The sequence below is a fragment of the Etheostoma cragini genome, chromosome 7 (genome assembly GCF_013103735.1).
Source record: "Etheostoma cragini isolate CJK2018 chromosome 7, CSU_Ecrag_1.0, whole genome shotgun sequence".
Taxonomy (NCBI): domain Eukaryota; kingdom Metazoa; phylum Chordata; class Actinopteri; order Perciformes; family Percidae; genus Etheostoma; species Etheostoma cragini.
In genome coordinates, this window is record NC_048413.1 from 16334031 (window position 1) to 16405288 (window position 71258).

The 71258-nt window shown below is 39.5% G+C and overlaps 6 protein-coding genes across 10 annotated transcripts in view; 4 read left to right on the forward strand and 2 right to left on the reverse strand.

Annotated features, from left to right (window-relative positions):
- atxn7l2b (ataxin 7-like 2b) overlaps nt 1-3408 on the forward strand; it is a 5579-nt gene extending 2171 nt beyond the window's left edge. The window contains exons 5-11 of one of the 2 annotated variants that reach the window (XM_034878001.1): nt 129-211; nt 418-611; nt 1095-1272; nt 1506-1627; nt 1917-2561; nt 2760-2807; nt 2910-3408. In XM_034878001.1, the coding sequence (XP_034733892.1) occupies nt 129-211; nt 418-611; nt 1095-1272; nt 1506-1627; nt 1917-2561; nt 2760-2766 (1229 nt within the window). In that variant the 3' untranslated portion in view covers nt 2767-2807; nt 2910-3408. The remainder of the gene's footprint in view (nt 1-128; nt 212-417; nt 612-1094; nt 1273-1505; nt 1628-1916; nt 2562-2759; nt 2808-2909) is intronic. The other variant, XM_034878002.1, reaches the window with a different exon arrangement.
- A 1194-nt stretch (nt 3409-4602) lies between these two features.
- amigo1 (adhesion molecule with Ig-like domain 1) lies at nt 4603-12356 on the reverse strand. 2 transcript variants are annotated; one of them, XM_034878003.1, is made up of 2 exons: nt 11746-12356; nt 4603-10519 (listed from the first exon to the last, which is right to left on the reverse strand). In XM_034878003.1, exon 2 carries the CDS (start codon nt 10414-10416, stop codon nt 8884-8886), a length of 1533 nt encoding a protein of 510 aa, XP_034733894.1. In that variant the 5' UTR covers nt 10417-10519; nt 11746-12356; the 3' UTR covers nt 4603-8883. The 2 variants fall into 2 exon arrangements, with proteins under 2 accessions (XP_034733894.1, XP_034733895.1); XM_034878004.1 differs by lacking the exon at nt 11746-12356 and adding an exon at nt 11404-11487.
- Nucleotides 12357-28050: 15694 nt separating this feature from the next.
- On the forward strand, nt 28051-32592 carry gpr61 (G protein-coupled receptor 61). The gene is made up of 2 exons (XM_034877624.1): nt 28051-28903; nt 30712-32592. The coding sequence occupies exon 2, from the start codon at nt 30964-30966 to the stop codon at nt 32380-32382; it is 1419 nt and encodes a 472-aa protein (XP_034733515.1). The 5' UTR covers nt 28051-28903; nt 30712-30963; the 3' UTR covers nt 32383-32592.
- Nucleotides 32593-37570: 4978 nt separating this feature from the next.
- On the forward strand, nt 37571-53700 carry gnai3 (guanine nucleotide binding protein (G protein), alpha inhibiting activity polypeptide 3). Of its 2 annotated transcripts, none has more exons than XM_034877369.1 (9): nt 37571-38189; nt 45973-46015; nt 46512-46653; nt 46768-46925; nt 49485-49613; nt 50676-50805; nt 51186-51339; nt 51954-52161; nt 52796-53700. In XM_034877369.1, exons 1-8 carry the CDS (start codon nt 38072-38074, stop codon nt 52142-52144), a joined length of 1065 nt encoding a protein of 354 aa, XP_034733260.1. In that variant the 5' UTR covers nt 37571-38071; the 3' UTR covers nt 52145-52161; nt 52796-53700. The 2 variants fall into 2 exon arrangements, with proteins under 2 accessions (XP_034733260.1, XP_034733261.1); XM_034877370.1 differs by having other exon boundaries at nt 51954-52157.
- Nucleotides 53701-55292: 1592 nt separating this feature from the next.
- On the reverse strand, nt 55293-62129 carry gnat2 (guanine nucleotide binding protein (G protein), alpha transducing activity polypeptide 2). The gene is made up of 9 exons (XM_034876710.1): nt 61796-62129; nt 58950-58992; nt 58333-58474; nt 58032-58189; nt 57768-57896; nt 57526-57655; nt 57285-57438; nt 56577-56788; nt 55293-56114 (listed from the first exon to the last, which is right to left on the reverse strand). The coding sequence occupies exons 1-8, from the start codon at nt 61899-61901 to the stop codon at nt 56598-56600; spliced, it is 1053 nt and encodes a 350-aa protein (XP_034732601.1). The 5' UTR covers nt 61902-62129; the 3' UTR covers nt 55293-56114; nt 56577-56597.
- A 7553-nt stretch (nt 62130-69682) lies between these two features.
- ampd2b (adenosine monophosphate deaminase 2b) overlaps nt 69683-71258 on the forward strand; it is a 19942-nt gene continuing 18366 nt past the window's right edge. The window contains exon 1 of one of the 2 annotated variants that reach the window (XM_034876704.1): nt 69683-69976. In XM_034876704.1, coding sequence (XP_034732595.1) covers nt 69877-69976 — 100 coding nt within the window. In that variant the 5' untranslated portion in view covers nt 69683-69876. The remainder of the gene's footprint in view (nt 69977-71258) is intronic. The other variant, XM_034876703.1, reaches the window with a different exon arrangement.

Genomic DNA, 71258 nt, shown 5'->3' on the forward strand with positions numbered 1-71258 from the left:
TGCCTATTATTTTCTTCTGGAAAAGTGACCATATAGTGGTCTGTAATCTCCCCACCGGCATGGATCATGTTGACTGTACGTATCCTGCTGATGCTCACTGACTTCTGTGTTTCTTTACTTTCCTATAGAGAAAGAATGTGACCTGAACAAACAGTGCAGAGTTGTGGAGCCAGAGGGAAAGAAGCTGTGCAGCCAGGAGCGTATATGCAATGTAAACTCTGTGCCTCATGGCCTTTTGTCCAATATTGTTACCCGTTTATTGTTGTTCATTATTAACAGAGATTTGTGTCTTTTGTCGTAGAGGGTGCATTATTTACTCAATACAAAAACGTAGAAGATTGTTTTTATTTAATTATCCTTTGTTTGGGATGGGATGTAATGCCTCTTTTTTGCTCTTGTGCTGTTCTCTCTACACAGACTGATTCCATCCACCAGCAGCAGAAAGCATCGAGAAGGACTAAGACCTTTGATCAGTCGGCAGAGGAGCAGAAAACATTCTGCACAGGTCAAGATAGAGAGCAGCTTCTTGTCAAATCAAAAGACAAAGAGAAACACCCGGAAGCCTTTAAAGAGAAAATAACTCAAAGCAGCAAATACTGTCACATTCCCAGGTATGAAATATGATTTGTTTTCCAAATTAAAAAAGTTAATTTGATTCAACAAAATACCTCTTGAGTAATTATTCCAAATTGTTGCCAGAGATGAAGTTGTAACTTTCTAAATCATGGGTTGAGATTAACAATGGCACAATGACATGAAAGCTAAACAACATAATTACATACTTAGTGTCGTGTAGTGATGCAAAGTAATGGCATGTTGTAGAAAAGCAGATCTCCAAATGTACATCTGGTTACATGTAGAGCCCAGCTAACCTGGAAACATTGCTACCAATCTTTACTTAAACCTGTTCTTGTTGAGCATAATGAGTTGACACAATAGGTAAAAGTGGCAAAAAGCATAGAAAACAAACAATGATTGTGTTGATCAGTCAAAACATCAATTCATTTGAAAAATGCATGTTCTGAATGGTAATGTTGGAGATGGTAGTATTTTGACGTTAATGTTTTTCTCTTTGTATTCTCTTAACTCCTTAGCAGGTCTGGGGAACCATCAGAAACCGTTCCAGAAGTGGAAGGTGACAGCACTGTAGAAGTGCAGGCACAGCCTCAATATCCCTTCAACCAGAGTCTGCTGTCAGGCGAGGAGAGTGACTATGAGCAGGAGGAAGCCACAGACCTGCCTGCCACCCCGTGGCACCCGAAACCACTCAGGGTGAGGGCAGAAGTAGTTTTATATGAGTGTTTAAGTGGAAGAAATGGCATTTTAAGTAGTCGTGATGTATAGATTTTGAGATTGAAGAGCACCGGGCTAATTAAGTTTCCTTTTCTCAATTAAATTAAAAAAACAACAGGTAGGGCTCAGTGGATTTGACAAGGAATTATTTTACACCTCATAAAAGGACACATTAGTGTGTCTGTATTTATCCAACTGTTTCTGTTCTGTAGCTATGCACTTTTGGATGCCGCACATTGGGCTGCAGCATCTTCACCTTCGATCGCCGTTTACAACACCTGAGGTTTGCCCTCAGTGCCATGCTGGAGCACCATGTCAGCACACATTTGTGGAAGTGAGTATTACTACTGTAAACTATAGAAATATCTGTTATTAGAGCAGGTTTCAAAGGCTCCGGCTGACGCCCATAAATGCCTGCACACAGCAAAACAATAAGATAAGGAAAAATACAGGCAGTGGGCAGAGTCTTTGTAATACAGACACTGCCACTTCAAGTGGGTCACAAGTGATGATTGAGAGGGGTCAGCCAATGGATAATCCGTTTCATAACGAAATTATGCTACAGTTGATCCAAATGAACCATTTTTTAAATATCTTGGATGTTCTACTTCTTTTACTTACAGGAAAATGCCGCAAGTATCATCAGGTCTCAGGTCACGTCATGTAACACCTCTAACTGTAGGATCACCGGTCAGGACTGGGGTCAGACCCTCCAATTCTACTGGCTCCCTCAGCCTTGAGTCTACCTCACAACTGGAAACCAAAACCGCTCAGCACAACTCTCCCAGTAACAAACTGCCTTCTTCCATTACATCTGCGAGACTTGGGCCTGGCCAACGGCGCAACCCTGTTGGGCGAGCAAGCAAGGCTCGACTGAGGGAGGAGGAGCTTATGCAAGATGCAAGCGCAGCACAGAAAGCTGCCAAGCTGTCACACAGCAGTGAGGACGAATCCTCCAAATACATCAGGGATCCTCCCCTCAATGAGAAGGGCCAGCCACATGTCCCTTCCTCTCAAGGACAAGTAAATGGTACCTGCTCATACAGCAAAAAGCCGTGTCCTCCTCTCCACCGCCCCACCCGCAGCAGAGGGAGGCCCCCAGGCATTAAGCAGAAGGTGGCAGGCTACGAACAAAAAGGTCTTGCCCAAAAGCGCAAAGGCAGCAATGAGTCACCGCCCCTTGGCTCCTCACTATCCAGAACCTCCAAGTGTCAACACTCAGGGACGCCCATGCTTTGGGCTTGGAGAAAAGATCAGACTCCTGAAGAGTGAGTAGACTAATTAGCAGTGACATGTAATAGTGTAGTTTGCCGACCATCAATGTTTTTTTGATGATGTAGATAAATCCCTTTAAGCCTAAAATGACGATGAAAGGCACTGAACATGTTATTGATCGGAATTGTATGTTTTAACAACATTGAATGCATTAGTAGGTGACAGTTGTTGTTTACCTCTTATCTTCACAGCCAATAAAGAAGACAGCCTTAAAAAGACCACCTGGAACCACTTAGCAAGTAATGTCACTCCTCACCCCCCTTTTTTGACAAATGTTATCTAAATAATGCAACGCCAACATGCTAAGCTACTTCTGACAACTTTTCTCTTCTCCACATAAGGAGGAAGCCTGACAATGATCCAGTCACGCATTTAATCACACGCTGAGATATTCTTCCAGTTCTCCCTGCTCAGCTCGCGTGCCAGATGTGGGGTTGTTTTCCAGCTGTGGATCTGTTGCTTTTTTCACAAGTAGGGTATCTTCCCTTGGCGACAGCCCGGTTGGATGGTACGTTCAACAACTGCTCAGCAGTTTAACTTATTTGCTGCTGGCAAAGGTTGGCGCGTTATTGAACCACTTCCGTGTGTGTGTGTGTGTGTGTGTGTGTCTATACACACATGTATTGGTTTATGTCTTCACATTTTTATGCACAGACATCAAGAAAAAATATTTGTCTGCATGTTACCGTTTGTGTATTTTTGCAAAAAGTCTATTTTTCTAAGTGACTAAGTGTCTCAGTTTAACTGTATAAGAATGTACAAATACCTCAATCTACTCATCATGCTGCTAAAGTGAAAAGTAATTTCATTAAAAACATTTAAAAAAAATATTGTATCCTTTTTTGTTGTGTTTAGTTTACTTGTTAAACTCATTTACTCTTAACTGAAAATTGGCCGATGGATTTAAAAGTTTTTCTCACTGCTTCGATTGCTGCTTCTACCACTGGTGCTGTCCTGTACTTTGGAAAATTATTTACAAGTATTCAAGCAGAAAGCATTGTTTTGTCCCTGTTAAACTAGGTAGACTAGGCTTAAAATTTAATTAAAAAAATTTAAATTCTTATAAAAATAAAATAACTGCTTAATTTAGTGTATGCAAGCATTACAGTTCCGTGTGTGTATATATTTATATGTATATAATATATATGTGTGTGTATACACGTATAAAGAAGGAGGGTGGGGGTAAGTCATCCAATCGGACACCGGAATTAGGTGTATTTGTACTACAATGTGGTACAATATGCCTAATTTTTAATTATGTGTGTAGCAGTGATACTGTGTGCATTTTTTAAATAGTTTTATAGTGAAAAAATTTCGGTTATTCAAAGTTGTTTTAAAAATAAGTGTTCTGCTTAGGTTTGAAGTTTATATTCCTACAACAAAAGTTGTTTAATATGGACAATTTTTAAAAAATTAACAAATTTTCTATTTGTACAGTTGTATAAAACAATTAAAATAAACAGGAAAAATAATCTGTTTATAGTTGTATTGATTAGCAATAGTTTAGATGTGGCCTGTAAATGTCAGTTTTTACATACAGGCTACAGGTCACTACCTAATTCTACCACTAGATGGCGGTACGCCCTCAATGTTCTCAGAAAAAGCAGCATGATGAACCTTTAGCTTTTTCACCAGGTTATATAAGCACAGATTGTAAATATTGTGGTCATGCAGGTAATACAAATCTTAAACCTGTTCATGATAAACAGTTATAATTCACGGGGAGTTTATACGTGGCACATGATCTGTGCAGATGGGACTTGCCGTGCAGGTCTATGATGAAATCTAGCTTAAATATAATCAGTTACTAATCAAGGAAATACATGGCATTCTAGTATCCCCAAATGGTAACTCTATATCTATTGTGTATGTAACAGTCGTAGAAATGTTGGCCCAATGTCACCGCTTTGACCTTCAAATACTCCATGAGTTATCAGCCACAAAGATTTTGAAGCTAATGAAAACAGGATTATGTCACATGTGATTTCTGGAAATAGTAAGAGACAACAGTAAAAATGGAGTCTGAACAATTTGTAAATCTTCATCTTTTTATTAAGTCAAATAATCAGCAACTCTTTATCTTTAATGCCTACTAGGTTACACCAACCTGCAGTCAGAGAAGCTATTAAGTAAACCATGCAAAGCCATTCCACTCTAGCTGCAAGACCTGATTCTGATTTTATGGCAGTTAAACCAACCAGCTCATCTTTGGACCTGTGGTCAATGAACTCGGTGCTTTTAATGTTGTTAAAATCTCCATTCTTGTCCTGTGGACAATTGTAGTTGCACACTGTTAAAGCATCAAGCTTTTAGCCTGACCACCTCGGGGATGTTTCCATAATTGCTACTACATAGATGAATGGAGATGGATGTATTTCAGGCAGAAACCACTCCCCTGATCTGTGAGAACTGATCATTAAGAGAACAGCAAATGGAAACTGGCCTGAGAACTGCACAGCTCTCAAACCAAAGTCTTATTAACGCTGCAAATGTGAAAAGATTTGTATATTGTATTACAATAGAACTTAAAACTGACATAGTCCTGAGAAGATTTATTTACCCTCTGACTTCAAATCCATTCAAAACCCAGAGTGTATCAGGAACCCATTGGTTTGGGTGGAGAGATCTTCTAATTTTCCTACAATCATGGCTTCTTTTTTTATATTCTGCGAAATTTCTCGTAGACAAAAATGTTTGCTCTAATTGTTGTAAAATATCCGTTTGAGAACTCACCTTTGACTCCATACATCATCCGAAATAGCCACCAATCTGATGAAGCACTGTGCTTTCTCATTGAATTCCTTATGGCTTTATGATGACTGAAAATAACTGGTGGCTACATACTCACTGCCCATTAGGACGTATCAAATGTTTGAAAATGGGCACTCCTCCTGTGCAGTTTTTCATACATTTGTCAAAAAAAATTAAACCCCACCCCACTTAAAAAATAAACATTTATGGTTGAAACAACTAACAGTAGCACAGTGGCAGACAAAATGCAAAATGATCAACAACATCAGAATATACAAGAATACAGTTAGTACACTGGTAGAACATAGCAGTACACATTTTATCAATACTGAACACAGAAAGTGAGTCTTAATACATATGTATGTACTGTATATATATATATATATATATATATATATATATATATATATATATATATATATATATATATATATAGGAATGCAGATTTGTTTGAAGCCACTCTTCTCCACTATTTTAGGACTTTTGCAATTAACTTAAAACTTAGAAGAGAAGACCACGGCAGATTTATCTTGATTTACACTAGGGTAATGGGGGGCAAACACATGCTATTCCTTGATGGTTTGGCAGTTCAATGTGTGCTATAAAACATCTGTAACATATATGTGTATGCTTTTAGAGTTTAGCCATTTTAGATTTTGTGATGTGACATTAGCTTCTCACGCTGCCTTGAGTGGCCAGGGTTAGAAATCTGAGAGGTTTTAGACCGATCCCATGATGAGAAAGCAGGGAACAGAATGCATAATTCAATTCTCAAGGGCAACATTTTGGAGCTGGATCCCTAAAAATGGCACAGATTATTCACTGTTTGCAGCCAGTCAGCAGTAGTGCTTAATGTGGCTTTATTTGAATGCGTCTCGTGGTATTTTTGCCAGATTTTCCACCTGGTATACCTCATACGTGAGAGAGGAGAATGATTCACAAACAAGTGTGACTTCCTTTTTCACCCACACACAGAAGATGTTGCATTGCACACTGCATCTGTGAATTTAACATCAATTTTGCGTAGAAACCTATTGCGCTCAGAAATGTATATCTTCACATTTGAGCGCTATACTGATATTTAATTGCAAGATGTATGTGATTCTACATACCTGTGTGTTCTAATATGTACTGTGGCGTTGTAGTGAAAAAACTAAAAAGCATTCAGGAATAAATTTGAAAATATTTTTTCCAATCATGGTGGGAGAGCCAATGTTCAATGACAGCTCCAGGCATTAAATATACATACACTCATAAACAAATATGAGACTGCTTATTCATTGCTTGGTTGAATCATTGCTTTTAAGTCAGGGCAGCCTCGTAATGACAGAGGTAAAGCAAATACATCTGGCCTGAATTGAAGCTGTCATTGTACAGGGAGCCAAAGAGAATGGCTTTGCGTTGCTGTGACTCATGATAACAAACCTATCCCCTTCTGCTCAGAGAGACAAAAACATGTAGAACAGAGAGAAAATGCATCCCATCAAAAGATGCAATTAGCATTTAAGCAGGGATAGCCTTTTTGCATTATGACACAAACACTGCACAGTTTAATGAAATGACTCTTTCTTGTTAATGCCTTTTTTAAACCTTATTAAAATAATATGCACAGCATATGAGGTGTCTTGCACGGAAAATTCACAATATATTAAATTGTAATTGTAATCTATAGTATAATTGCATCTTCAGAACATCACAATGTGTTACATTAGGTTACCTGTCAGTAGCTACAAACTATAAAACCAGCTCTCTACTGTCAAATAATGTACAGCCTCATCAGCATTACTCATTATGGTCTTATGGAAGAACCCTTTAGGTTTTATTAGGTGCAACACCAATGTTTACCTGCTAATACACCGTACAGCTTTTACTACCACATGGCAAACCAGTCTAACACTTCTTAAATTATTGTCCATCTGAGCAAATACTTAAATCTACAACATAATTTGTGACATACAAATACACCAAGGTTTATGTTTTCTTTAAGCATTTGAGCAGTTTTCTTTTAACTTAAACGTATTAATTTAAGTTAAAAAATGTATGTTAAATTTATATTGTTCATTTCACTGTTTCCATTGCAATACATTCTGCTGCTACTGATATTTGCATTAGTCACAATCGTCTTATAATATTTTTTTATTTTATATTGCACATACTTTATATTGCACGTATTTATACAGTTTCTCTTTTCACTTGTCATCTGTTTCTTTTTCTTTTTTCGGAGCCTTGCAACGTAATCTTGCTGAACTGTATATTGTGGAGTTGAATGACAACAAAGTCTGTCTAAGTCCAAGTCATGTACGGATTTTGTGTAAGGTGCATATTTTACATACAGGAAAGAAAAAGAAAAAACTTGAGCTGGCAGCTTTGAGCTTGGTATTTAACTTCCTGCTAGTGTGACTGAGAGAAAGAAATGCTATAACTTTGCCAATAGGATGAGTCAAACTCTGCAGTACCTCAGTCTACTAGTCCTTGTAAGGACCATGGCACCTGTCTATATAAAATTGAGACAATATGTTGATATCCAGTCAAGACAAAATACTTCCCTGCATCTAATATGTTTATCTGCTGGAGGAGTAACATGTTTTTAATTGTGTAAGGCTTCTTTTGTGTTATACTGTAGATGTGCAAGAACTAGGAGGCAACTATTTTGATAAAATTCATATATAAGCAATGTTCTGCCTTGAGCAGGTTAACTATTTTATAGCATACCTCTTTGTAAATTAATCCCTATAGCTTTCTCCTGTATCGCTACACATATGTCTCTGAATATAAAAAAAGATTGGTCTGATGAACTATATGAGTGTTAGCAAGTATCAGCCATGAAGTAGGATTGAAATGACCTGTGGTGGCCTCTTAATACAATGATTGTGCTACTGCTTTCTCAATGACTAAACATCTGATGAATGCACATTTTCTTTATCCTACTTAAAGACTTAAAGATCAGTACAGATCAGGCTGAGACCTCATGTCAATTTGGATTTATGACATGCTGTTTATCTATAGTGTCTCAAGGTTAACAACAGATTAATTCATAGGCTTGTGATGGTGACCATCTCTGTCACTGTGTTGATTGAGGCTGGGTAAATGTATCTATGCCCTAATGTTTTAGGTAAGATGCAATCTATTCTAGTCCTTGTAATAAATATAATTTTAAGTCAAATATAATTTAAACCTGTGCATTGTATCATATGTTATTTCCCACACTATAGCAGTTTAATGGATCACTTCCTGAGTGCTGATATCAACAATATATCATCTACGTTTTGCTCTTATAAGACTTCAGTAGTTTCCACTGTTCATGTCCACTGCCGTTCCTTCACAGTATGAATATTAAGTGCTACAGATTAAAATGCTGGAAAAGTCCTGCTTATTGTCAACAAGACAGTTTGTTTTTGTAATCCCTTTGAGATCATTATTTCCACTTGCCAGCAACTACAGATGAACATCCCTCTTCTGTTCCCTCCCAAAAGGTCACAATCACAGTTTGCATCAACTAAAACAATGGCTCACGTACCATTTACATCCTGTTGTGTGGCATCCATCCTATTTGCCGGTCTCATCTTAGACCACCATTGGAGTGTCTGAAAAGACGGAGCTGATGGACTCTGCTACTGACTTCTTTCTCTTTCCCTTCATAAGAGAACCATCCTCTGCATCCAGATCATCCTCATCCCCATTGGGGTTCAGCTTGCCATTCTGGCCCTGCGATTCCTTGGAGTCTATAAACGCCACGTGCCTGTTCAGCTCGGCCTTGAGCGCTGGGTCCTCCTGGGTTGGTGTCACGCTGAGCATGGACGAATGGATGCTGTCCTCACCCCGAGCTTTACTTTTATTGGGGCAGCAGAAGCAGCGACATGGTGTCAGGTAAAGATACATGAGCACCAGCACCACACTGGCCAGACAGCCCACCAAGGTGGTGTAAGCTGTGTTCAGGGTCTCACCGCCACCGTTCATGGTGAAGTTGTGAACCTTCAGCACCACATAGATCGTCTCATTGAAGCCCTCGCTCATTGCAAAGCAAGTGTAGGTACCAGAGTCATCCTTTCTGATTGGACTAATCTGCAAACTCCCATCTGGCAAGACTTTAGCTGTCTGGTTGCTTCCAGGTGTCACCACCACATTCCCAGGCATCATCCAGGTCTTTACCATGTTCCTGTGTTTGGTGTCACAGCTAAGGATCAGCCTCTGCTCCAGAAAAGCCTCTTCATCTGCCTCCTTAAAAGTGCTGCAGTTCATGTGGTCATCGCTGAGATCAAAAACACCTACTTCGTTTTTTTGTGGGCCAGGCAGAATACATGTGTAGTCGCCTTTGAAATCCACAGCAGAGTTGAGCTTTCGAATGTACCAATGGGCGAGGAGAGTGTAGAGATCACAGTGACACAGCAGAGGGTTATTGTGGAAATAGAGGCCATTTTTAATCCAGGCGGGCAGCACCTGGAGCTCATCAATGGGTAATATCTTGATCTTGTTGGAGGACACATCCAGTAGACTAAGCTTCTCCAGGCGGGACTTTTCCTTGACCAGCTCCACTGGGAAACGGGAGATTTGGTTCTGGCTAAGGTAGAGCTTCTGAAGGTTGATCATGCCAATAAAAGCTGAGCGGTCAATCTGGGAAATGTGGTTATTGTACAGCAAGAGGACCTCCAGGTTGACCAACGGCTCAAAGATGAACTCGTCCAGCAGTCGCAAGTTGTTGGAGGACAGGTCTAAGTAGCGCAGGTGCTTTACATATAGGAACGCCTCTGAAGACAGGAATTGGAGACCATTATGGCTTAGGAGGAGGTTATGGAGCTTCAGGAGCTTGACTGGGGTCCACTCAGATCGGAGCCGCACTATCTCATTGTAGCTGAGATCCAGCACAGCAGTGTAGAGCGGTAGACCTGATGGGATGGTGGTCAGATTCATCTTGGAGCAGCTCACTATGTTTGAGGCGCAGATGCAGGTCTTATGGCAGTTTAAGGTAGATGCTGCTGCCCCTGGAAGCCAGAGAAGAGCCATGCAGAGGCTGAGGGAAAGGACCCATCTCGGACGCTTACTCCAATGAGGTAATGTTTCTAACAGGCTGTCACCTGCTCTGGTGGAAGAATGCAACATGCTAGCAGTTGATCTAAATCTTAGAGAGGTTTACTATGATCCCATTCTCAGAAAACAGCATGGAAGAGTAGCTGGAGGATTCCAAGGCATTGCTGATGGAAGGCTACAAAAAGCAGAAACAAAGGTGATAAACAGATATTATTAGACAGAAGTACCGATTGTACTTTGTATAGATACTGTAGATAGATAGATAGATAGATAGATAGACATACTTATGCACATTTATGCCGCGGAGGGAAAGTATTAATATACCAACAGTATGACAATGGAAATCTGTGACACAAATGTAAACAGAGGACATATGAACTTGCCGTCCCTCCCACATTGAACAAGTCTTTTTATATAGGCCTGCAGGTACAAACACTGCATAACTAATACTGCTGTTTAAGTTGCTAATAACGGTTTGTTTTCATCTGTGATGACTGTAAACACAGGTATAAAGCATGCCTTAGATGTCCAATTATAATCCCTTGAGACAAATATGAACGCAAACATTTATCAATAGGTAACATTGTTCTAACCATACCTGCATGGCCTAAACAAAAAATGACAAACAACTGTTATTTATTAAAGTAGCCTATTAAAGGTAATTTTATTCAATGAGAAGAATAGGTGTTGGGTGTTAAAACTCTGGAAATGCATCATATCTTACGAGCGTGTTCATTGTTTTGCAAGTAAAAGCTTAATATGCAAATAAAGGAGCGTGCAGCCAGACTTGAATGAATGCACAGCATGGGCTGACTGCAATATCTCCCTCTGAAATGTCAATACAGCCAAAAGGAAAAACATTACTGTGAGTAAAGGTTACTGTACAGTTAATGTCCTTAGTTTCTTCCCACCTCTCAGCCCATGTGGATATGCAAGTATAACCCCTTTCTAGTCTCCTCACGCATTTATTGTATAGGCTACAGCACAAACTTCCCCCTGCTGCGTTACACAATGCGCGTCTTCCCTCAAAACAAATACACACGCACACCCGGTACTCACGCTAACCCATGTGCATTCACAGTCCTAGAAGAAATGCATTGATTTTCTTCCTTTTGCCATTTCCCTCTCTATCCCTCGCTCTCATTAGCTGAGACACAGAAGAAGAAAAAAAGAAGAACAACCGTTGTAGTGTAAAACATAAAGAAGCAACAAATGAAAAAAAGATATCAAAATGGGAAATTATGCAACTATTTGGGTTATGTCATATTCTGAAATGTCCTTATCCATTTGTGGAAGAGCTGTGCAAACGTTGCATTGCACCATTTTGCTCGAAAACAAACGAGCATCACATGGAAACGTGAGCCGAGAGATGGAGAAAGGGAAACCGAGAGAGACACCTACCTTCAACCTGGATACAGCGATGTTGGATTTCATTTAAAACTGCTCCTCGTCTGTTTATAATGTTGCTCCAGACAAATAGTGCCCGTCTGAATGAGTGTCTGCTGTTGAGGACAACAACGGATGCAGGGAGGAGGGGAGAGCACTGCATATGTCCTCGCCAAAATAATCGTGGTCCACGCGGCATCACCCGGTGCAAAATTACGCAAAAAAAAAAAAGGTTACGTAAAGAGCAGACAACTGACGACCTTTTAATGTAACTACTGACAAGCACAGTTCAACAATTCCGTATGAAGTATCCGCATTTGCTTTTAACTGAACATATTACTCTGTACACACACGAACGCACATCCGTCCTCTGCAGATAATTGGCGCATTTCGCGCAGGTCCGGCTCCTGTCGGGTCTCATCAACAGCCATGGAGATAATTAAGAATGAGCAAGTCTGTAGCTGACAAGCTTCCCTGTGGCTCCTCGTAGGCCTGCTGCTGTCTCCGTGCCGTGCTGCTGTTGCAGTGGTTGACGTGATTTCGGCAGAGGTAATAAGCTCAAACCCAGAAGGCGCTGCTTACCGAATGCGGCCGCAAGATGCGCGAGGAGACGCGCGGCTGAAAAACCACGGGAGAGCTGAAATGGAAAAGTCTAACTGGCCATGAAAACGCTCTCCATTGTCCACTCTAATGGCCATATGAAGGATAACAAGTTATCTGTACGGTAGTTTTGCAACATCACCATCCTTTTTAATCTACTATGATCTATGATCAACTCTGCCAAGGAGCAGAGGTTATGTCATTGATTGATAACAATAGTCAAGTCAAGATTGAGAACAATTCTGCTGTGCTTTTCATGGTTATACTCCCAGGAGAAAAATAAACATAAACACAGTCTTTTTGGTGAACATTTGACCTTTTTGTAATGCCCTGTTAACCTTCTCCTTTTGGTCTGATGTAAAGACAACACATTGCAATCCCAATGCTAACCAAAAGTGATTTAGTTTAAACGAATATATAATGTAGCCTATAGCTTATTTGTTGGCATAAAAATTTGAGACAAACACCTGGGTGGCTGGACATTATTGTATGCTTATTGTATGCACCTGAAAGGTGAATATATTAGCAATCACTACATGTTCTGGCTACTGCCACTATTTGTATGTGTCAAAATATACATGAAGGTACCTATTCATAAACTGCACTTTGCATCTTTGATTGATTAATAATCCTGGGGCTTAGAATGAGAAATGCATGTGGCATTTGTTGTCGGTTCATCTGTAATTGATAAATTAGTGATCCAGCTGTAGTTAAGTCATTCTGTATTTTGACAGAAGGTGTAACTGAAACCTACACAGAAAGTAGCCAACATCTATATCAAGTCTTTAATGTTCTTTAAACTGAGGGGACACTCCTTAAATGATAGTATTTTTGTGGGTATGTAATAATAATAATGTATACTTTATTAATCCTACAAGGAGAAATTACAAAATCAGACTCTGTTGTTATTACACACAGGCTTGACTTACACACACATGCTCAGTACCTATGCATGCACTAAATGGAGAGATGTTGTGAGGGTTCTAAGAGCACCTTGGCAGTGTCAGGAGGTGAACTGGCACATTTCCAGCTACCAGTCCATATGGGCACTTGAACCAGCAAAACCCTCCAGCTCCCAATCCAGCTTCCTACTAATTGAGCTACTACTACCCTCAGCCCAGGTGACCCAGTGGTTTTACCATTTACCTCAGTACATCATTTTATGGATGAGTGCATCAGTTAGGCAGGCGGCAGCATGTCCAGCTTTCCAACAATGATTTCCTCACAATGCTCCATTCCTGCTTAATGTGCAGATTCTGTTTATGTATTTGATTAGGTCTTTTTATGAGCACTGACGGGGAAAACCTTGTCGTTTTTTACTCAAGTGAATCCTCCCACATGCTGCCTTTTGAGATTTTTTCGGGTTTTCCTCAATTCACAGATCTGCTGCAGCGAGCCTGGCTTTGGCAAAGCTGAGACAGCCTGCACATTGCCAATAAGCTGCTACACCAATGTAGCCTCCTACTCAAAATGCCTTCAGGAATCATTTAATAAATTAATATTATAGCAACAGGGGACGCAGGATAATTTAAATGACATATGAATTATTACTTCATTAAAAGATGATATATGAACAGGTGTGTCCCTCTTCTTGAGAGATTCAATATATATTGATAACAAACCATCACTCTGGCTCACTCTAGATATGTTTTTAGAAACCCTGTTGAAGCTACAGTTGCCTTGACAAGATGCGCTTTGGCTGGTGATACAAACAGATTTGAAGCAGACTAAACTGCAGGCAGACCCCCCTTATGATTTGCTTTAAGGAAATTCTGTCTCAAATCAATTCTCCAGGCACAAGATAAATCATTTGAAACATATCTCACTTGCTTTCCCTCGGAAAACAAATAGTGTTTAAACAGTAAACTTTATTGGTCGTTCTGAGACTTGAGTTGAGAAAAAAGTGGGACAAAAATGGACTGATGATGTTATTTATGTGTTCCATAAATGAATATAGACTTGCTGGAGATATCTCTTTCTTAACAGGCCTCCATTAAAATTCCAGGATATACAGGCATAAGCCATTGTGACAGTGAAACCTCAGTATAACCAGCACCGTGGCACTATGACTCTTGTGAGATTGAGCTGAAAGTGATTAATGTTCTGTTTCGACTCCACTTCCTGCTGTGATAGGGATAGTGTTGCCTGGCAACTGACTGCGGCCTTTCATTGACTGTTTTGGCTCTGTGGCAAAACTGAGGTGGCCTTGCCTTCTCTTGTTTATCTCTGTGTATCTGCTCAGAGGGAGTTTGTAGCACAGATGAAGAATGGCAAACACGTGCTACCAAATTAAAAGTGTCCAGTCTGTAATTCATCAGCATACATTGAAATATAAAAATTGTACCTCAGAATCTCAGCTTTCTCTGAAAAGCTCTCAGCCAAGGCAGACATCTGTCATTATTAAGTTGTGGAAGCATTGTTAAGTGACTCTTGCTCTTGCTCCCAGCACTTTAGCAGCCAGGAAGCCATTGCCTCACCTGAGATGACCTGATCAGATTTCACAAATGATAACATATGGAGTTACAAGAGACTCTGCATTCTGAGAGCTTGTAACCTCATTCTACGCCTGAGAAGATTATCAGCATGATCTCCCAATCACACTGATGTAAATGATGTTTACATATAACAGGCTCTGTCTGTGCTCACTTCTCTGCTGACATGGAAAACACACTCTTATCTTGGAGCCATCTGGTTCACCCGACATAGCCAACACAACTGGATGCAACCACAGGCTGGATGTGCACATTAGACCTGCAGCTCCACCCACAACATGTCACAAATAAAATGAAATTTGTTTTTGCCCAGTTATGATTACTCCTATTATCTCATTGCATTTGTGAATATATTTTTAAATCTGCAAGAACAAGAACATTTGCATAAGTATAGATGGTGAACTTGTTAGCAAACAGTTGCATCCAGCAGATGCAAAGCAACATTATCTGGCCCCCTGGTGAATGTAAGTCCAATATTTACTCTTCTGTGATTTTGTCTCTCCCAACTCCTGAAGGAAATAAGCTTCTGTGGCTGAAAACGAGGCTATGAGTGCGGTGAGAGTGAACCAACAGTAAAGAACTACTAGTATGAAGCTCAGTTATTAGTTGATACCAACTGGAAGCAAACAAACTGCGCGCCTTAGACGTTTCTCACTTGTTGCTGTAGGCGTGTAAGTAGCAGGTAGCCTGCTTGTTTGCAAACAAAAACAATCCCACAAAATCTTCCAACAATGTATGTGACTTTGTGCCAAGCAGCACTTTGTTTTTGTGTGTGCATGCAATCTGGTATGCAAGGGACATAAGCTACAAAAGAAGGAACTTAGAAACTGCAATGATGAATGAACAAGGATCTTCTCCTCCACACAAATTTCTCAACAGCAAATACAAATAATCTTCACCGTAAAGTTGAAGGGAGCTGCAGATTGGGTTTATAATTCTCCATAGGTTCATCATTTTGAGTTACCATTTTCACAAGCTCACAGTGTTTGCGCATTGCCATTTGATAAATTTTTATCATGAAAAATATAGATGTTAGCCAAATAATTTAAGTAGTTTGAAGCAAGTAATTGTAAAGTAAATCACCAGATGGTTTGTAAGCACACATGAAAACTGCTTCCAGATGAATTAAAGGTAATTGGCTCAACTGCTATTCTTTTACATCTGGTTTAATCTTGCAGGTAAACACTAGCACAGCTTGCACCAAAGTCAATTATAATAACGTGTGTGACTCAGGCAACTTTAACTGAGTGAGGTGTTAGGCTCATGAGGGGCCAGTATCAATTCTCTCTGGCTCGGAAGAAGATCAGATACGAGCGGATGAGGCTTGAGAGTAAAGAGCAAAAAGAAAAAAAAGTGTAATCATAATCTTTGTTTAGAGTACATTGGGACTGCGCTTGGTTTCCATGGCAACACTTTCAGTTTTGTGTTTGATCAGAAGTGCAGGGATGAAACAAGGTCACTCAACAATCATATCCCAGAGAAAAAGCCTGTATGGACCGCACATGCTTTGACAAAAGCCAAGCTGTTTGTAATCTTGGCACATCTTATTCCTTCAGTGCTTAGCAACAGTCTGTACTTTTGTGGCATAGACCACTACTCTAATGTTGGAGAAGGGGCTGCATGTGTCAGCCTACACTGTGAGTACTAACAATGGATGTAATCAATAGGCAGGGCACATCATTGTTTTCACTCACTAATTAATGCAGTCACTAATGCAGTATCAAGCTTTGCTGTTATAACTGCTCGTAATTACCTCTGTCACGTGAAACTGTCAGGCCAAGGACCTGTTATGGATCTATTTAAAGCTTGGATAATTCAAATCTGCAATCAAGTTCACTGTAGAGACAGAATTTCCCAGTCTGTATCTCTAAATACCTGTTAATCCCTTCCTCATGGCAAAGATAAAGGAGTTGATGCATGTTAGCTGTTCCCAAAGGAAAGATTTGATTCTCTATTAATTAACTATGTGGGAAAACAGTGATGATCATCTATCTTTGCAATAAAAGCCTTGCCCCTGCACTCGGCCAATAAGATGAGGTCCCCTGGAGAAGGCAGGAAAAGATTCAGTAGTCAGTGAGTCGCTGCTTTGGAAATGTTTGGCTCCCTGCATCAGAAACAAGAATTCAAAAATTGGCTTGTTGGTGGGGATAAGGACGTATGTGCTGCTGGTTTTCACCTGTTGTACATCCTGTATTCAGCAATCAGCCACACGTTTCTTCTGTGTTTGCTCCTAAATTTTTACTCAGCGGCTCTTATTACTAGCCTCTCATCTTCTCTTCCACTTTGGGAGCGTGTCAGAGAAGTACAGCAGGCAAGGCAGCAGTAGTCAACACAGAGCCCTTTACTTGGCAAAGAGGAATTCCCATCCCTTGCAAATGACTGAGACTGTGTACGACCTGGAGTCCCTCTTGTTATCTTTGCTGAAAGCCTATTAAGCCAGAGTGGACGGGTTAAAACCGTGACCTTCGGGCCTTGTTTGCTGAGCACTTGGCTTTCATTTCCCCCCTCACTTTTCACTTCTCCGTGCCAGTCTTCTTTGCAGCTCTCCAGTCAAACGGCAATGATTTTGCTCCAGGGGAGGCAGAAAATCGCATCTGTGTTTTGGAGTGGAGTGCTGTAATGAGGCTGAGAGGAAAGCATGCAAGGAAGTACAGAGTGCAGTCCTGGACATCTTTTTTACACCGGGACATAACGATGCCATGTTGAGATTATATTTTTCTTTAAAGACAAAAACAGAGTAATTATCACTAGTAACACACCACAGTAATCCAGTTTGAATTGTGAATACACTGTTGCAACAGCAGACTGGAATAATGATGCTTTTTCCCAATGTGTGTGAGCAAATTGTACGTAATGGCAGATCATTTTCTCCAAAACCGCAGTGAGCTAAATATGGAAATGTTACATTATGATGGGGTGAGTGCTATTTGATATAGGAAGGGAGGGTAATTGAGCGGCTGAGTGGCTTTACCTCTGGAGTCATAACCCAGAAGAGATTAAGGAGCCTGAAAACATAAATCAGCTGCACCTTCACATTAAATGCTGATGAAAAGTCCTCTGAACCAAATAAGAGAAGTGGCTGGATCACAACAGGACGGAGGGAGACGTTTGCGAGGCTTGGTGCACGAGAGGAGACACAGGGCTGATAGGAGAGCTCCATGTTGGAAGAGAAGGGTGGCAGAGCAAGAAAGAGTTAGACAGAATTTCCTTTGGCTTTTCTAAAACAAGTGTCCTGTTGCATCGTTAGATCAGGGGTGTTTACTGTGTGCCTTTCTTTATTTAGCTTTGGGATGTGAATAATGTAGCACACACTGAGGAGGTTCCTTGTAGGTAGAAGGGAAATACACAGCCGGTTACTCAGAAGTGTCTGTGTTTGCTAATGTAATTCGGTGTACTCCTCTTTGATTAATAGGCACGCCAATGCTTTCTGCTGCTTCTAAATTTAGATATCATTCTCAAAGCGCTCAGGCACACCTCCTTGATTCCCATCATTAGCTGGTTGACTACTATCAAATACTGGGATGAGGTCATCCCCCTGTTAGCATCACTTCCTCTCATTCCCCCTGAACTCTGGCCTTCACAGTGCCAGCCAAAACAAAACAACTGCCCTGATTGCATAAGACGCACCCACTCCTGCATGAATGTACTGCCGTGACTCCAGTAAGAGGATTTTATAAACAGGTTTTAAACTTTAAACTCTAATCAACATTCATTCATAGTTCTATCCTGCCAGAGAGTGGTTTATTCAATCCCCCAATGTACTAGTAGGAAGTCAGCCCAAAAAGCCAATTCAGCAGCAGTTCCAGACAGACAGACATACCCTGTTAAGCTGGAACTGGCCTTTGCAGTTGTTATATAATAGCTGCGGATGCTGATGGCACTGTATGATGAGAAAGTGAATGAGTCAGTTACTTTGGGGTTGAAGAATGCATCTATTATTCAGATGCGGGTTTGCTCTCCCATGTGCCCCATCTTCCAGCCATGACTGGACACTCACTCAGCAGGTACAGATATATAGCCTGGGAACGAGCATCAGGGTTGAAAGAGCTCACTGTGGTAGTGTGGCACAGTTCAGTTGGAAAAAGCAGAAATATTTTTTACAGATAGGAAAAAATCTCACAAAACTCAGTTTAAAAATGTACCAGAAAATAAACAGTTACAGGCCTTTTCAGAGCAGAAGTTTTTTACTTGTTATCGTAGTATGAAAAGTTAATTAACAATGGCTCCATTGTATTCTATTCAAATATCCCAGTTAGCATGACAGCGTGACAGTAAGATGGCAGGCACAATCACAGGACCCTGAAAATTGAATCAGCTAAACAGAATTCAACCATTCTTATGTTATTATTTACACCTGCTGCTTTTACGATGTCATAATGTATTGCAGGAAAGACACCTTAGTTAATCTCTTCTTCTTTTAAAAAGTATTAAGATCCACTTTTTAAAAGAGACCTACAGTATAAGAAAGGCGAGCAAACACACACACCTACAGTACCATTTTCTTCTTTACACTTTACAAATCCACAACAGTGTTTGGCTTTCATTCTGAGAAGGTTGAAAAGGATTTTTTTGTGTGATGTATACTGTAACATTTGATTGAGCTGTACATACAATTTCTGCATCCAGTGAGAGGGTGGGTTGTGTACAATTTTCGTGTTGTGGTCTAGTCACTCTGAGGGACTATGAAAACAAGCATAATCCATGAGAAAATATGTTTCCCTCAAAACCTTATTAAGAATGCAGTTTAGTTGAAGGAGAACGACATCCACTTTTTGCTTAACTTTTTGCTCTGTTTTGGTCTTCAACAACTCCTCTTGGGAATATTTGGATCTTTAGCTGCTAAATGTTTGGTGCTGCGCTGGTAGTGAACGGTAGGTTTTTACAGCTTTCTTGTCAAAAACAGCTGCCTGTGGGATGTGAAAACCGAAGCAACGAGTTTAAACAATTCTACAAGTCTCAGTAGGGGTGAGGGGAACTGCGAAGTGGGTTGAGAAACATCTGGAGGTTGTGAGCAACATCTTTCACATTAAACCTGATGAGTTGATCCATATCAATATAAAAATATTGATAAGAGCAACTTTAACTCATCTTTTAAGTGCAGACCTTTACTTGTAACATAATATTTGTACATCATGCTTATTTGACTTCTCCAAAATAATCCTTTTACCTGTTCCTTTTTCCTCTCTTTGTCCTTTTCCCGGTGAATAAATTAAGGTTTATTTTTGCCTTCAGAGTCATCATGTGACTCATTTGGAAAGCAACAGCAACCCTGGTACCCTCAGATTTGCTGTATGACATCTGTGTCATGATAATGGTTATCCAGGGTCCAGGGGGGTCGTACACACTGCAAACAAAACCACAATCAAGATAAAAAGCCCACCACTCTGGGGATCACGAGAGCGAGAGAGAGACAAGGAGAGAGAGCTTTACTGTAAATTAAACAGATTTATTTTGTGCCTGTGTCAGTCTGTAATAATCTTCAGCTCTGGTAACAGCGTTGTGGCAAGCTTTAAGGGATTTAGAAGGCTCTACTTCTCTTTCTGTTGCCTCTATTAATCTCAGCTCTCTGCTCTTTGTACTGTAGTGTGTGGCAGCTTCTGGGAAACAAGGGTTTAATGCTGGGTCATTATTACAATTCCATCCTGTTTCTGCTGTCATTACCACAGAGTTGTGTGCCTAGTGACAAGTACAAACAAAACTCACAAACCTCTTCCTCTTACACAAACACACAGGGATAACACTGTGATTCTCAGATGACACGGTGCCCCTGACCACTTAACTGGGATTGTCCTCTTTGTGACCTTGTAAATGGATTTCCACTTCTGTTGATATTTTACATTTGATTAGGCTGAAAAAGAAAAACGTCACGTTTGCTTATGTTGTCCAAAATAGAAAACCTTTGTACTTTTCTACAATCTGACGAACACACATATCTACACATGCACAATATTTATTTTCCATTCCGTCAATACTGTATTACAGTATTATTATTTTGTAATTTCTGCTCAAGCTTGAAACACATTTGAAAGGCTTTGGGTTAAGCCCCTTTTTTCTCATTTAAAAAGCATTGAGTATAATACACGTAATGTCCCTGCAAGGTATATAAGGGAAAGAAATCAATCAAAATTTTATTTAGATGATAATAAATTATTAGTTAGAACAATATTTTAGTATTAATGATTGATCGCACATAACATATTGTGGAATGTGAATGTGGATTAAAGCTCAGTCACTATTAACTACTTAACAGAGAAGAGATAATATCTTGGATCATGTGCAATAAAGGTCAAATAAAGGTCAATAAGGCCGGACCTTTTACTTGTTCAGGGTGTATTTGAACTGCAGCCAATTGTAGCATGTAGATTACATATGGAAACCATAGAGATAAATCCTCAATAGGTCCTCAATGTGTTTCTTGTCTATTATTGATTGTTTCTCCAAAGTTTTGCAGGTTTTTTTTTTATTTGGGAAAATACACTCATTTACTAGATGAGAAGATTGATACAACTCTCAGTGATATCAACGTTTTCATCTGACTCTTGGCAAATCAGAAAATAAGTGCAGGGTATATCCCAAAATGTTGCAATTGCTTTTTTCCACGGGTTTGTATTTTGCATTTTTGCAGGACAAAAGTTGTACTGTAAAAGTGTGCATGTGTTGCTGTGGCAGAAGTTAGAATGTGTTTAAAGTAGTTGAACCACTGTGTCTTAGTGCCTGACTAGCTTTCCTAAGCGTTCAGAACTCTGACAGCTGGCTTGCATTATTAACTTTGCAGCATCTGTCTGATTTCACAACATCCCGCCTCCAGGACTCGTCTCTCTCTGGCTGGCTATAATGAGGACGGAAGATACAGCAAGATGGCAGTGGAAAGAAAAAGATGAGGACTGAGAGGAAAAAAGCTACTGTTGGTGTCTGACTGCACTCCTCACCTGATGCTGATGGGTTTCAGTTCTGTAGTCTCATAGGAGCTGGTTTCAAGAGAAAAGACCAGCAGCAGTACGACTGATAGAACTACGTTTTAATGTAACGTGACTGAGTGAAAAGCTCACAAACTGTACAAAAGACATGGCAAGTTGTTGAGTTAGTGTTTGACCTTTTAACTCACATTTTGATGTTCTCATTAATATTTATGCCATGACTATTTCTGTAACCTAATGTTCAGTTGGACAGTTAGAATGAGTAATGCTTTTTCATCAGCTGTCAAACCAGAGAGAATAGGTCGTGCAGTTTGAGCCAATGAGAAATTAACACACAAAAACTTTTTATTTCACTTAGCAGTCTAGGGCGTTTACGCTGTTATAAACTGCCTTGAAGGAAAGATTACCATGTATTTTTGTAATTCAATTTTAACGTGTCATGAAGCCATAATGATCACAGCTTTTTTTTCTTTAAAACGAGTGAAAAATGTGAAAGTAGCCGTGTTTCCATTCATATGCTGTATTTTTAATGCAAATTTTAAATGATCACATTAGAAAAGCTGCTTGAAAACAGTGCTAGCAGTGCTAGCTCTAAAAGAACAACTCAAACTTGCCCAATTGAACCAAATTCCTTACGACTTCTCTCCATTTTTCTGTTGTACATGGGTTAGATGTGGCCAGCAACAAATCCCACTATGGCCGCGCCAAGACCCGCCCTTCAATAGCAGTTATTGGCCAGGCTTCCAGGCTTACGCAAGGTAACGTAACCCCATTTATTCATGTCCTATCCCTTGACCAATCACTTATCCTAACCTTAACCACTCAAGGTCAAATGCCTGACACCAACCGATCGCCAATGGGTCTCGGCGTGGCCATCGTGGGATCTGTGATTTTGCATGCAGCCAAAGTAACTTGTCATGTTTTCCAGCTGCATCTCTAATTATTATTTTAATTACTGGCAGATATAGCTTATAGCGCCAACTTCTGCCGAAACTACGTTGTGTCCTATTTGTTCCAAACGAGTTGATGGAAACGTGCCTAATTTGCATCCCTTTTTATGCAACATTTAAAACGTTTGCTTAAAATTTGCTTGACAATTGAATAGAAACAAGGCTATAGAGAGAGAAAGAGTGTAATTTTGGTTGTTGCCATAGCAGTCACACAGAAGGAAAGTAATTACAATGGAAACACAAGATTTTTCTCTAAATAGCAGCGTTGGTATGGATTGAAATGTCAATTGGTCGGTCTGCCCACCACTTTGGTCCAGACATAAATATCTTAACAACTATCGGATAGATTGTCATGAAATTGTGTACAGACATGGGTCCCTTTTCATCTCTCAAAAATTCACAGTTTTCACTTTAATTATTGAATGGTCTTCTACCTTCTCTTTGTAAAGCACGTAATCACTGATTTTCATGAGTGCCACATGGCCTGTATATATATTAAATTTTTTCCCATCAGCCTCAGCTGTACTTAGTTTTTTTGGGGTACTAATCAACCAATGTTAACATGCTAAGAGGCTAAAGTAAGATGGCAAAGATTGACAAATATTATGCTTGCCAAACATTTGAGCATCACAGAGCTGATAGCATGGTAGGCTCTAAGCCTTGTTTCACTGCAGCTAATGTTATAATAATGGTCTCATCCACCCGCCACTCCTGCATCACCTGTAGACTCTGACCTTAATAAACCCCCCAATCTCTGGAGGCTGAGCCTTGATGTTTGCCTGCGGGGAAAGACGAGGTCAGAGTCCACTAACAAACACCAACTCTGTACATATTCTGTATTCACATAATACATTGTTTAATGAGTTAGGAGATTGAAATGGATTTATTGAACCACGACAATAAAACTATTGTTGAAATAATGTTGGATTTATATGATGCTGTTATGTTGCAACATAATGATAAAATAACCATATAAAAAAAAGAGACTTAAGGTTTCATTATTTTATAAAGAATGAGCTCATTTGTTATGTAACTACACATTTTCTCTGTGGAGAAAATGGAGAGAATAATCCTCTTATGAAAAATAAAAAGTTACAGATTACAATGACTCCCATGATATCAAAATGGAAAAATCAATAACTGAAAGGTGCATGGCTAAGGGAAGATACATCAGGGCTCAACTGTGCAGACGCACACTGACAGTAAATGGACTTTCATCAAAAGGCTGAGTGTCCATATTTATGGTGGATATTGATGTTACATCTAAAACTACTGAGTTCAAACGTCCTGTTGTGTGAGTGAAGGAAGAGGATCCAGAATATAAATGCAAATATTCTGCCTTATCAGCACAGAAGATACTTTTGATGTATGATGGGTAACCTACAGAGCAGAGGGGAGGAGATGTGAAAGCCTCAGTCTTGGTTCTTCTTGCTGATACAGCCATTAATCAACTGACTGCACTGATTGGTTTCTATGAGAATTACACTGCAGCTTTGGGTTTGGTGTTAGTATGTTAAATCCTATGTAACTGTTGTTCTCACAAGAGGTTGTTACAGAAATAAACATCCACATTTAGAAGTTTTGTTGTTGCATGAAAGATAAACAGTAAAACAATAAATGGATGTTAATGTGCTGCTCAAGACTGAGAGGGAAGAGTGTGATGCAACATAATTATGAGAGTGGTATCAAGCTTCTCATCTAACTATTTTTATAATTTCTAAACACGCTGATAAAGACTTGCTTTTGAATAAAAATTAATTTTTTATACATTTGTTGTATATTTGTATTGGTTTCTGGCCATGTTTTCATCAAAACATTTTAACTTGCATGAGGTATTTTTGTTTAAAACAACCTCAAATGCTCTAATGGAACCTCGATGTTCATGTTTCATAATTTTGTTTTACTTTGTACTAACGTATTTTTTTATGTACTTTTAAAAATAAATTCATGGTGGGTTTAAAAGGGTATTTATTTGATGGCTCAGCCATCAAGAAGAATCCTTGTTATTTTGATCACCCCATGTACTGTCCTTACAGGGCATGGCCAAAATAACAGATACACTTTATGTTATGTTATCTCACACTGTATTTCTGGTCCACCAGGTCCATTTAAATTGTTCGGAGCTGTGTGTGCTTTTCACAGATGAAGGTTGTGTCTTGCCGCAGTGTAAAGCACAGCAAAGCCCCTGTAAGGCCTTTTGTGACTTAACCAAGGACATCTCACCTCACTGCACCACCAATCAGATGCTACAAATGCAACCAAAAAGTATTCATGGACGCTGTCACCTCTGGAAGTATCAAAATGTCAACAACATCAAAAAGTTATTCAATATGTAGATAGTTCCACTGGCAAGACAAATTGTTATGCTAATCAGAATCTAAAAAATGAATCAGTCCTGTTACATGAAACTAGTCACAGTTGGTAAGTGAATAAAAAAACAGTAACTCAAAGAGGAGTCATGATGTTCTCACAATAAAAAGTGCGACACTTAAAAGAGTCATTGAGCATCTGTGGGCTTGAGGTGGTACGTTGTTTTACGTATTTTCACAGTCAGTAATAGAGTCACTAGCATCACCACAAATCTGAAACATATGGAAAAATAAAAAATGAAAATGACACTTTGGAATCAGCAGCAATAACTCAAATGCCTGCAATATACTCTTTTACTAATACTATTATAATACTATTTTCGGTACGGTGTTATTACGTGTCTCCAGACAGACAGCAGCCCGGAGCGTTGGCACTCATCAGTGACTCAGTATGTGCAGAGGATGACAGTGCCAACCTGGAACCAACAAACATTGCTAATTGTGTCTTTTTGGATTCCAGTGTATTAGTCTGGGAAATTAAAAGGCACAAACCAGTTACTGTCACTGGTCAGTGTATTCTCTCCCAGCAAGTGATCCCAAATTGTACTAATGATGTTTATGTTAAAGTCAACTTTAAAAAACAACAACAAAAAAGTAGATTTCAATCAGGCAGTTTATACATCAAACTCAAATCGTTGCTGTAAAATACCTATTTCTTTAAAAACAATGTGTTTTGTGGGGTTTAATGTGTCTGATTTGTCACGGGTTGTTTTCTTAGTGCTGCAGAATAAATGTTTAAAACTAGCCAGGATAAAATATGTCAAGCTCTACATGCCCTAATAACTTTAACATGAGTTAATGGAGCATGTGGATCAACATTTGCTGAAACTCTTTCTTTCCATTTCAGTAGATTTAAACACACTCTAAGAAATCTATTTTGGATGACTGCTCTGCATTACAACCTTATAAAGAAATAAATGTCCTAAAAGGTCCTGCTCTGTGGGAATTTACCAGTGTTTTTTTAAATTGTTGATGTTCCCAATGAGAAAGATCGTTTCTGGGATTTCAGGTGTTAAATGTGAGAGCTCCCCCTACTGATGAGATCTGAGATCACAATGGAAACAATATTAGATCAGCAGCTGTCATTTAGCATGAATCATCCCACCTGTATTCCGGTAAATAGGGGAAAAGGGAAGCTTAAAATAATCACCGACCCAACATGGTTGCTAAACACATTGAACACTCCTAATGGCTGGTAAAGCATGCAGTGTGTATGAGAGTGTGTGTATTTATGCTCTAAAGGTTGTTGCCCTTTTCTTATCTGGATTGGAGGGGTGGTGGTGGGATGGGGGGGGGGGATAAAGGTGGGGGTTGGAGGTGGTGCAGGTTGGGGGGTGAGGTGGGCTGAAGTCATGGTTGCCATGGAAACCATTGTATTTCCCTCCCCTGTGATTGGTGCTGCTGGCATGAGCGAATAGCTGCTATTTCTGTCATTATTCAACACCTCAGACACAAGCTCAGTCACAGGACACACACACACATGCACACACACAGTACATATAACTTGAAAAGTGGAGCATTAACAACATGAACCAATATACTCCATTTCCTTCTTCCAAACGCCTTAGTAGTAGCATCACATCTGGGATGATTATACATAGAAACACTAAAGGCATTATGTGTCATCAGTTGCCTTTAGTTTATTGCTAAAATACATTTCATGGGAAACGTACTATCTGATTCTGTCTTCTTCCTACAGATCATATGAGCAACCGCACCAAGAGTAGCAGCAGCAACAGCACACAATGTGAAAATCTAACTGTCCAGGTTACAAAATCAACTCAAAAGCAATAGCAACAGATTCATGTCGAGTAACCGTTGTCAAACAGTAACACCCTATTTTGATCAATAACTGAAAATGTGTTCGATTTACCAATTGATTTTTCAGTAACAAGAAGCATTGACTCATAAACTAATCAGGGTTTGTGGAGCTGCACTTCCACTGACAACTGAATCTCTCAGGAAATACACTGCATGAAAACAAGATGTCACATACTGATGTGTGGGAAAGTCCATTCATGCAAATCCTGAGGGAGGAATAAGCCATTTCGGAGCATCAAATGAGACAAGGAAACCTAAAACTTAAGCCCATACACTTTTGTTTGGATAAATAAGGGAATCACAGTAAAATACAGTAACATGAAAAAATGAGTCCAGTTAACGGATACAAGCCACCTCAATACATCAAAAGGTTACTTCCTGTGTCCAATGCACATTGTTATTTAATCATCTCATTTGGCATGATTATTAAAAGTGTGATTCACAGAAAGAATAACAAAGGACATAAACCAGAGGGAGCAAACAACCTTTACAATGGTTTATTCCCAAAACAACATTTTCAAGCTAAGGAGATATCCCCAAACATGACACAATGTAAGAGAACAACACAGGATTTTGTACTAATTATCTTATGATATTCATAAAGTGCAACTGAAAAAGCTCCCAAACTGCCTCATGTCTCCAATCATATCTCTGGGGCTGAGATCGATCCCAACATTACATAACCTGAGGTGTTTTTGACTGATATTACTTAAAATTTAAATTTTTTAGATGCCAACTAGGTTGTGCATTGTAAGAAGAGTAGTCATAATGAGCTGTACAGCTCCAGCCTACACATATTTAGTCTGTTTATCTTGTTTTACAAGATTTTTTGTTGTTGTTGTTTGCTGGAAGTAGTTCTCAAGCTTGATTCTTTCAGTTTCATTGAAGATGTTAATGCTTTATTCAAGTTATTTAAGACCAAGGTAACATTCAGTCTTGCTTTGTCCAACTAACAGTCCAAAAATCAAAGATGTTCCAAACACAACCATATGCTAATTTTTGCTACAACTGTACTGTTCTTATATTTTTTATATACCTACTCAATATATACATACATATATATATGGATTATATGGATCATACTTTACTTCTCACACTCCAGTGGTAAACAAAGTCCTTCATCAGGGCAGGGAATAGTTCAGTGTAATATGTATGTTGTGTGGGCCGGGCTTTTGTAAATGTTAATCTCAGCTCATTAACATTAACCACTGGGATTCTTTTTCTCTCTGCGAATCAACAATGCAGTCTTGTGAGAGGGCTTTTGACGGATTGTGCATGAACAGAGATCTTGGGGAGCTGAGCACAAGGAGAAAGAAAATCAGAGAAATGCTGATCCACAGGATAAAGGTGATTTTCTCTCCACGTTGTTGGCAACATCTACGCCTGTCAGTGGGACCTGATGTAAGATTCGTGGGAAGGGTCAAAAAGCAGAGGCATCCCTTCATGAGGAGCCCAGAGGTAGTGAGACACTAAGACCCAGTGGAGAGCAGGAAGGCTGGGTGCTGCTTGCTCACCCGCCGCCTGCCTGTCTGCTCCGCACGGTTCTGCAGTTGCCCTGGGCGCATGCCGGAGACAGTGCATGTGTGCATGGAAATGTGGTGTATCCAATCTTTGTGCATCATAGGCTTGAAGACAGGCACCCTCTCCTCATTTTGTTCTTTACGCCATCTCTCCCTTCTGCTCCTTCTCTCCCACCTGAATCGAAGACCTGGCTAGAAGACAGCTGAGAGGAGGGAGGTGTGTGTTTCTGGTGGGATGGGGATGGTTAGCTTGGTTGGGTGTGAGTTGATGACAAGATGAAAGGGGCCAGGTGAGGAGGAGACACAAGAGTGCCCCTCTCTCTCCTCTCTCTCTCTCGCTCTCTCTCTCTCTCTCTCTCTCTCTCTCTCTCTCTCTCTATCTCTCTCTGTGATGTGGTGTGTCAGTGTGTTTGCTGTGAGTGGGGGAGAGAAAGCAAAACAGGTTGGCTCTCCTTCTGTAGACTGTGAACCTGCAGAGGAGGAAGCAGCCCTCTCCAGACTGAGGTATGTTACCGACTTATTGTCACACAAATCTCCACACATACCTGTCCTGTTAGCTGACACAGGTGTATGCTAATTTAAACTCCTGGTTGTCACTTGCATGTTGCTGCGGAGGAGTGAAAGAAAACAACAGGCTAGTTTTTTCCTGGCAGTAAACACCGTGTCATGTGCATATTGTTGGGTCATGTGGCTACCAGCCGGCAGCCGGAGAGGTTTTTCTGTAAACTTAAATTCTAGCTTTGTTTAAAAAAAATTGGATCTTCTCTGGCAGAGTTTGACTCTAAATTGTACTTCTGTCACTGGTTTGATTACATTAAATGGGAGGATGTACTGCATGTGAGCCCCTTCCTCGCTAGGTTTTCTTCTTATTATTTAAATATTTCTGTTTGTGTAGTTTTGACTTGATAAAATCCACTTTAACACAATACATTTTAAAGAAGTAACAGGGGCATTCTTTTTAATTTGTATCCTTTTATAATGGCATGTTTGTGGGACTAGAACATTTCGCTTAACAGAGTTGTGGTAATTATTGACTTGGTGGAAGAATTATAATTTTGGTGGTCCTTAGAGCAACAAAATTACCCCAGACACCAGAGAGCAACAAAACAATGAATGCTGATTAGATGAAGAATCTCCAGAGGCCTGCTTTAAAGTTGTTGACATCATAGCTGAGATGTTGTTTATTGGTTATTTTATTGGGCTAAAGGTGACTGTAACCCTTTGACCTATTCAGCAAAGGCCACCTATAGTGCGCCTGCATCTGCAAGGTAATTGTTGTGCTTGCTTGATGTGCGTACATGGCCAAGAAAACAACAGGCAGTCTGTTATACTTTACTACTATACTACCTTATTGCACGTTTCCCGGCTTTTTCAGTGTGTTGTGTCTAGGTGAGGTTATGACAATAAACACAGCGCCAGGCCTCATACACACTTGAAGGTGCTCTGCCACCATTTACATTGGTTTTTGATTATAATTTATTAAAGCTACATTGGTTTCAAAATGTATTTTCTAAATGAGAACATTATAGGAAGATTAACTTTTTATTTTTTCATGCCACGATTATAATGACGCGAAAAGTGTTTATTGATCTTCTACTCCCATCACTCCAGACAGCATGGAGCTCTGTAATACAGAGTTTCACTGCTTATTCGCTCATGCAGTTTGCTTCTTGACCCTGTTAAGAGGGACATATGGTCCACTCTGCGCTTTTAGCTTCTCCCTGAGGCACCGGCTGCCCTGAAAACAACACATCCGAGGGTGCAGATGTCAAATACGTAGTAAATTGTGACCTAGGCTACAAGTGAGTGCAGACCGCATCAAGTCTGAGGTTTTTACAGCTATAGCACAAAAGCAACACGACAACTCACAGCATCAAAGCAACAGAAATACGTCATGCCATGTTTTTGCAAAAGAATGCATTGAAAGCCATTTTGACAATTAGTAGGTTGTAGGTTGGAATTAATCTAAGTCTGCTTTGATTTGTCTTTTTATGGATGGCTGGACTAAGAAATGAGGAGTATACTAGTGTACTCAGTATTTGCAACAGATTAAATTGATGGTTTTTAGGGATTTTCTCAAAGCAAAGGATGATTTAGGGGTTTTTTGGGATGACAACCTACTACCCATCAATGTTTTGGTCATATAATATTCTAAATGAAAATGTAAATTTAGATGTTTTTTTTCATCATTAAATGACCTACATAAATTATACAGTGTTATATTTCATGAATGCATCATGCTATGTTGTAAAAAAATTAACACAAAACATTGACTTGCCTACTTCTAAACAGGACTTTCTGTTTTGTTTCAGAGCTTTCAAACTGAAGGTCATCTTGGAGAGAGCAGGACGGCTTCACTTAAAGTTACAAGGAATTTTGTGAAAACTCCTGTGATTGTCTGCAGAGATCCAGGCTAAAGTCTACCAGGTATCAGGTCCTCTACAGCCCCAGGTGCCATGCCATACACCACCGCCTGAGCTTCTCAGATACACCCTATGACAGGGGAGGATGGGTGATGGGTCTGTGAAATTTAGCGGACTCTCTCCTCCTAATTCCATCCTCTCATGGAGCGCCCTGTCACATCGAGCCCCTCCTGGAACATTTCTTTCTCCGGCCTCCCCATATTTTCAGCCTCACTGCACCCGAATATTTCTAACGTGACCCCACCCGTTGCAAGCATCAGAGGTGGGGTGGATCTGAACAAGTCTTTGGCACTGTGTGCTATGCTCATCATTGATGTGTTAACAGTGGTGGGGAACTTGGCTGTGATGATTGTTATCACTAAAACTCAGCAGCTGCGCAAGTTTGCCTTCGTTTTCCACCTGTGTCTGGTGGACCTGCTGGCAGCGCTGGTGTTGATGCCTCTGGGGATGCTGTCAGACCAAATCCTTGTGGACGAGGCGCTGTGTCGGAGCTACCTCTGCTTGAGTGTGTGTCTAGTGAGCGCTGCCATCCTCACCATCTGTGCCATCAACGTGGAGCGCTACTACTATATCGTCCACCCCATGCGTCATGAGGTGAAGATGACAGTTGGGGTGGCGGTGATGGTACTAGTGGGAATCTGGATTAAAGCCATTGTCATGTCAGTGCTGCCTCTCCTGGGATGGTTGCTCCAGGGGAACCAGGGTGTGGGGACTCCTTCGGTCCTCATTCAGGGTCACAGACACTGCTCCCTCCACTGGACGGGAGGCCGAACCACACGGCTGCTTTTCATTGTCTTCTTTACATTTATCTATTTTCTGTGCCCCGTGCTGCTCATTCTGGTGGTCTACTGCAACATGTTCAAGGTGGCACGGGTAGCAGCCATGCAGCACGGCCCACTTCCCACTTGGATGGACACACCGCAACAACGGTCCGAGTCTATCAGCAGCCACTCCACTATGGCGACCAGCCTTGGTGGAACTGGTGCCCGCACTACCCCTCAGAGGACCTTCAGCGGTGGGAAGGCTGCGGTGGTCCTGGTGGCAGTGGGAGGACAATTCCTCTGCTGCTGGCTGCCATATTTCTCCTTTCATCTCTACTCGGCTGTGGTTTCTATTGCTCCCACGTCTCTGGCCCAGCTGGAGGATGTGGTCACATGGATAGGCTATTTCTGCTTCACCTCCAATCCCTTCTTCTATGGCTGCCTGAACCGGCAGATTCGCGAGGAGCTGGGCCGACACCTGGCTTGCCTCTTCAAGCGGGCCGGGCCCAGCCAAGGGGAGCAGCTGCCCAGCCGTGAGGCCTCTATTGAGGAGAACTTTTTGCAGTTCCTTCAGGGCACTGGATGCAATCTGGAGCCCTGCAACTCTCATAGCAGAGCCAGCCCAGAAGAGCCAGAGACTGAGGGCCTTCAGGAATCAGCTGTTCAGCAGAACACGCCAGCTGACTTCCACATCCCAGGGCAGATCCTTGAGGAAACCTCAGAGTTCATACAGCGGCAACAACTGAACAATAAGCTACATGTATCAGAGAACTACTGCAAAACAGTACCAGAAGTGTAACTGCCTCTTATTTAATGTCTCTTTTTCATCTACGTATAATAATCCAATAAATATACAGTATTTAGTTTTATTCATATTTTCCAAAATTTGTTGAATGAATACATCTGTTGTTCCTGCTACAACAGTGCTTTAAAGATCAAAATACAGTGAACTCCAAAACATGGAGACATCTTTGAAAAGTTTAAGTTGTGTTTCAGAGAAAGACAAAGTCGAACAGTCATGGAGCATTACATGTTTTGAGAGCCATACAATGTTACAGGCTGTTTTTCTGTGGGATGTTAAAGCTAAGTTCCCACTGCAGCTGATGGACACTAAACCCTTGTTGTGTTAATCACGGGTCAGCAGTGTGACAAACATCACATCAACATAAAGAAGTGCTGAAACTCTGTGAGAGCAGAGGGTGGGCACAGCTTTCAAACTTTATGGAAAACAACAAGAGCCAGTAAATAAATATTTTGAGACAATCGCTAAGATAAATGTGAGTTTTGGAATGCATTCCTTGATTCATTCATCGTTAAAATTTGGGTTCTCTATCAGAATATAATGTACAGTATTACAGTATATACAGTACAATTGGTCGTAACACCTCAAAAATACTGTACTCCCATTTGCATTTTATCCTGTGGAATATTTTATCATTGACATAACTTATGATCTAACCATAAAAAACCAGCCTGCTGAACCTCTAGTTCATCTTCAACAAAGTGTTATTTTGTTGAACTACCTAAAAGAAAAGGTTCTGAGTTATTGTAGCTGTCATTGCTGGTTTGTTTAGAATCCTGGTTCCATCAAAGTGTATTTTTTCCACTTGCACAGCTTCTCATAACACCGAGGAATTAAAGCAAAACATATAGTATAATATGTTTTCTTAGTAGAAAGGAGGGATTATTCAGAGCCATTCCATTTGAAGTGTTCATTGTATTGAACAGGATTATTTCACAGATGGTGCTGCTGGTGGTGGTTATAATAAACAAGCTGACATACAAGTGTATTTTTAAGCATTTTCCAGGAACATCATTATCATGTTAATCTGTTCTCAGTCTTGTGATTATCACCTCCTCACCAAAATAATGTCACATTGGTAGACTCGTGATTTCAACCCCTTCTACTCAAAGAACATTGTGAATGGTTTAATTTGTGTGACAGTGATGCTGTTAAGGATTTGAGCTTTTTAAAAACATCTGCTAAAATGCGCAGTTAGTTTTTTTGGAAACGAGGCTGGACGTGGACAGATTCAGACATCGCTGTTACCGCGTGATGTCTGTGCTGTTTACAGGTAAACACAAGAGCAGTGTGAGGGCGCTTGTGTTTGTGCTAAAAACAACCAGGCTTGTTGTGGCTACACAGCAGCACACAGGTGAGACAATGCTTGCACATGGCAAGCTTTGCCTTTGGTCTCATTTAGCGAAACATGGAAGAATCTGGTGATACTGTCTCTGATCTCAGGTGGAATACAAACAGTTTGCACAAATCACACAAGCAGTGACAAATGTTCCAAAGAAAATTACAGGGCACAAATCTCTTACTAAACACATGTTTGTCTCTTTTAATACTTGCTCTTTCTTGCTGCCTTCATCTATTTTGGACTGCTTCATACCGGACTGTTGGCATGATCACAAGACACCCAACACATGCCGTACAGGGAGGTTCATATTTAGCTGGGAGTCAAAACAAAAAAAGGCCCCTTTGTCAGGAGAAGACACACTGTTCTTAATTTTCTTGCTATATGACTTTGTAGCCGACTGTTTTTCAAAATGATGGTTCAGTATTGTGAGACAAAATCACTGCCATAGATCTCAATTTCCTAAATGTATAATTTTTTTAATAGTAATATTAAAACTACAAAAATACACTATTATAAGAATTATTAATATACAATTTTATGCAACAAAATAACATGAAACTACCTTTATTGATCCACCAGCGTGCAGGAACAAAAGTTTCACCTCTTTAGATAATCGGAGAACTTCCTCACTGAGCATTATTGATCATCTCGTCTTTACAGTAAAATGTTGTTTATTTATTGATTTACTGATATATCACACAGGCTGGAGTTCTTACAAAGCCCCTTAAGGTGATTAAATCCACCATTTAATCAGCAGGATTTCAGTTACCGTAGCAGCAAAATTGCCCTGACCAATCTTATTAAATGCTAAACTGTATCTCTGCCTCCATCTGTTGATTACGAGGAGAAGTAAGCTGTTCTGAAGCAAATGCCAGATAGCAATCCCAGTTTCACAAAATTTCATGGACACTGTCAGCTACAGTTTTACTGTAAATTATCAATATCAATATGTTCATTTCATTTTGTAGCTTTCTTTTGCTTCCTAATTATTAGGGTTTGTTTTCCCCTTGTTAAGATTTCCCTGTGTTTTGTTTACCCATCAGTTGGAATCATTAAAGACAGCAAGAAGACTAACGTGAGTGTTGTGGTTGTCGTTGTTGCCGTCATAGTTACTGTATCAAACATTTTCAGATCGATAACCGCACCAGAAAGATCAATCCCATCAATCATCTCTTTCCCTCCGGCCTGTGTGTGTGTGTGGGTGTGTGCCTTTGTGTGTTTGTGCATTTGTGTGTGTGTTGCAGCGATTCTTGATAACTGAACTAACACTGACCACCTTCTACTACAACTTCAGGTTCTATATATAACTATCACCCCAACTAAATGCACAAAACACGGTATACTTTCAGTCTTTTCAATACGCAGTGTTGATCAAATCCATTATCCCTTAAAGTTGTGGTAGGCACTTTATTTTGTGTTGTTTGGCATAATTTCCATAATAATATTATAGCAGATGGTTATTCAAGTGGTCTGAGAGAAGACTAGACTTCTGCACCTCCTGTTGGCTATATTTTCAGGCTTAAGAAAATGTGACCTGTGACAGAAGACTTTGGCCAATCACAGGTCATTTCAGAGAGAGAGAGAACATTCCTATTGGCTGTTCAATGAATGCAGCTGTGCATGGACACATCCTTTGAGTAAAAATGCAGTCCAGTGTATTGACCGGGGTGCGGACATTTACTGTGAAAACAGCCAGGAGAGCTGTTCTGCTGGAGTTACCCTTTAGCCTTGCACGATCACCAGCTGGTTTGCCCTGGTTACATTTCCTCACATGTTTCAGAACACAGGCCTAAGCCATAGCATCGCCTACAGTTGCCATCCGAAAAAGGACACGACAGAGGAGGTATAAGAAGAAACTTAAACAGGCATACGAGCCCGTAGTTTAGCCTTCTGTATAGCTTACGGGTGTGGCTAATTCAAGTTCATCCACCCTGCAGCTCATACTCTATTTTCTTATTATCCTAATCTTCTAATCCTGTCCTGTGCTGCTCCCCATTGGACAGAGTGACTAATAGCTTTCATGTTGAGCCATGGAGGGCAGCTCCCGCAGCACACAGATAAAGCCTGACCTTTGTGATGGGATTCGACACGCCCAGTGAGAATGATCAAGGAAAGATGCCATCGTCACGTCACTCTGGGGGCCAAAGTCATTCAGCGCATATAGGCATAATTTACAAGGGGATGAGGGTGATTGACGCCCCCCCCCAATAATCAAAACTGGCCAGTGCCCCTCCAAATATCTTATCATCATGATGAATGAAAAACATTAACTGTTTAAAAAACATCCACAACATTGCAATCTGCAGAAAACTTCACAGGAGAATAATGTTTCCCATCACATAATTAGAGCCAATGTGCACTATAATTTGATGTAGAAAAATTCATCCACATTTCCTGGGGGAGGACCCCAAGAACCTGTGTTTAGAATTTGTTCAATGATGACAAGATAGGTGGAGATCTCAACCAAAGTTACTCCCTTGATTCAGTGGATGAGTTGAGTGTGTATCTTATAAACTAATCGCCTAAAAAGAGAGCTGGGATCATCAAAGAGGCCACAAATGGGTTTGAAGCTCCCAGACCAAGAAAACAAGTCTATCTGTGAGTGAGTATAGAAGCAATTAAAGGTCTCCCTCACTAGATCAAATAACTCAATCACATGAATTTATCACTTACTTTTTAAATCCTGACTTCTCTGAAAGCAGCTGATGATAGCGCTGATGGGACGGTTCGGCAGGAGGAGCAGGAGACTGGAGAGAAAGGAGCAAAGATAGAGATTAATGTTACAGACATAAAGTAGTAAACAAAGACATAGGGCTACTATATAGTGGTTCGAAAAGTGAGGTATGGGGATCTTTGATTGGTCGATTAATTAAGGAGATATTAGCAATTCAAAATGCAATTTTTAAATAACTTTACTTGTATTGGAATTACATTTCTAAATCTATATAATAAATTCTTTACTTATCTACATTTAAAGTGCACCTTATTAGGAAGGAGTACTAGTACGATTCACAGCTGCATTATCTACCAGGACGCTGTGTCACCTGTACAAAGAAGACAATAATATGTTAACATGACTGGCAGGTATACAATGTGGATACAACAATGCATGTTATGAAAAAGCCGACATTCAAGCCAATGTGGAGAGAACAAAAAACAGAATGAATTACCTTTTATGAAAGTTTTTTTTGCCATAGCAACATGATGTCAGATAAAACGTGTGCTATCCATTTGTTCACAGTCTGATATAAATTCATAAATTCATTCACAGTGTGCGATGTCACATAAAATCTAATAACCTGGTCTTCTGTTCATATCGCTACATGTTTGATGGACACAAAGTTGCCACAAGATACAGAACTTCTATAGTAAGTTGACCAGGGACAAAAGAGCTTTAAAATTAAGACAAAAGACTGAAACTGAACCTGACCTCTTGTATCGAAGAAGTGGGTCGTTTGTTTTCATTTAGCAGTGAAGTCATAGACTGCACATTATTAAGTTAACAGTCTATGAGTGAAGTGCAGATTGAATAGATCTATAAAATCCACACCTGCAGGTCAGCTATAGGTCCACTGGAGGCGCTCTCACTCCACATAAAGCTCCTGCCACACACTGCTGACTATAAATGGATGTAAACTTCAGAAAAAAACCTGCATGTGTGTGTTCAGCTTGTTTGAAACTACACGACATCTTAGTTCACGATGGCTTGTCAGAAACATATTGATTTGTATCTGACTCTTAGTAATATCTACGCTACACAGGCAGAATGAGCATTTCTAGTTGTTTATAGGCGACTACATTTCCCATCATCCTCGGGGGCCGCATCAATTTTCCTTTTCAGTGCCGTTTTCTTGGTTTGCAGCTGGATCAACTGGGTGAACGCGCGACTGCGCAGCAGCCATAGTCTTGAGTGGAAAAAAATCTGCTGATAGTTATTGGGAATTTTTCTAAAAAAACGTTGGATTATATACGCCTGATTTTACATACAAGTTTATACTTAAAGTCATTCGATTTCTGCTTTTCTTTTTTTCATGTTCTTCTGCGAGTCTAAACTTCGGACGATTTGGATAAAAATATTTTTAAAACATCTGTTCGGGGAGTATTTTCGCTTAGCACCCCCGTATTGGATCACCTGTACAGGGGGCCGTGTGTGGACTGGATCAGAGTCAGCATCAGACTTCATCTGGACAGACAAGCCTGCGGTGCCAACGCCTTTTCTGCCTCTCTCTCGGCTGGGAAAACTTCTGCTCACACCGACCAAGGGCTCGTTCGACGGCGTTTCCCTTCGACTCATGAGCCGCTGAAACTATAATCCGACACTAAAGAAGTAGTTTGAGGGTAAAAATGGGCTGCACGATCAGCGCCGAGGACAAAGCTGCGGTGGAGAGGAGTAAAATGATTGATAAAAACCTTCGGGAAGACAGGGAGAAATCCTCCAGAGAAGTGAAACTGCTTCTGCTCGGTATGAACTGTGTTACTGTCTATTTTTAATGCATGCGATCAGTTTAATCACCATAAATGTTTGGCTACTTTTCACGTTTACACTACAATCTTTAGTTTATGACTCCATACACACCTCCTCCTTCTGTTAGTTTAAAGCAAAGTGGCTCATCACGTCTCCACTGACAGAACTTGGAGAAGTAAACCGGATGTTGGTAGTGAGAGGGAAACTACTGCAGCCTACTTTTGGCTTTTCTATGAGTTTTTGAAAGGTGCTCAGAGGACACTATGTTGACTTGTCACCAAAGCACGTTTTAACTGATGGAGATCTGTTTTACTTCAGGGCCTACAAACAAAACGTTACAGCTGCAGGGAAATGCTGACAATGCTCATAAGGAGCTAAGCACTAACAAATTAGAATGCTTAACTATTGGAGCTGGGCATTATTGTAGCAGTTTAAATTTATTTAATTGTTCCACACCATTTTGTTTTCTACGATAATTAAACAAAACACTTTCTGAGTCAGATTTGTCCCCGTAATGACTTCTGAAACAGTTGAGCTTCATATTATCACAAGTTAAATGTGACGAGTATCAATAACTTAATATGTTCTCTTTTCTTGCTGTATCTCTTCACACTGTACATAATGATACATTCTGAAGTGAGTTTTAGGGCTGCGCCTGAAGATTTTGTATTAACCTTACAATTACTTGAATAGCCTATTCAACATTTGGTCCATAAAATGTCAGAAAATAACATAAAATCAATTTCTTGTAGCCCAAGTTGTCTCAAGATTGCTTCATATGTCCAACAAACGTTCCAAACTAAGAATTATTTAGTTTACCATACCATCACAAAAGAAAAACATCAAATCCTCACAATAAAGAAGCTGGAACTGGCTAATGTATGACATTTTTGCTAGAAAAATCCCTCAAAAGATTAATTAAAATATCTAAATAATTGCCAATAAGTGTCTATTGATTAACTAATGGATTAATCAACTCAGCACTGTCTGTAGTAATTTCCCGTTTTTAGGAATAGTTAGACATTAGATAAAATATTGAGTTGTTACTTTTAACTTCAGGTTTTCACACTGGTGCAAAACCTCAGCTGTGTTATATTGGTGACTTATAGGTTCAGGATACGTACTTTTTCGATACTGTGTGCGGATTACGCCGTGTGCGGATTTTTGTCACAATATCACACCTGGTCAGAGGATATGTTGTTTGACAGACAGGTGTGTATTCTTTGTTTCTATAGCAACTATTCAGTTACAATTCAGTTACAATTTGAATATCATCACAGCAGTGTAGTTAAAAAAATAAAATGATGACAAGTTGATCCTATTTTGCTTTTAAACAATCAATGAAAGGCCCAATATCTAGGATTTAAAAATGGGGCATGCTGACACATTGACACCATAGCTAGGTACACAATTAATTGTTACCAACGAAGGATAGGCTAGAATGACAAAAGTCTGTTACGCTTCCTGTAGTGTTGAGAGGCTGCTGTCTTCAGTCAGTGACATTATGCTGATCAACAACAAAGTCAAAATTCCACAAGACTATACCTTTCGGTGTAGGGAAGATGTTAGCAAATCGGAGGAACATTGGGCTTTATTTGAAGTTGCGTTTATGGCCACCTGTTAACTCTCTTTTAGCTCTGTTTTGTTTTCCAACATCTCCAGGTAGAAGTATCTGGCTCTTAAGCTCATAAATGCTCCTCTAAGTTCACCAGCTTTGTCTGCTGATGTACAGTGGTTATTTTTTTAGATGGAAAAGACGCTGATGAAAGTGGTGAAAGTGAACCAAACAATACATTTGTGGGCCGTGAAACCAAAACAAAGATGAAGTACACTAAAACGCTCAGAAGACTTTAGTGGAACTGTAGAGTTTGGTGATACTTCTCTGTGGGTTCATCACTTTAAGTGAGACCTTTCATATACACAGTCATTTTATTCATTGTTTATATGAAGTTATGATTAAATCAGCTTTAACTCAAGCTACTTTCTGAGCACCTTTGTGGAATGTTTGGATGTAAAATTAAAAAACAAATGGTAACTTCTTACCCACTCGTCAAATGAAACTACACTGAAGTATAAAAAGTATAAAAAGGTTGAACATACAGCTTCCGCCAAGTGTTGCCTCCAAAATGTTGTGCACTGTAAAGAGATGTACACTACTCAAGCTGATTGCACTGATGTAATTGTGGTGCAACACTCTAAACCTTGCTTGTGAGACTTTTGTTTTCCTCATGAAATGTGCAAGACAGAGAACAATTCATGTCAAATGAATGTTATGATGTGAAAAAAATCTGTGCTTTTGAAATGCTGTAGTTTGGTGAAGACATGGGTGACTGACAAGAACCTTATGTGGAGTCCTCACTTGTTACCAGAATAAACGTACAACGTATTTAATGAAATGGATGATTTGAGTGCAGATGCAGTTATTCAATTAGTCATTGAAATGAAATCATCACTACATTATTTTATGCAAATGGACTTCCTGAAGACATTACAACATAATGCACTGATAGCACATGATGTCCACAGACTGCCGTGTTCAGAGGCGGAGTTGCAATCGGGCGAGTCAGGATTTGCCCCGTGGGGCAGTAGTGTTTTGTCTGATTATAGTTTTACATTGCAAGGTCTTAGCAACACCATCCAGCAGGCTGGTGTGCGACCGCTGCCCATTGATCAAACTGTGCAGCCTCTGCTCAACCCGTACGGTGGGTCACAGCAGCCTCTTATTTCAATACAAACACAGGCTCATCAGAAAGAACAACAGTTACAATCATGTCTAGGATTTTCAGAAATATATGGGGATCAGTGAACGGCCCCTCACTAAATGGCATAGCCCTGGTCGGCCTATGACGTAACGCCATCGAACACCTTTTTTTTTCTCCTTCATGTTCAGAGTCATAATCAGCTTTATTTGCCTTTGGATCGTATTGCTCACAATGTGCTTACTCATATAAAACAAACAACAAAACAAACAATATGTACACAGTATAAACAGAAACAATATGGATAGGTTGAGACAATAGTGCACTGTAGAGAATCAAGTATGCAGGGGTATGTTATTATATTAGTATTATATTACAATATTAACAGTATGAACAGCTCGGAAATAGAGAATGAGAATGATGAATAAATAATAAGTGGAAATAGTAAACAGACTGATTAGAGACAGTGTTGCTGGAGTGCACAGGAATTGAACCTGGCACTGTGGGTCCTAAGTCAGCTGTTCATCAGAGTGATGGCTTGTGGAAAGAAGTCTGTTGGTTTTGGCGTACAGTGCTCTGTAGCGTCTACCAGAGAGCAGAAGCTGGAACAGGTTGTGTCCGAGGTGAGGTGGGTCTGCAGTGATGTTTCCTGCTAGTTTCCTGACTCTGGACGTGTATAAGTCATGAATGGAGGGCAGTTTGGCATATCGATGATCTTTTCTTTATTTTGCTTTCCATCGCTCGCTACAGTACGTTCAAGAACAGATGAAGACAGACACTGGAAACGTTTCATTGTAGCAAACTCACATTTCATAGACTGGGTAAACCCCCCTCTGCCGGTGATTTGATTTTGCCCTGCGGCTTGGTCTGGAAACCTGCACATTTAATTATCCTGCTTCAGTTAACAATTTTGAGGAAACCAATCACAAACTGGCTTATTTACCTGGCACGCTCTTGGCGGGTTTAACACAATGACGAATAAAGAACCGACCTAGCAGCTTCTTGTTTACATTCAATATAGCGGCCACCAAATGCCACCGAAGCGCAGCAGCCTGTTGATGTTGCTTCTTCGCCATCCAGATCGTTGGTCTTATTTGTTGAAGGACTATCCAATTGCGTACAGAGTCATTTGAACTATGCCCGTTGGTCATGCCTCTTGTACAGAAAATATACAGAGCAGACTCACCAGACCAATGCTTTATCTCAAATCTATCAGAATCAGAAATACTTTATTGACCCCCAGAGGGAAACTCTGTGTTGCAGTTGCACAAATAGTATAAATATCAGAGGAGTAATATAAATAAAGAAATATAAGGAGTGTGTATATGTATGAGTATGAGTGTATGTATATTTACATGGTTAAAGGAATGTTATGAGATAGTATTTACATAATTAACATAATTAAGGAGTTGCAATGGTGAAAAGTAATAATAATAATAATAATAATAGTAGTAGCAGTTGAGTATTGCACAAATTTCAGGCCAGTGTTTTTGCACAAAACAGACTGAGACAAAACTATTGAGCTTGTCTTGGTCTGGTGATAGCCAGACTACACATTTCAAGCCTCAGCAATGTAACTTTCAGAATTAACACTTTTGTTACCAGAAACAGCCTGTTTCTAAATAGCTGTTAGCTAACTAGCAATACTTTACGATTGCTAGTGAATGCAACTATGTCATGGCAGATGTGTATTGCACATGACCCCAGGAAGGGCATTGGCAAGTTTGAAGTTGTTCTGACAAGCGGTTCTCGAGAAAGCTGCAAGCAGCAAAACCAGAGGCCAAGCAATTGAATGGTTCCGAACAGGCCACGTTTTGAACGTGCAGTGGACTGGTTTTTACAAAGAAAGGAAGTCATCCTTTTATATTTTTACAGATTTTCCTTGCACCTTGATCTAAAAGATCAAGATGGCAGAACAAAACCATACCGGTAGATCTGCTTCCTACCATTTCACAGTAACTTATACCCACAGCTGTGAGTCAATTTGTATTAAAATTTCCACTGTTTTGTTGATAGATTACAGCCTGATTGCGTGTGTTGCATGGAGAACAAGCTATTGTAGGTAGTCACGCCCTGAGAGAATATGAATAACTAGTTTAAAGTTGGCTCACTTTGTCGAGGTTGTAGATGAATCCCACCAGCCAGTAGCTAACTGGGTTGTGAGGATTAACTTTAAGCAAATATGTGTGGTGCTGCCAATGCAGGCTAAAGTCTCATTGTATGGACACGTTCATTTTAAAGTTCTGACCACAGAGATGAGGGGAAGCGATTTTTTTCAAGGCAGTGCCCTCCACGCTCTGTCCGTGCCTGGACAAGAGAGCTATAGGGGGAAAACAAAGAGTTTGGCTGCTGCTCTTTGTACCAAACCACAGAGTTGGAAAGCCAACTAAGCCCTCCAATGAAAATGGTCTCCTGTTTGACCACGAACAGTAATTCATATAACAATCTGCATTTCAGATTCTTGTTAAATGAGGCTTGGTTTGGAGTCTGACTCCTGCATGGGTTTGGACCACTCAGTAAATGTCTGTGTAAAGTTGGTTTGTGAACTGGGAGGAAGCCATGGTTGATGATCAGCCAAAAAATGCCATGAAAAGGAGAATTGGTGACTAGGGGAAGGGATCAACACAAATTGTCCTTGCCGTCTGTGTGCGCAGGAGTAAATCTCTTTTGGTGGTGACAGCTTTACTATAGAATTTGTGGATTTAATTGTTGTTGGAGGGCCATCTAAACATTAATCTACTAGAAGACTCCTTGACAAAATTCATCTGCTAAGGATTTCTAACTAGCTGTACATGTTTTGCCATCTTGTAAGGATAAAAAACATAATAAGACAATGTACATCCTTGTTTAAAAAAATGTACAGGTTCAGTCTTGTTCCATGCTGCTTTAAAAAGGAAGCAGTTATCCATCTTTCAAATTCCTGTGCCAGAAAACTCATTCTGCAGATGCTTATAATTATTGTAGTTATATTATTCAAAAGGGTCTTTACTACCATTACAAACTCACGCCAGATGTTTATGGAGATTGTTTATCATGTGTTGTGTGAGTTTGGTATCTTATTTTTCATGTGCGCACTTGTTTTCATTTTTTTCAGCTATGAAAATTGCATATTCTACTGTTGAGTTAGCCAATGCATGGTATCGGTAATCTCGTCCACAGATCTTAGCAGTGACTTTGTCGTGTATTAAAACCAATTGATCTGTTAGGGGGGGCTATATTTGGCACAGCCAATCAATCATGCTGCCAATTCTTTCCAGAGGCCAACTTTGGTACTGCAGCAGTATAAATAAAACAAACCAGAAGACCTTAGTCTAGCATAAAGACTGGAAACATTGGAAAACTGCTAGCCGGGCTCTCTCCAAAGTTTTGTTCTGTCTGAATCAAAACTCTGTGTGTGTCGGAACCCTGCTCTTTGTCAACGTGCAGAGAGAACAGATAAGCCCGTCCCTACAGGCTCTCAGGTCACAAAATCTGGCACCATTTGATTTATCTTGAATTGGTCCATAATACGGTCAATGCCCAACAAAGTATCAATTTTGGTACCCAACCCTACCGGTTAGACTATATGCTTGGCTAATTCTTGTCCAAAATTCCTGGTGGCTTTTAGGTGCTTCAATTTCAATTTTGGTTTTTTTTGGACTGCTGGGCTGATCAAAAAAACAATTTCATCACCTTTAGCTTTGGGAAATACAGACATTTCTCACATTTGATGAACCAGGATAAATCAAGAAAATAATATCAGATTATTGATCATAAAAATAATTGTTAGTTGCAGCCATAGGCAGACTGGCAATCTAGAGGTTCGGGCAAATGCCAGAAGGCCGATGAAGTCTTGGGCCGATTTGGGCCACTGAAGGAAAGTGTGTTATTTAAATATTAAAGTCATGCTGCTGGTGCCATAATCTTATGTTAACCTGGTCTTTGCAATTATAAAGCAAATAATGTCACCTTCTGAAATTAGGCAAGTATTGGCCAAAATTGCCCGGGCCCAATTTTTGTCCCATTCCGCTCCTGGTTGCAGACCTACATCAACTTTATGATTCCAGTAAACACAGTTAGTGAGTGATCACATCCATGTTGCTGTCTAGTGACACCTAATAGTTGGTTGTAGCCATCTTTGAAGAAGGGGTAGGATAGTGTGAACCTTCCCTGTCCATTATCATATCAAAGAGGTTGCTTTGTTTCTGTTAAAGTGGAATACAAAATCATACAAATAAATTCCCTATTCAATAAAGAAACAACACTGGTTGACAACACTGCATGTTGTGGTGATGATGCAAATACACTGTACTGTGGGTCAGAGTACAAGTTGCTGTTTATTTTGTTTAGATTGCGGACAAACTTTTTAATCATATGTGATGTTTTTATGGCCCCTCGTCTCTCTAACGCCCAGATAAGCATAATATTTGGGATTGTCTCTCCAGTGGAAAAACACTGGCTCAGCCAGGAGTGTGACAACAGTTTCCTGTTTGGCTGATTGTTGTAGAAATACTGTAAAAGTTCCTCATGTGAAATTATTGTCCCAGTCATCACAATAGTCTTTATTGTAATTTAGGCTTTGCTATAAACTGTGCCAGTCATCGGTTCAACATTCGTCACAGATGGACAATATTGTGAAAGCTCTCACTTCCCTATGAGGCACCCACCTATTATTTCCAATAATGCTCTCTGTGTTTCTACACCTTTTCAACTCTAGCCTGTGGTATACATATTTCGTGATAAGCAGCTAGCATCTGATTCCTCCATGTGACACTGTCATCTGTGTCTTTCTATGGCTGATGACAAATAGCAAAGCAGACTTAATGCGCCCATACACCCAAACCACTGACTGGTGCATCAGATCGCTGCAGCATACAAAAAAAAACTTCATGACGTATACTGTATTTCCTCAGGCCCCAGTCAAGAACCTGTTATTAAAATTGATTGCTTTTTTCTTATTTGTTTACGCAAACATACTATACACTGCATGATTAAATTACATCAGATTAGGTTCATCCGCTATGAAAAGCTGGTTTGATCCATCATCCATATGAGAGGTGTTTTTGTTGCTTCTCTCGTATAACTACTGTCCTTTTTTACAGGTGCTGGGGAATCTGGGAAAAGCACAATAGTAAAGCAGATGAAGTAAGTTACAGTCCTGATAACCCTGCACATGATATTATATTAAACTCTTACATCTTCTTAGAAACCTTGATGCTATTTTTTTATTATGTTGACGAAAGACTCACTCCCACTTTTAGCTGCAGCCTTGTTGTCAGAGGTTAATATGGTGGGGAGAGATGTGGCTAGAAACAGGGTTCATCTTTGTGAAATACTGTGGAGGCAAAGTGTTACCCTCATTTCACTCCACTTGGGCAGTGTAGGAAGCTCCCTTTTGCATAACATGTTAAACAATGGCCACAGAGGCCAGCCGTAGCCTGGCAGGAACTGAATAGACTACCCCAGTTCCCACATTAGGCATGCTGCATGCTCACCGAAACTCAAATTCCAGCACTAATGACAGGGTTGCATGAAATCTTTGAAATCTGTAATTTGTTAACATTTGTTTAAACCGTTGTTCAAACTGTCAAATATGTACAGTATGTAGACTCTAAAAAATTCAGATTGGTCTCTTTTTCAGAATTATTCATGAAGATGGCTACTCAGAAGAGGAGTGCAAGCAGTACAAAGTGGTGGTGTACAGCAACACCATCCAGTCCATCATGGCCATCATCAGGGCGATGGGCCGGTTAAAGATAGATTTTGGGATACCTGCACGGGAGGTAAGTTAAATACATTCAATAAACCTGACTTTTAAAGAGCCACATCCTCATTTGTGATAGGAATCACCACAGGAACAAGTTTACAATGACAGCAATTATTGTCTTCATTGCCAGGACGATGCTCGCCAGCTGTTTGTTCTGGCGAGCTCAGCTGAGGAAGGGGTAATGTCGACAGAGCTGAGCGGCGTGATTCAGAGACTGTGGACAGATGGCGGAGTTCAGACCTGCTTTGATCGATCACGAGAGTACCAGCTCAACGACTCTGCTGCATAGTGAGTGACTGCACTGTGGTTCAGGAAAAAGAATCTGCAAAACAAATGCTTTCTCACATAATTTCTGTCTTAATAGAAGAATAGACTAGAATTCCTTTTGTCATTGCGCACACATAAAGACAGCATATCGTGTCACCCTCTGAAAACCAAGCCCACCGGAGGGGAAAACTATCAGCGCCACAATATGCAACTAAGTGCCATAGCTAGCTAAAAACTTCAGATTTAATCATGTCAAAGCATGTTTTTAGCAACTTATTTCTGCCTGAGAGGACAAGTTTACTGTTAACAAGCTAATGTTAGCTATGTATTAACAAGCTAATGCTGTATAGCTTTTGGATTTATCCACGTTCCACTATAACAAGAGTTGCAAACTGTCAAAATGCTTTAGCCTAACCTACAGAAATATAGTCTAAAACTGACTTTTGGATGTATGACTTGGTAACAAAATGCTTCCTATACACGTTGGGCATAATGTTAGTTAGTGCCAGGATCCCGCGGTCTTGCAGCAACTTATAAAAACAGTTGTGGGTTCTTTACCATGTTAGTGCATCCCACCACACGGCAACTTTTAGGCATTTTTTGTTGTTTGCCATCAGATGGAATTGACAAAGAGGCAACTTTGGAGAAATGTTTTCCCGGTGGGTGCTGAACTTAAATGCACTTTGTCTCTATTAGAATCTTGATGGAGCTTTCACACACATAACACACGAATACCAAATAGAGAAAAATACAAATATATATTATAAAAAAAGAAGGAATTTGCTGTGACCTCTTAAAAACTCTTAAAATAGCTGAGATATTGCACATTGGCTGAGTTGTGGCCCTATGTACAAGTAATATGGTTGGGAATAAATAGGTACAAAGAAATATACAAAGGTGCAGTTGGAATGTAAACATCTGTGTAGTGTTCTATACAATGCAGCTGTAACTGTAAGTATTGTATTGCTGAAGGTTAGTGTAGACAGTGTGTGTCAGTGTTTGTCAGTTCTTCATGGCTGTAGGATAGAAGTTGTTTTTAGTCTGTCCGTGACTTGATGGAAGACCTGAAGCATCTAACAGAGGGGCAGGAAGTCAAACAGATGGTGTCCATGGTGGGATAGGTCTGTTAGTATGTTGGTGACCACCCTCTCCACCCCACACTGGTCCAACAGAGGAGCTCCTTCTCAAAGAGGCTGCGACAGCTTCGATGCCGCACGGGCCGCTACAGAAAATCATTCATACCACAAGCAATAACACTTTTTAACATGTCATCACTGGGTGCTAGATAAGACTTTTGGACACCACACTGCTGCACTAATGCAACCTGCACAATTGGTTTATTTACATCTAGCATACATTTTAACATTTTAGCATATTATTTAAGCAGTTGCAGATTTTTGTTTCCCCATCCTGTACATATTCAAATATTTGTTCTTTTTACTTTATTCATATTATTACTTCATGTATATTGTATGTATGCATATTTTTATCTATCTTATCTATTTTTTATCTATCTATCTATCTATTTATCTATCTATCTATCTATCTAGTCTATATCAACGGCGTTTTGTTTACGGTGTAGTTATAGTTTTACTGGATGTCCCTCACTGTCGCTTTCTATGTGTTGGAATTCTAAACTCTGGGGGATTTAGGAGCACTATGGTTAACTGTTCCTCAGATCTCGGCAGGGTAAATCGAGAAAAATTCCAGATGGAAGTGAAACTGCTTTAACAATTTATAGGGAAGTTAGAAATTGGGTCATCCCTCTTGTTACTCTTAAACTTGCAAATACATTTCTTGTAATCTTGTTTCCCTCTTCATGAGGTGGACAAGTTTGACTCCATAGTTTTCCTTCCTCATGTCTATACCATTTTTACTCTAACAATAAGGAAGGCAAGATGTGTCTTGTTCCCAATGGTCCTGTGTCAGCTTGTTGAATGCTGATTGCATTCCTGAAAAAGGAGAAACTTGAAGGACAATATGATGGGGAAATGTTTCTGTCAACTTGCAGCTGTTAAATATTACTTCACTTGAAAAAATAGTTTCAGTATGTAATGATAGTCAACCACTGGACAAAACTATCTGATGAAGAAAATAAAGCAGTAGGAGCTATATATAGTCCATTCTTTTATATTACCTTAACATGGATAAAGGCCAATGTTTTCTGTTGCTGTAGCGTTTATCACACTCTCCTTGAAAGAAAGTTGCTCAAGGACACTTTCTGTATTTTGAAAACAGCCCGTCATGATGCACTTTGTCCACGCTGCGAGTCAAAAGGAACCAGGGTAGTTAGTCTGTTTTTACTCAACCAACAACGAGCCAGTGTTTATCAAGCACCAAAATATGAGCCCATATTTAGTATGGAGTCCTCAGACATCTATCTGCAGAGCAAACCCTCCACTTCACCAGACATAAGTGTCCAAAAAACATTTTGTCGCAGCCCTTCGACGTGGTATCTGTTTTTATGAAGCACATATTGGGAGCTGCCTGTACTGCAGATACCTCTACAGTAAATTTACACTGTGATGTGTATATTGCCTCAGGGATAATCTTCATATACCCATGTCTTCTGTCTCTCAGCTACCTGAATGACCTGGACAGAATCTGTCAGCCAGACTACATCCCATCTCAGCAGGATGTGCTACGTACACGTGTAAAGACCACTGGCATCGTGGAAACTCACTTCACCTTCAAAGATCTCTACTTCAAGTTAGTGTTGCTGTAATTTATGTACTCATGATGAGCCCTGTCCTCAGGTGGGCTGCTTGTGCCATGAAGATAACTTATTATGCTTAACAAGCAGGGCCTGAGCTGGTTTCAGTCAGCATTTATATCTAAACACAAGGATTCCCATCCTGGGGGCCTGGACCCTCCTAGAGAGATCATTACCGAGCCAGGAAAGATTGAACAACTTAATTCTGGCATACAACATCATGTTGTTTTTTTTTGACTCCATTTTTTGAAATAATCTCTGAAATACTAAATAGTTTTACCTCTTGATATGCAAATTGTGATGATGTGTCACAAGATAAACAGGCTGGGAGTAATTTTATTTTATGAGTGTGATGCTGTTTTTCCTTATCCAACAGCGGATGATCATTGCTGTCACAAAAAATACTTTTTTACATGCATTACATTTTGCAATATCTCATCTATCTATATCCATGCTGGTTATACTCTAGCTGTCTGTGTTTATTATGTTGTCATAATGCTGATTCTAATGCTAATGTTGATTCATTTTGGAGTTTTTTATCCCGGTCACAGATGATTTTTTCTTTTTTAGAAACTGCATATTGAAGTGCTGATTTTCAAGCCTCTTTTTTAACTAGCAAATGCTGCTGACTAGCATTCAGCCTAATGCGACCCTCCTTTGTTGAAGTAAATGTGATTACATCTCTTCAGTCCTTTTACATTATTTCAATATCTAGCTTATGTACTTATACATATTGGTGAAACATTTACTGGAATAGCCTCCCTGGCCTGCCTTTGTAAGCCCATAAAAAACGCCCAGGATCTGGAAATATGCAATCACTGAATTGGTGTTGAAGCACACAGTGCTATTTTGTTTCTGTGTCAGTTAAACAGCTCTGTGCAGATTCTGTTTGCCTCTGAGGGCCTCAGGTGGACACAGAGCCGTGCGTTTGTGTGTGTGTGTGTGTGTGTGTGTTCTTGTCCTGGATTTAAGAGGACACTCATCTTCATAAAACACTGGAATCAAAACGCAACATATTCACTGTGCTTGCTTGTGTGTGTGTGTGTGTGTGTGTGTAGGATGTTTGATGTTGGGGGTCAGCGCTCAGAGAGGAAGAAGTGGATCCATTGTTTTGAGGGAGTCACATCTATCATTTTCTGCGTAGCACTCAGTGACTATGACCTCGTCTTGGCTGAGGATGAGGAGATGGTAAGTAATGGGTGCAAAAGGATGTTCTATTGAAATGTCATATTAAGTAATGACAGTGTGCCAATAAGTCTGGTTTTATAGCTTGGAAGTCATGGCAAAGACTAAAGAGTACTTCTCCCATTTAGATTGAGACACTAAAAGGCATGTAAAATATGTTTTAATTATTCTGTATCTTTTACGATCCTTTTCGTACACATGCTATTTCATTTACGTGCCACACATAGCCTTTGGTTCAGGTTGGAGTAGTCATTACGCATAACCGGCACTGTGACAGTTGAAACCAAAATTGTCATCATTGATTTTTATTATTCACACCTGTGTTAAAATGTCTTCTTGAAAAAGGCCTATTGTGGGTAAGTTCCCATCTGCGCTTTCCACAGAACCGGATGCATGAGAGCATGAAGCTTTTCGACTCCATCTGCAACAACAAGTGGTTCACACTTACCTCCATCATCCTCTTCCTCAACAAGAAGGACTTGTTTGAAGAGAAGATCAACAGGAGTCCGCTCACTATCTGCTACCCCGATTACCCTGGTGAGACAACCCTGTGTATTAGCAACTTATTTAATTGTTATACGGTGTAGTGTGTCGTCGCTCTTGTGTTTCTAGTGTGTGTCTAATGTTTTGATGAATGGAAATCTTTATTTATCTATTTTATGTATCTGAGCATTAACTATCTGAAAATGCGTGATTGTGCTCTGATTAATTTGACCTTACTAATCGAATAAAGCACATTGGATCTCATACTGATTCAGCGTTTTTTACAGAGCAGTCTCACAATGTAACAGCCGCTTGCAAAATACATTGTGTGAATATTAATGACTGCCCTTGTGTGCTTTTCAAACGTTTTGCAGGTTTTTCCACTTTTAAACAAAAAATAAGCTTGAATCACCATGTATCCCACAGTAGAAAGAACAAAATCTTTATCAACAAAAAATAATAAATATTTGTAAAAGGTGACAACTAGCAAGCAGCTCACTGGCAGTAAATCACAGCTGGTCACAGATTAATGGCATTTTTTTTTTTTTGCTTTGGTGTGTTTAACCCATATTTTTAAAAATAAGACGAGCTGTTTACCAGAAATCATACAGGATTGTTCCATGTAAATTATAACCAACTTTTTCTTATAAACATATTTTTTACTGCAGGTGGGAACTCATACGATGAGACTGCAGCTTATATCCAGTGCCAGTTTGAAGACTTAAACAAACGAAAGGACACCAAGGAGATCTACACCCATTTCACCTGTGCCACTGACACAAAGAATGTGCAGTTTGTGTTTGACGCTGTCACTGACATCATCATCAAGATCAACCTGACTGAGATCGGGCTCTACTAAAGCTTCAGGCCCTGCAGGTCAGCACAATGACTTTAACCTGCACTACTGATTATGCACAATGATCCAGACATGTGGCAACATGGTGTTGTTGTCAAAGCCAACAGTTTTCAGATTGTTGCATCACTCCAGAGACAATAGTCAAGTCTCTTCTGGGACTTTGCTCATGTGTTGGCCTGTCTGGTCCAGAGAGTTAAATAGTTTCATAACTATAACCATATTCACACTACATAGAATTGTATCCATGTATGTGGATGAAAAAATGCTAACATGCTTAACACAATGCTAACAGGGCTAGCAGAATATGGATTGCTAAATGTAACCGTCAGAACGTTGGTATGTTTCACATCTGTTACCATGTTAACTGTGGCATTTTAGCAAAATAACATTGGCATTCAACTCAAAGTAGAAAGGCTGAAAAGGGTCGCTGACACCAAAGTTGTTCCCATCTGACATTTGTAAAAATAGCTGGAATAAATAGATATTTTCCATCCAAATATTGTTTTCTGGTGTGTAAAGAGCCAAAAAACTTCTAAAAATGTATTTTATTATTACCAAGTAGTTTATGAGTGAATATGTAAATGACATGTTTAGGGGCATTATATTCATATTCAATATTAATTTGTTAATTACTGTTTTTCATTTACCTTGCAGGTGTCTGGAGCAGAATCAGGACTTCTGGGCGGGTATGTCTTGTTTGCAGAGGGTGAATTGGAAAGTAGGTTTTTTTAAGGACTGAGCTGGTGGCCAAACAGCATGCCGGACCTAAATTCCACAATTTGGGGACTTGATACTACAATTGTTTTTGTCTTAATAGATGTTACGATGCAGAGCATACTGGGAGGAAGTGATAAGTATGGAAGGCTTGTGAAATTATCACTGTGAGATCTGTGGAGTCCTGTCATATTTACAGTAATGCCTTTGCATCATTCGGGGGCTGGCAGGAAAAGCCCCTCTGATGTCTCTGACACATTTATACTTTGTCTGTGATATGTACAAGGACCAAAACAAATCCATCACTGCATTTCCCAGTTTCACAGCTGTTATGTAAATTTGGTTCACTTTTTCTGCTGCATCTTTTCTTAGCTTCTCTTGGCTTCTCACTTTTATTGGAATGATTGCATTTGATTTTTGAGATCCAGTTGTATAGTATTTCAACTTCTGGATATGTGAATGCAGTAACGTATGTATGGAGACAAGGTTTTGTTTGTGAGCAGTTTTGATGTATATAACTTAACCTTTTGGGTTGGGATTAGTTAGCAAGCGTGTACTTAGTAGCAACACAGCTGTCTACATTGTTAATTATTAACTAGACAAGATTGTATTGAACAGTATTTTTATACATGAAAAATATCCCTGCAAATCAATTTTTAAAGGGAGATCTTGATTTCCCTGTGGGTTTTTTAATAGTTTTAGAGTTTTGAATATGACTAATTTTATTCAATCAGTGGAGGTCAATATAAAATATCCTTTTTTTTCAAGGTACATTTTTTTAATCTTATGGATATCAGTGAAGATATATGAACACATTAAACATAAAGTGGGATAGTTTGAAATAGCCAGATGCTTTTTTTTTTTTTTTGGCTGAAGCCATTACATAATACTACCATTACTGCTACTACTATTACTAATAATAATAATAGTAATAATAATAATAAAAGGAAGTCTGTTATATATATATATATATATATATATATATATATATATACACACCTGACATACAGAGTCCTGTAAGTGGCGCACAGTTACTCCCTGCACAGAGAAAACATCCCTGAAGGTTCAAGTCTAGCTTTCTTTACATTGCATTGAAGTTGTATTGTTTTTTTAACATCATTAAATGATGGCACAAAGTTGTCTTGTCGTCCTTACACCATAATCTTACCGCAAGCAACACCAGTTAGATGTGATCCATTCTGAACATTTGTAGTCTTTCTTAAACCATGTAGGGAAAGAGGTCATTCAAATTGGAAACTATTTTTAGACTTTGACACATCTGTATGCTTAAACGGAGCTCAGTTTTTTCTGACTGCTGCAAAAACCACAACTCAGCAATATGTCTTCATTGTCCTGCCTTGTATGTTGTCTCTGTAGTATAACACTCAATTGAAATGTATTAATGCCATGGGTTATTATCAGAACATAGATTCAAACTGTTATCAATCAAGTCAACTTTAGAGCATGAGTGGACAGATCCAGGACATTAATAGTTTTAAGCCCAAAAAACTGAATTCTACATGTTTCTTTTTCTCAACAAATCCCATTAAAAAAGACCAACCTAAGTGTCCTTCTTTCAAAATGTTCTGATTTCTTATTTCTGTCTGCTGCACTCAGCCGCAATTCCATTTCAATCAGAAGAAACTTCATTTAAGAGTGAAATAAGTTTACTGAACATGGTGCATAATATGTTGATACGTATTGGGCAATTACACTCCATTGTAACGTTAAATTATAAGGGGTAAATGTAAGGCAGGGCTTCTGATGGAGAAACCCTAGGTGCCGGGAATGATGAGAACTGGAGGTGAATTGGGGGGAAGATGGTTTTAATGTGATGCCTTCCTGAATGAACTTACGCTGAGCTTCAGCGCCGGAGCAATCCCTTAAATGAATTGTCATCGATATGGACTACAGTCAGGGTTATACTGCAGATGAAAATACTAATGAACCACACTGGGAATACAATTAAAATTGAATGACAGATTGAAGGAATTCTGCACTACTTTGCTCTGGAGTTTGACTGAAAAACCCAAACTAAGAACATGCAACATTAAATACTGTATGGGACCAAAATACGCTCTACTGCTCATTCAAATCTTCGGATGATAGTTTGTCTTGTTAGCTCCAAACACTGATTACACTCTGCTTTGTCCTTGCTTGCTGTCGCATTTTATGAATCTGTCACAGTGAATCTCAACGTGCAGATTAATTGCCGCTTTAATTTGTTTTGCTCTCTCAATAGGTTTTTTGTTAATGAACTTCCATATGCTGCCATTTCCCCTCTGACTAGAACATTGTATGATAGCAGCGTTGTCCCCCAAAAGTAACAGCTTGTTCCTTCAGTGTCGATAGCCCTGTTGTTCCTTTTAATTGAATATACAGTACATTATTCAGTGATAGACAGTGTGATTCGGCAGCAAGGAAACAGAGACACAGGTGAAGTTTATGCATCTTTATTTAATGCCTCTAAATTTCATAAGAAAGGACAAACTCAGTAGATTTCATTCCCTTTTAATAATAAAGCATCATCTCTCTAGTATTTCACTTTCTCTCATATAGCTTTATCTTTCAAAATATAGTGAATTACCTACTCTTATGTACAAAGTTTCTCTACTGTGTTTGACCTGAAATCAATTTATTCAAATGAATTGAATACAATAACACTATTAAGATTAGGTAGATGTACAATTTGCTTTGTAATCTGGATAAACTTTGAGCACTGGGAATATCTGAGATGTTTGCCCAGCAACTTTTAACAGTTTAAATATCAAGACCACATAGTCTACGGTACTCAAAAACAAAAACAAGGTTTCAGTGTTGCTATTCAAAATATTTATATTTTCCTCGATTTTATTGTTGTATTTATTTTTAAAGAGCTTGAATTTTAATATTAAATTTAACTCACGACACAGTAGTCAAAAGGAAGCAACGAGGATCGAATGAGCAACTATTTCATCTTCATACCTTCAAACCAGCAGCTTCTGGTGTGAGACATATACTGTGCATTAAAAAACCTTGTAGAAAGCCGTATGTCCACAACAACAATATGGTGACTCGTTAGTTGTTTCAACCCAGCTGGCGTGCATTGTGTTGCAGGGATGTACTGTTGGAGATGCTGATGTGCTAGAAGCAGTCAAGGACCGGGACTTGGCATGGAAGTGATGGCGTGAACACAAAAAACTTAAGTATCTTCTGTGCTCCAACAGTACACTTCTCATTGAATGCCAATATGTGAGGGGTTAAGGTAAGAAAGGAAGTTCTGCAAAGAAGAAAAAAATGTAAAAAATCAATCTCAAACATGTTGAAATCACCGTAAATCATATGTAAAATATTTTGCTACTGTCTTTTAAAGGTAAACATATTGCTACATTTACAGCTACATAATCTTCAGGTTGTTAGATTCAATATGTTTCTGAAATGAAAAGTTATCTTCTTCTGCAGCTTTGGGCGGAACTGGTTTTAATCATAAATCACTAAAGGGATTGCTTTGTGTTTCTCATTATCTTGCTCATCCTCAGCGGTCCGAAAGGGTCTAAATTGTCTGCGTGGTTGGAGTTTGTGTCGGCTCATGTTATGGTAAGAAGTTGTTGCTTGGCAACACAGGACTGCCTGATACAATTTGCTGTACGAGGATTAAATTGAATTGTCAAGGGTCTGCCTCATCTGGACCCTATTACTCTGTATCAACGAAGTCCCCGGGAGTGATGTGGTCACCGCGCACCTCTTTTCACAGTGGAGCTGCTTAGAAAAGACCGCAATCTTTGAGGTTTTCTTTGATGATGATGTCTGTCACAGCGTTAAACACAATCTCAACGTTTTTTGTGTCTGTGGCACAGGTCAGGTGGGAGTAGATTTCTTTCACCCCCTTCTTCATGTTCAGGTCCAAGAACTGCTGCTTGATGTAGTCGCTGGCGTCTTCGTACGTGTTGGAGCCTAAATGATATGAAGGTTGTGAAGATGGGAGAGGATTTATGAGAAGGTTCATGAGTTTTGTTGTAAAAGTACCCTAATCCTTCATCATCCATTAATCCCTCTGCATCACGGTGTCAGTTAGCTGACACGACATAAGTTTAAAACATATTTTATTTGAGGGAGCAACATTGAGAATCCTTACTTAATCAATCTAGTCTTCCTTATTTTTTTATATGAGCAGTTTGGGTCACAAGTCAATCTTAATGTGTTGTGTTTGTCTGCATTCTATTACAATTTACCAATTGGTGTTGCTCTTTATACATTCTCCTGGTACAGTCTCATATTAATGAAAGCTGAAGCATGACTTGTTGGTAGCTGACAGTGATCCACTCTTGTGGCATGCCTGATGTAGTCTTACCATGTGACTGTCCATCTAGCCTGATATTCTCATTGCTACAGCAAACTTAGTCCTGTCATTTAACTCACAAACCATTAAAGCAGCATCAGTTGGTCTTACCATCATAATCTGGGAAGCAGATACTCAGATGGACTTTCTTGATCTTTTCTTCAAACAGATCCTTCTTGTTGAGGAAAAGCACGATGGAGGTCAGTGCAAAGAATCTGTGGTTGCAGATACTGTTGAATAGATGCAGGGACTCATGCATGCGGTTCTGAAAAGGTCAGAGAGGGATTGGTTGAGTTTACTAGCCAACATGTCATCTCATGTTTTACGATCAGGCAGCGGAGTGTCAACTCACCACTTCATCGTCCTCTACCAGCACCATGTCATAAGCACTGAGAGCTCCGCAAAAGATGATACAGGTCACACCCTCGAAACAATGGATCCACTTCTTCCTCTCTGACCTCTGGCCCCCCACATCGAACATCCTGTTCACCACACAGAAAGTCACCACAAAATCAGTACTTGACATCACTGTGGTATGAGGTTTAGTCAGTTTTGCTGGTTTCTGAGTTTTATTTAGGGCCCCTTGTGAATTACCTGAAGTGCAACTCTTTGCAGGAGAACTGCTCTTCAATAATACCAGTTGTTTTGACTCGAGATCGCAGCACGTCCTGCTCAGTGGGGAGGTAGTCTGGCTTGGAGATTCTGTCCATTTCATTGAGGTAGCTGAGAACAAACGGCACAGGAATCAGGCCTCAGAAATGAAATCTTCTTTATCAATAAACACTAAGCCAGCAGCCTCTTAAATTTTACAATGTAATCCCTCTTCTGTCTCAATCCCAGTAGTAGACATGGACTCACTAGCCAGCAGAGTCGTTCAGTTGGTACTCAGCAGCTCTGTCAAAGCCGGCCTGTACACCAGAATCTTTCCACAGCTTCATGATGACATCAGACAGTTCAGAAGGCATTGTGCCTTCTTCAATGGAGTCTGACAAATTCTGCAGCTTCTGTGCAAGCTCCTGTGGTTTTAATGCACACAGAACAAAGATCCATCAACTCTGGCACAGTACTTAAACTATTTATAGTATAATTTGAGTCTGTGAAAAGGAGCTAAAATGAATAGCAAGTGAATCATGTTTGGTGCACATGTGTCATGTGAGACCTGTGAGGCAGTCGAGCCAAAATCAATGGCCAGCATCTCCATGCCTCTGATGATAGCCAGAGCAGACTGCAGGATGTTGCCATAGATGATCGCTCTGAACTCCAATTGCTCCTCTTTTGTGTAACCACCTTGATGCAGAATCCTGTGCAAAGGTAAAAGTGTTTTAGTTCAGGGAAATGTTTTACTACAATAATCCTTTGCTGAGCTGGTTGGAAATGCATATATTCATGATATTTACAAAATTGTTATGAATAAGTATAAAAAGTAATTTGTGGAAATAAGAAAAACTAGGATCTTGAAAGATGCTCAGTTTGGATGTAAAAAGTCAAGTTCATGCAATAGAGAAACAAACTACAGTGCCACCCTGTGGTGTGTTTCTGACTCTTTCTGCCAGGGTGAAACTAATTGAACAAAACAAGTGCTGACAAATCAGTAAGCGGATGTTTGCCCTGTTGACCTCTTGTCAAAAGGCTTCACTGCAAGTGAAACAGACAGAGATGAGGGAGCTTTGGCCTGCTGGCTGTATGCCTAAAATAAAAAAAAACGTCATTGCTTCTCACTGACATAGTGTGGATGATGCACAAAAAATAAATATTATCACTTATTTTAATACTTACTTCATTTGTTTTACGATGGTGCTCTTCCCTGACTCACCAGCGCCTGGAAGAGATTAAAACGGTCAGCAACAACACACATAACTGCCAAAGCCAAACAATGTCCTTGGATGTTGCAATTCAATTTAAAGGCACAGTCTGGCCAAAATACACCAAAACGCTGTGACTTTGGCCTGAAGTGCGGTCTACCTGTTACCTGTAGATAGTTGGGAGATGAGTTTTTTAAGTTTGCAGTTGTCTGCCTTCATCACATCATTTTCACAGAGTGGTGCTAGAGTAACTTACAGGTAACATCTCTATGGAAATCATGATAATGCTTTTCAAAAAAGTCCACTAATCACTGTTTTTGTATTAAAGTTTTCCTGTTTATCTCCATGCAAATAGATGTGTTAAAAGCTAATTTTTCATATGTTGACCTGTAGCCAAATGTAAATTGCATATATATAACATATAAAATATTAACAAATATATAAAATGAATATAAAACAGAGGCACAGAAAGATACTCTATAGTAGGCAGAGCAAAAAATATGAGTGACACATGTACCAAATCAGCTACAGTCAAGAAAACTGCAGGTGGAGGCAATACGCAGCAGATTTTTGTACATTGAGCACCTTATCCTGTAACAAATGCCTACTGAACTCCAGTGTGTTGGCAAACATCTTCTTCAGCACTCTAAGCTAACTCAGACCAGAAGGAATTTATCACAGAGCAACCAAAGCCGGCTGTCCTGGAGCCACATTAAGCTCCATCCTCAGACTTTAATGCTTGAGCATTTAAAGACACTCATGTGGCCTCATCCAACCCTCTCTGGGAGAAACTGTTTGGTTCTCCTCCGCTAGCAGTCGTTAGCAAGTCTTTTAGATGAGGTAATAAAGGTGGCACTTTGACAGTATCCAGACTGGTTTTCATCAGCTGTGAATATTAAACAAAGACTGCCTTTATCTTCTCTGTGAGTCATTTTTTCACCTAGTACTAATTAGCGAATGTGGCTTTAGGCTTTGCAGTGGCATTAAATCTGGTCTTTAACGGGGAGCTCTGTATCCATTTTTTTTTTCAATTGTAATATACAAATTGTAGGAAATTTATCAAATTCCACAAAGACTTGCAGCATAACAGTTTTGGAAGTTCCCAGTAATTAACAACATTTAGTTTTTTTTGGTAAATCCTTTTGGTAAAAGTCTTTGCGAAAGGTATTTTACCGTATCCTAAATATTCAAGTAGTTATATCGTTTACTAAGACATGTCAAATTTCACCAATGTTTATTATTGTTTCACACACAAGGAGCTAATCGCAAATAGGTTTAGTTCAATTAAAAATGTCACAAGGTCACCAGAGCCAAAAAGATGGCACTTTTCTTATCTTTACCCACTTATTTTGTATCTCTGATACTATACTGCTGGAGAAGAAACTCCCCTGGGAATCTAATGGAAGAAGATATTAAGTCTTTAAATAGTGTTTAATATAATAGTGTTTTCTCAATAAAATACTTGACTTTAAACATTCATCACCATCAATGCTCTGCAAAGATTGATTATTTAAAATACATTTTTTTCACCTAAATTCTATTTGATAACATTGTTGTATGCATTTAGCACTTGTTATGTCACAAAAACCATCTCTTTCATATAATCAACAATATTCTAAATGTTTTTTTACATCGTCTTTTAGAGTTTCATCAACATGTATGCTTGTCATTTGACACTGTGAATGTCGCTGCTATAACATTGGTGGGAATAAAAACACATTTTATACTTTCTGTGCGAGTTGAGGGATCAACAAAGACCTCACCAGGGGATCTGCACTAAACCAGTTAGCTAATTGGATTGACATATCACAGCTGGGCTGGGATTCATTTAAACCAAAGGCTATGTTTGTTTTAAGTGCCAATGTCATAAAAAGTCATTTATTTTAAAGCAGAGCGAAGACAATCTAAGTACATTTTGCCAATACTTTTTTAAATTCAATGTCTTTGTCAAATTATATATTTATATTTCTGAAGCTTTTGAACCTTTGATATATTTTATTCTGGCATTTTAAGTTCTGCAACTTCTTTAAAACAACTCACCACAATAGTAAAACCACAACTTAAAACAGCTGCACAAACTCAAGTCTTTGCAATATGTTTATTTTGTTTAAGCATGATAAATTAATGTGTAATACATATATTTAGTTTAAAGTATACTTTCAAATCTGTTCTCTAATTTTTTTTTAAGTATTCTTCTTTTTTGAGCTTTGTCTCAGATCCCTGTGTTAGCTGTTCATCCTGCAAACGTATCTCACTTATCTCCCTCTTTATCCAGAAACAATTCACCTGCACAGCCTGTCACTCCTCTGAACATACAATATCTTACATTTAAGTAAGCAGAGAACAACTGTGTCGGAGCAGCTTGATGACTTAAGTTAGCTCACAACCAACATTTCAAGAAAATGCAACACATGCGTTAATAAACTCAAAGTGAAGCCTCCATTATTAACTTATGAATACATTATTATGAAATAAACAATCATCTGCTACATAAACTAACTCTCATCCTAAACCTTGGAACCAATTGTGAACCTCTCATGTTTCAATGTAAGCTGACTAAAATATTTTCAGCTACATTAACAGCAATATTGATCAGTTACACCTGCGGAGTGTTGGCTGAATTTATGACTCCTGTTCTTCTCTGCAGACCTGAACCTCCACTGAAAAGTTGTTCAATCAGAGATGGAAAGTTAAATTTCAGTTTGTTAAGTACTGAATCTTTTGACGTGAAAACCCATCAGTATGAGCACTTCGCATCACCTGCAATCAGGGATATAAAAGAAAACTTGGTGCAAAAATACTATTCATTAGTTCACTTACCAAGCAGTAATAGCTTGACTGTTTTAGCATCCTTATCAGCATCTTGTTGGAGTTGTTTTTCCAACTCTTTGGACTTTTTGTCCTCGGCGCTTGCTCCCGCACCCATGCTTTCTTCCTCCGCAAACTCAAGATCCTCAAGGATAGAAATTTTGACGGTTCTCTGTGAGCTGGAGAGCAGAGAATCTGGATGCAACACTAATCGTGCTGAAAGGCGATTTCCGAGCGGAAGGGGATTGGGAGGGAGGTGCTTGAGATTGGCTCCTTTGGCCCTTTTCGATTAGGTGATCAGAAGGGAACCGAACCTCTCAGGGATGAAATCAATTCAGCAGCTCTGACCAGCAGAGATCCACCCTTTAATTCCTTTTACCTAAACCCCTGATTTAGGAGGTGCCTCTTCCTGATTGGCCAACCAATCCAATTAGTGTAATAAGGGCAGTAGTGAATGATGTAAAGCAAAGGAGAGAACAAGCTCCCACATAGACTAGCTGGGCTCAGTGAGAGTCATTGATCTCATTGATTTGATTTGTCCATTAAAACAAAATTCTAAATGATTGTGTGTGTGTGTACGGAGGAAATACACCATGAATTACTCTGTTTCCACAGCTACAGCAACAATTTTTGGTATTTCAATGGTATTTTTACATATACACTTGTACAATCTAATGGTGATCAAATATTACAGCTCTGCAATAACACTGTCAAAAAGGTGATAATTCTTCTTAGTTTAGTATTGAGGTTGTGCATTAAGAAAGTGCATTTGAGAGTGCATTATATTGAAAGATGTTACTAATAGTCTGCCCCTCTCATGTAGTGTGTAAATAGAATGGACACAATGTTTATCTCTAGTGTAGTCTAGTTTAATTTCACTGCAAACTACAACCTCAATAATAAACATGCAGTTAAACAAACAACGCTCTGACAGTGTCACTCAAAATTGAACATTATTACCTTTTTAAAGGCAGAATTTATGGCAGAGCTGTGGTAATGGATCACATTAGATTATATAGGTGGCCAGTGAGTGTATAGATAAAAATGTAATAACTGTTTCTAAATGTATAGAAAAAATGACTGGGATCAGTACGTCCATTTACATAAAAGTGTTATAAATGTGTTGCTCTATTGATTCATGCTGTAATTCCTGCCTGTTAGACTTTTGACTTCAATGTCAGTCACATGGATCAAGCAGAGAGGCATTAACGTCTCATAAACTACTTATAGTTAAGACGTTTAAATCCCAGGTGGTGTGGTGCATGCTAAATAAAGTAACTGTCACTGCAATGTGCTGTTTATTGGGGTCTAAGCGATAACATTACCTAATTCTGTTTTCCAAGTTGCATCCAACATTATTTAAACTTTCTCAATTAATGTTTCCTTTTAGCAAGAGCAGCACGTTTAAAAAAAATGAGCTGGGATGTTCTGTTCAGTAAGCGGGTTGTTGGAGCAGCTGATCGGGGAGCAGGTCAGCCCTGTAGGATTGATGGGTGGAGGTCAGTGGGACTGGTCTTAAGGGCTGTGACAGCCCTGTGAGTTGTAAGACGACTTACACTGAGATATCTGAGGTTGTAGATTCAGTCAGAAGTCAGGTTGTTTATCTTTTTCTCAACAAACAACATGTTGTTTAGTTTCATAACTTTAGAGTCCCAGGCTCTTTAGTTAGCTTTTAAATGTATCTTTTACTTGACATATAAAAGCCTTGTATCAACACAGTAGCATCATGTTTCACAGTCGATGATCAATTACTGATGTTATGACACTGCTTTGAAAACGTGTTGTATGTAAAAGGATAGGTTTACATTGTTCAAGTTCTATCTTTAACAATGCTCACATGCCCATATTACATTGAAAGCATAATTGGTAGCTGTAATCATCCCTTCCTGAAGTGCTTCCAATGTAGGCTAAGGGAATAAGGACAAATGTGTTTTAGAGTTCAGCTGAAGCTTAATAAGGTCTTAGACATCTTGAAAAAAGAGCATTTAATACTAATAAAACTGATACCTGCTTAGTTTGATTGACTTAATGTAAACTTAAAACAAATATGAATGAATGTGAATCTTAAATTCAAGAAATGCTTTTTTTGAGATTAACTACAGCTGAGTTTCTTTTTTTCAGGGTGTATGCTGTACAGTTTATTCAGTTGGAATATTAGAGCAAAATGTCTATATGACATGACTGTACTGTTATGAGTGAAGGTGAAGTCCTGGTCCTGAATAGACACTTTAAAATCTCCTTAGCAGGTTTCATCAACTGGGTAGATGAAGTGCAGGTCATCACTTCCCTGGGGTGACATCTGCACTAGATTCTTGTCAGTGTGTCAATCTTCTGCCACTTGCAGCTGAATAAACTGGCATATCAACCGAGAACAAGTGATTTTATGTTTTTGGCTTTAACATATCAAGATATTTTTTACAGTGTGTGTTGTGTGACTACAAACATGTTGAGACAGAAACATCTGCGTACCATTCATTAGTTTAATTCTTGTATGTTTGTGTTTAATGTGTTGTGGTGATTATGGCTAAAACTAGGCAGATGTGTTTGTTGTGTTTAACTTCAGCAATACATCAGCAGTAGAACAGTGTTTTTTAATCATGCTTCAGTTTTGGAGACGCACCCGGCCGCTGTTTAAATGCACAATCATCCACATAACCACATAAAGCTTTTTATTGTGAAGTAGAATCTAATAAAAGCAGGCAGCAACAGCTGAATTTGAACAGCATGGGAAATGTTGTGTTTTAAAAAGTTCTTTTGCTTGTATTGTTCAGCTGTGTTTCTGCAAGTTTATTGTACGAGGAGCAGGTTAAAGAGAACTTGGGGCAGACAGTCCTGTTGCCAGTTCTGTGATGATAAAAACAAGCTCAGCGGGAAGCTAAAGGATTGACAGGCTGGGATCTCTGAATAATAGGAAGTTTGCCACATGAACGAAGGTGAAAATACAAACTATGATTGCACACTTTCCCAGTGCCTTTAAGATGTTCCTTATAAAATCTTTGTTTCCTGTTTTTTGAAGGTGAAAATATTAAGTTCAACCTTACAGGCAATAAATACACTCCAATAGCTCAACAAACTTTAGCCCCCCCCCCAAAACAATGACCCCACTTTCCCTTTCATACTGCTTCACTTACACCGTGGCAGAGTCGGGTTCTGTGCTGAGATACTGAACATAACAGTCATGTCATTCAAGCATGTAGTGTTAATTGCCTTGGGCAGAGTGTTTCAGGTCTAAATCCTCAAACGCTTTCAAGCAGGCTAATCGCAGTAGCACATCTAGGGATGGCGGCCAATCCCATTAGGATGTGAATGGCGTAGCCCCGCTTGTGCTCAGTCCCTGCGTCTCTGATCTGTTGACAAGATTACCCACAGAGCCTCAGATCAACCCAAGAGAGAGGGGATTAATACCTTGTCTTTTTGGGCAGTGGGTGCAGGGAAACTGAACATGTAGGACTTATGTTTTTAGCAACATACATATCACGGTGCTGAAAGGATGAGGTCGCACTGTAGAGCCTCTTTGAACGAACATCAGAGTAGGGAGATAAATAAGCAGATAGATTATAATCAAAGATCTCTGATAAATCAATGATGTTCCGATGTCCCATATCCTGTCGGGATCAAACTGATATAAGTGTAACTTGTGTTTGATAGATCATGTGTGACTACTGTGACGTGTGGTGATGGCACTTTGTACAAACTCTGCAGACTCCATTAGGATGTCCCCACCCACTGATGAGCTTGTGGTTCTACTCGACAAGCTTTTCTACAAGTCTGGAGAAAAATATATAAATAAGTGAACTTCCTCAGATGACGCATAGGGGAAGCTTGGTGACGCTGTACGGTCTGCGTACTGTAGCAAGATGTTGTAATACTCGCCGTTAATCCTCTTACACAAAACATCTTGTAACTCCATCATGTAGCTACCGTTAAAGCTTTACTGCGTAGGTTTTTTTATATTAATGAGCATGCAAAGCTAATTAATTTCCACAAAAAAGCTCTCTGTATTTCTCAGCATGGCTATGTTCAGAAAATTGTGTTGTCCGGTGACTTTCCCGCACAGAAATTTGAGTGAAGATAATCACCTCTTCTGAAGAGTCCATCATATTTTTTGTAGTGTCCTCCTTGGCTACTAGCAACAGTTTTGTCACTTATTTTCTCCATGGGGTTACAGAAACTATGCAGTAAAGCTTTAACTATGTAGAGGTATAAGGTACTTATAGTATAAAATTATTTTAATTATGCATCATACAATTTTTTATTTTTTATTACTTGCAAATTTTGTTTGAGTGAATTTTCTCAGTATTTCTAAGAAAAATTCAAAATATAACAACAATAGTGGGGATGACACAAATTACAACTACAAAAAACCTGAAATTTGGGAACAAAAGCTCCAGAAACAAAAGATTTTCCATAAAAGTTATTTGATTTTAGCATAGAATTAAATGTTCTGTCACTTATGCAATATGCAGGAATTCAGATAAATAAATCAAAACTGCAGAGCAGAAGCAGAGTTCTCTGGCTCTGATCACACAGTCTGAAACTCCAATCCTTGGTTTAACATTTTCTCTTCTTTATGTTTTCATCCATCTTTGTTCATCCTGCTTCCTCACACACTCAAAATGTGTGTCCCAGTCAAATGTTTTTATCTTTATGTCCTGTAACTGATTGGCCACACATTGTGTGAAGAACGTTTTCCTGCTGTCTGCACAGTGCATGCTGGGATTCTCAGTTAAGAGAACCTTGATCCAAATTCTCTTCTAATGGACTTTTTTCACTGCAGACGTTTTGACATAGTAGGATCAGCCTTGGTGTATTTAACAACATGAATGATAGCTGCGTTCCACTAAAGGGGGAGCCCATACTGTGCATGCTGACTCACTGAAATAGCTTACTGGGACACTTGATGAAACAAAGCCATCATTAATGTCATCTGTTACAACAGTGTTTTCCTGCTATAACAAGTCAAAACGTCGGCTGTGAAAAAGGGCTAATCTCTTGTCAATGGCTGCATGTACGTCTTTGCTACAGGAGAAAGCTGTTTGTCGAAGGTCAATGTATGTTTTCCTCCAGCTGAAGAGGGATTAACAACAGACGGATTAACATTACAGTCAACGAGTGAAAATAAGTCTGAGTGCACAAGGAGTGGTGTTAAGGTGATTTTGTTCATGGATGCAGTACAAACAGACTATTTGTCCTCATCCAGCTGTTCACTTACTGTCTGATACAGCAACACTTTGTCTTAAGCTGTCTACGACTCTCCATCAATGACATGCACTGCATGAAACCACAATGAAATTCAGAACACCTGTTCTGTTCATCCATACATCCATGACACATCCGTCCATCCTCATCTGCTCTGAAAATGTTCTCAGGGCAGAAGATGTCGTCACATCACAAATAACCCATCATATCATCTTATCAGTTTCATCTCTCATGCAAAACACCACACTGTTTGGATTCCACAACATCCTTCACTAGTAAAAACACACAGTGTGACAGTGTTTTTGCTTTGGACCCATTCACTCACACTGACCATGATCTTCATTTTTACAAACATTAGACGGGTACATCAGCTTATCAGTATTTGATTCTCCGAAAGATAAAAAGCTGACAATCTCTGAAAAACACAGAAAAGAACAACACTAAACATTGTTGTGAAGGTATTGCCATAATCTTTAAAGACTCTTTTAACCATCTGGATGAAAAAAAAAAAAACTTTCCTTCAGCTGCACAATAAAAAGCCTGCGTACTAAATTTTCCAATCCAAACAAATGGTGGACACAGAGGCAGCGTGTGTGTGTGTGTGTGCGTGTGTGTGTGTGTGTGTGTGTGTCTTTGAACCAAGCAAATATGTAACTTTCCCTATTTTTCTTTCTTTCTTTCTCAGACTTACAGACTTCAATATGTTGTAGTGTTGCAGTTTTACTACTTTCCTATAAATACCACAAGAGGGCAATGGCTCCACAGTGCAAACTGCTCCAGTGCTCTTCCTTCCTTCCTTCCTTCCTGTCTTTTACTTCATCATTGTCAGTTATTTTCCAGTTTCTTATTTTGTATTTTTAAAGTGGAGGATTGCATATAGTTTCTGTTTTACACATAACTGTGTTTTCTTTTTACGACAGCATGAGGCTGCTGCTGAGAGCTCCAAGAAGCTCCAGTGCAAGCCATATGTTAGTCAGTGTTGGGGTACCTACCTGTTCTGCTGTTTTACGTAACCTGATGTATAGATTTATGTATAGGGTATCTGAATCAGAAAATGACATAATCACTGTTTTGGTGTTTGTATATGTTCATGTATGTATGTATCAGGACTGAATAGACATGGGGCTTTGGGCAGGTTGGCATTGGATAATCCGTTTTTCAGCGAGCTTCTAGTCTGTATTCATTTGTGCTCTCATCTGCCTTTCTGAAACGATTAATGAATTTCTGCACATCCTGCATTGACGTCAAAGTAATTACTCTTGACAACTTGAGAACTTTAATTGCGCAGCAAATGTTCCTCGTTTTATCCAAATATTTGTTTTGGTAGTACATCTACTGTTGTGTTTGGTTCACTTAATGTGTTCTTTGATTTGATTATAATGATTTCAAATCAAGCCGTTCTCTCTGCTTTTCTTTATTCTTCTTTCCCCCTCTGATATTTTTCAAACCAGCAAGTTGATTTCTCAGAACACTTTGCATCGCAGGCTGCTCTGTCACTACTGTCCTTTCTTGTCACACTGTCTCCTCTCACCGGCTTGTGAGAAGTCACAATAATCAAATAAGAATGCATGTGATGATAAACAGACACACGAGTCATTTATTCAGGATGAGACCTACAGAAAGGGTGGAACAATACAGTGATTGTCGAGTGTATGTGATTATACATTGAACATAATTAGAGGGGATATGATTAGTGTATTAATCAATTACTAATTAAAAAAAAAGCAATTTCAAGGTTTTAAAGCCCAAAAAGAAAGCCCAAAAAGACATTGTGAAGAGTTATTTTTAACATTTTACAGACAAAATATTAGATAATAATTAAAACAACTGTCAGTTGCAGCCCAAAAAATACAATACACAAGACAAATAAAACAAAAATGAGTGTGTCAAGCTAGTTTTCATCCAGTCTCCTTTGAATCAATAGTCACTTGACAGTTTTTTAGTTTCATGTAAAATTTGTAACTTCTTAATTGTTTCATGAATTCAGCTTTTGTGTGTTAATAATTTTCCACTCCCACATTAGAAAAAAGAGGATGACTGAAGTGATTTAGTCATTTGCTACATTGCTGTCAGATCCAACAACAAGGTGTACTAATTAGCACTAAACAGGTACAGCTGAGGAATGTCTTTAGTTTTGCGTTTTTGTTTAGGTCATAAATCAAAATATTAAACACGTTTTGACCTGATGATGCAGCTAGATGAAAAGTGAGTAGGATTCATCCTCTGGGCACAATTTATATATTTACATAACATTTAATGGCAATCTGTTCAAAAGTTTTCAGTCTAGACAAATGTAATGGACCGACAAATGCCACGCTTCTGTAATTTTATTTTAAGTTTTTTTACTTTACACCACAGACTGTGTACTATTATCATTATTATTATTGTTTATTAAATATCGTTTTTATTGATGTAGAATTGTAGAATGTACAACTTTTCTCCCCTCTGGTTTGCCCACACATAGATTTGTGGTTGTCATGGAAACAGCAGATTTGCAGGCTGCTGTGTGTGCATTGTGTGTGGCGTGGGTGTGTGTATTTAAGCATGGCAGGAGGGAAGCCGAGCCTTCATCAGCGCCGCAGCTCAGGCACGAGTGCCTTTTTGAGTGGGTGGGGTCTCTTTCGCTGCAGAGGGATGCTCCACAGCCCCACACTGGATCAACCAGTCTGATAATTCCTACTCACAACACACACACACACACACACACACACACTCCCTGACTGCAATCGAACCCCCTCGAGCTCCCAGCATCTGTGCCACATCTCTTCCCTTTCCTCTCTTATCTTCTCCTCCTCTCTCACTCTGTAGCTGTTTGACGCTCCGTCCTCAGCAGCTCTGACTCACTCAGCTCTTCTTTCCCAACCGTGCCAAGCTGAACCCTACAAACTGGGATTATGTCCTCCAACCTGCCCTCAGGGACCGCTGCCGGGGCCAAAAACAAGCCCATCTCACCCTTCAGGAAGCGAGGCAGCCTGCAGTATGGAGCCAGCACAGGTGAGTGGAGGGCACATGGGGATGAAGAAGGTAAAGGTTTGAGTGTGTTGTTTTACATAATCTCACTTAAAATGACCCTCAGGTGTTGTGGCTCTGGACTTTGCAATGTGAATTTTGCATTAAGGTGATGTACAAAGACTTTTTTTCTGCGAGTAGTTTGGTGGAAATGCAAACCTGTTGATTCAGGAAGGTGTAGCAGAGCAGAAGATGCTCTTTGTAAAGGATTTTGGCATTCATACTCTGCAGTTTTATGTCACTGTGCTGGCTTCTAGCTTTTTACCTCATTCCTTATTTCCAGACTTGTTTTTATAAATAACCCAACAAGCACACATATATTCTGTGGCATCAGGCAGAAGGTGATTTGCTGTAGAACCAGTGAATGCTGTTTGAAAACATTTTGACATGTTGCATAACATGTTTTTTTTCAGATAAAAATCCCTTTGTCAGTTTTCGTGCTTTAAATTAAAGGATCACCAGCCAATTTATGTGTCAGTGACCTTTTGGCTTGTGAAAAAATGCACCTAAAAATACTTTGGGTTGCTTAGACAAATGTGATGACGGTGTATTTCATTTAGCCTGATGGCAGTATGTGGCCTAGAGAGGATATATAGGTTTGTACCTCAGTACTTGATCCCCTGCTGAATGAGAGGATTAACCTCTACTCTGATGTATGCACACACTGGTCAGCCTTTCATCCAAGCTACAAAGAGTGTAGAATGACCCTATGACAAAATGTTAGTCATGTACATATCCCTCCCTCTGCTCAGTCAGTGTCATCTCTTAATCTTAACACATTTTTTCTAGAACATAAAAGAGGTTTATTCAGTACGTATTCATGTCATGTATTTAATGAGAAAAAAATGTTCGTACTTGTGTCAAGGATGAAAAAAACTGTTCTTGATAACTTGAAATGTGTTTATTTGTATCGGAGGCAGATGGTGTAATCTCCCTCTACTGGCAGATTTTTTTTTAACATATTAGAATTATGTAACACACACAAACATTGCCTTAAAAAGATGCAGCATCTTCAAGAATAACCCATGTCATGTTACCACTGGGGGCGCATACAACCGACAGAGACATGCTGTGGTATTACAATGACTGTCAAGGTAGTCAGCGATTGATTTTTAGTCGTGACAATAAACAGCTGGAGGTCTGTGTACTTCGCCTCCCCCAATCAGGATGCTCGAGCGACCTGATTGGGGGAGGCTGTAATCTCTGTATTATTATCCTAATAATATTTATTGCTTAACGTTGACAGTGGCTCTTAGAAATTGTTCTG

Bases quoted from the DNA above. Each gene is read 5' to 3' on its own strand.
- gpr61 (XM_034877624.1), top strand. From the start codon at position 30,964: ATGGAGCGCCCTGTCACATCGAGCCCCTCCTGGAACATTTCTTTCTCC.
- gnai3 (XM_034877369.1), top strand. From the start codon at position 38,072: ATGGGCTGCACGATCAGCGCCGAGGACAAAGCTGCGGTGGAGAGGAGT. The intron at 49,614-50,675 runs GTTAGTGTTGCT...GTGTGTGTGTAG, and splicing joins TTCAAAGATCTCTACTTCAA to GATGTTTGATGTTGGGGGTC. The intron at 51,340-51,953 runs GTGAGACAACCC...TTTTTACTGCAG, and splicing joins CTGCTACCCCGATTACCCTG to GTGGGAACTCATACGATGAG.
- gnat2 (XM_034876710.1), bottom strand. From the start codon at position 61,901: ATGGGTGCGGGAGCAAGCGCCGAGGACAAAAAGTCCAAAGAGTTGGAA. The intron at 58,993-61,795 runs GTAAGTGAACTA...AATCTCTTCCAG, and splicing joins AGTCAAGCTATTACTGCTTG to GCGCTGGTGAGTCAGGGAAG. The intron at 58,475-58,949 runs GTAAGTATTAAA...ACCTTTGCACAG, and splicing joins ACCATCGTAAAACAAATGAA to GATTCTGCATCAAGGTGGTT.
- amigo1 (XM_034878003.1), bottom strand. From the start codon at position 10,416: ATGTTGCATTCTTCCACCAGAGCAGGTGACAGCCTGTTAGAAACATTA.